The following is a 72089-nucleotide window of genomic DNA, read 5'->3' as shown; positions in this document are numbered from 1 at the left end:
AGGTTCTTTTTCAATCAGGGCACAGCTGTTGGCCTGCTCCACTTCTGGCTTGCTGTCATGGTTTTGGGTGCCTCAGCTGACTTTTGATTTCTTGAGTGGCAATTTCCTAAATGTTCTCTGGGTCTGAGTTGGCTTTGCCTTCTTCCTTCCCAAATTTTGTATTCTGATGCAATACAAGCAAGATTTTGGTCAGAGTAGCCATTATGAAATAAAAAACACAACAAATAGGTGTTTGAAGCATACAAATCTACAGGTAACATGACCAAGCTGTTTTTGTGTTTTGGAAAATGAAATGGAACATTTTGGCTGAGGTAACAGATATTAATTGCCTCCAAACTCAGTTTCACTGCGATTTTCAGGTTAATTCAGTTAATTCAGTTAGGATTCCACAGGCTTGCATTTCTTCAGCTTTTTCACATTTCCCTTATTTATCATGGTTTGTATGAATTTTCTGATGTGAGCTTTGGTTTTGAGGCTGGCATATTGAGTTCAGGGCACAAGAGGAAGGTTCTTTTTCAATCAGGGCACAGCTGTTGGCGTGTCCAATTCTGGCATCCTGACATTTTTTTTGGTCCCTCAGCTGATTTGTGATTTCTTGAGCGGCAATTTCCTAAATGTTTTCTGGGTCTGAGTTGGTTTTGCCTTCTTCCTTCCCAAATTTTGTATTCTGACACAATACAAACAAGAGTTTGGCCAGAGCAGCCATTATGAAATAAAAAACACTACACATAGTTGTTTGAAGCTTAGAAATCTACAGATAACACGACCAAGGTGAGTTTTTGTGTTATGGAAAATAAAATGGAACACTTTGGCTGAGGTGACAGATATTAATTGCCTCCAAACTGAGTTTCACTGCGATTTTCAGGTTAATTCAGTCAGAATTCCACAGGCAGTCAGCTGGAGGGGTGGATGAATCCGGGAACAGCCCGTTTCCTTGCGACTAAATCCAGCTCAATATCATTATGGATTCTTGCATTTCTTGGATTTTTTCTCATTTTTCTTATGTATCGTGGTTTGTAATGAATTTCCTGATGTCAGCTTTGGTTTTGTGGCTGGAACATGGAGGTCAGGGTCCCGGAAGAATGGCCTTTTTCAATCAGGACTCAGCTGATTGCCTCCTCCAATTCTGGCTTGCTGTCATGGTTTTGGGTGCCTCAGCTGACTTTTGGTTTCTTGAGTGGCAATTTCCTAAATGTTTTCTGTGTCTGAGTTGGCTTTGCCTTCTACCTTCCCAAATTTTGTATGTGATGCAATACAAGGAAGATTTTGGACAGAGTAGCCATTATGAAATAAAAAACACAACAAATAGGCGTTTGAAGCTTGGAAATCTATAGGTAACATGACCAAAGTGAGTTTTTTTGTTTTGGAAAATAAAATGGAACACTTTGGCTGAGGTGACAGATATTAATTGTCTCCAAACCGAATTTCACTACCATTTTGAGGTGAATTCAGTCAGAATCCCTATTCACTCAGCTCGGAGTTGTGGATGAATCTGGAAACAGCTGTTTACTTAGGAATAAATCAAGCCCAATATCACTAAGAAAACTTGCATTTCTTTGGCTTTTTTCTGATTTTTCCTATTTATCATGGTTTGAAAAGAATTTTTTGATGTGAGCTTTGGTTTTGTGGCTGGCATATTGAGTTTAGGGCACAAGAGGAAGGTTCTTTTTCAATCAGGGCACAGCTGTTGGCTTGCTCCAATTCTGGCTTGCTGTCATGGTTTTGGGTGCCTCAGCTGATTTGTGGATTCTTTTTCTGCAGTTTCCTAAATGTTTTCTGGTTCTGATCGGATTTGCCTTCTTATTCCCAAATTTTGTATTCTGACGCAATACAAGCAAGATTTTGGACAGAGTAGCCATTATGAAAGAAAAAAAAAAAACACAGCAAATTGCCCTTTCAGGATTAGAAATCTACAGGCAACACGACCAAGATGAGTTTCTGTGTTTTGGAAATTCACATGGAACACTTCTGCTGAGGGGACAGATTCTAATTCCCTCCAAATTGAGTGTGAGTGCGATTTTGAGGTGAATTGAGTCAGAATTCCAAAGTCAGTCTGTGGAAGGGGGGGATGAATCCAGAAACAGCCTGTTTCCTTCTGTCTAAATCCAGCCAAATACCACAAAGGACTCTTGAATTTCTTTGGCTTTCTCAGATTTCCCTTATTTATCATTGTTTGTAATGATTATTTTTTGTGAGCTTTGGTTTTGAGGCTGGAATATGGAGTTCAGGGCACTGGATTAATGGTTTTGTTCAATCAGGGCACAGCTGTTGGCTTGCTCCAATTCTGGCTTGCTGTCATTGTTTTGGGTGCCTCAGCCGATTTGTGGTTTCTTGAGCGGTAATTTCCTAAATGTTTTCTGGGTCTGAGTCGGTTTTACCTTCTTCCTTCCCAAATTTTGTATTCTGATGCAATACAAGCAAGATTTTGACAGAGTAGCCATTATGAAAGAAAAAATAACACAGCAAATTGCCCTTTCAGGATTAGAAATCTACAGGCAACTCGACCAAGATGAGTTTCTGTGTTTTGGAAAATGACATGATACCCTTCTGCTGAGGGGACAGATCCTAATTCCCTCCAAATTGAGTGTGAGTGCGATTTTGAGGTGAATTCAATCAGAATTCCAAAGTCTGTCTGTGGAAGGGGGTATGAATCTGGGAACAGCCAGTTTCCTTGTGTCTGAATCCAGCCAAATATCACAAAGGACTCCTGCATTTCTTTGGCTTTTTCACATTTCCCTTATTTATCATGGTTTGTAATGAATTTTCTGACGTGAGCTTTGGTTTTGAGGCTGGAATATGGAGTTCAGGGCACAGGAGGAATGGTCTTTTTCAAACAGGGCACAGTTGTCGCCTTGCTCCCATTTTGCCTTGCTGTCATTGTTTTGGGTGCCTCAGCTGACTTTTGGTTTCTTGAGCGGCAATTTCCTAAATGTTTTATGGGTCTGAGTTTGTTTTGGCTTCTTCCTTCCCAAATTTTGTATTCTGCCACAATACAAACAAGAGTTTGGGCACGGTAGCCATTATGAAATAAAAAACACAACAAATAGGTGTTTGAAGCTTAGAAATCTACAGGTAACACGACCAAGGTGAGTTTTTGTGTTTTGGAAAATAAAATGAAAACTTTGGCTGAGGTGACAGATATTAATTGCCTCCAAACTGAGTTTCACTGCGATTTTCAGCTGAATTCAGTCAGAATTCCACAGGCAGTCAGCTGGAGGGGCGGATGAATCCGGGAACAGCCGGTTTCCTTGCAACTAAATCAAGCCCAATATCATTATGGATTCTTGCATTTCTTTGGCTTTTTTCTCATTTTTCTTTTGTATCATGGTTTGTAATGAATTTTCTGATGTGAGCTTTGGTTTTGAGGCTGGCATATTGAGTTCAGGGCACAAGAGGAGGGTTGTTTATCAATCAGGGCACAGCTGTTGGGTTGCTCCAATTCTGGCTTGCTGTCATTGTTTTGGGTGCCTCAGCTGATTTGTGGATTCTTGAGTGGCAATATCCTAAATGTTTTCTGGGTCTGAGTTACTTTTGCCTTCTTATTCCCAAATTTTGTATTCTGATGCAATACAAGCAAGATTTTTACAGAGTAGCCATTATGAAAGAAAAAAAAAAAAAAGCAAATTGGCCTTTCAGGATTAGAACTGTACAGGCAACACAATCAAGATGAGTTTCTTTGTTTTGGATAGTGACATGGACCCCTTCTGCTGAGGGGACAGATACTAATTTCCTCCAAATTGAGTGTGAGTGCAATTTTGAGGTGAATTCAATCAGAATTCCAAAGTCAGTCTGTTTAAGGTTGGAATGAATCCTGAAACAGCCAGTTTCCTTGTGTCTAAATCCAGCCAAATATCACAAAGGACTCTTGCATTTCTTTGGCTTTTTCACATTTCCCTTATTTATCATGGTTTGTTATGAATTTTCTGATGTGAGCTTTGGTTTTGAGGCTGCAAAATGGATTTCAGGGTACAAGAGAATGGTTCTTTTTCAATCAGGGCACAGCTGTTGGCTTGCTCCAATTCTGTCTTGCTGTCATTGTTCTGCATGCCTCAGCTTACTTTTGGTTCCTTGAGCAGTAATTTCCTAAATATTTTGTGGGTATGAGTTGGTTTTGCCTTCTTCCTTCCCAAATTTTGTATTCTGATGCAATACAAACAAGAGTTTGAACAGAGTAGCTATTATGCAATAAAAAGTGCAACAAATAGGCGTTTGAAGCTCAGAAATCTACAGGTAACACGACCAAGGTGAGTTTTTGTGTTTTGGAAAATAAAATGGAACACTTTGCCTGAGGTGACAGATATTAATTGCCTCCAAACTGAGTTTCACTGCGATGTTCATGTTAATTCAGTCGAATTCCACAGGTAGCCAGATGGAGGGGTGGATGAATCTGGGAACAGCCGGTTTCCTTGCGACTGACCCAAGCCCAATATCATTATGGATTCTTGCATTTCTTTGGCTTTTTTCTCATTTTTCTTATTTATGATGGTTTGTAATGAATTTTCTGATGTGAGCTTTGGTTTTGAGTCTGCAAGATGGAGTTCAGGGCACCGGAGGAATGGCCATATTCAATCAGGGCACAGACCTTTGCTTGCTCCAATTCTGGCTTACTGTCATTGGTTTGGGTGCCTCAGCTGAGTTTACTTTCTTGAGCGGCAAGTTCCTAAATGTTTTCTGGGTCTGAGTTGGTTTTGCCTTCTTCCTTCAAATGTTGCTTCTGACGCAATACAAACAAGAGTTTAGACAGAGTAGCCATTATGAAACAAAAAACACAACAAATAGGCGTTTGAAGCTTAGACATCTACTGGTAACATGACCAAGGTGAGTTTTTGTGATTTGGAATATAAAATGGAACACTTTGGCTGTGGTGACAGATATTAATTGCCTCCAAACTGAGTTTCACTGTGATTTTCAGGTTAATTCAGTCAGAATTCCACAGGCAGTCAGCTGGAGGGGTGGATGAATCTGGGAACAACCGGTTTCCTTGCAACTAAATCAAACCTAATATCATTATGGAATCTTGCATTTCTTTGGATTTATTCTCATTTTTCTTATTTATCATGGTGTGTAATGAATTTTCTGATGTGAGCTTTGGTTTTGAGTCTGGAAGATGGAGTTCAGGGCAGAAGAGGATGGTTCTTTTTCAATCAGGGCACAGCTCTTTGCTTGCTCCAATTCTGGTTTAATGTAATTGGTTTGGGTACCTCAGCTGACTTTTGGTTTCTTGAGCGGCAATTTCCTAAATGTTTTCTGGGTCTGAGTTGGTTTTGCCTTCTTCCTTGTCAAATTTTGTATTCTGACGCAATACAAAAAAGAGTTTGGTTAAAGTAGCCATTATGAAATAAAAACCACAAGAAATAGGGTTTTGAAGCTTAGAAATCTACAGGTAACACGACCATGGTGAGTTTTTGTGTTTTGGAAAAGAAAATGGAACACTTTGGCTGAGGTGACAGATATTAATTGCTTCCAAACTGAGTTTCACTGTGATTTTCAGGTTAATTCAGTCAGAATTCCACAGGCATTCAGCTGGAGGGGGGGATGAATCTGGGAAGAGCTGATTTCCTTGAGACTAAATCAAGCCCAATATCATTATGGATTCTTGCATTTCTTTGGCTTTTTCTCATTTCTCTTATGTATCATGGTTTGTAATAAATTTTCTGATGTGAGCTCTGGTTTTAAGGCTGGCGTATTGGGTTCAGGGAACAAGAGGATGGTTCTTTTCAATCAGGGCACAGCTGTTGGCCTCCTCCAATTCTGGCTTGCTGTCAATGTTTTGAGTGCTACAGAAATTTGTGGATTCTAGTGTGTCAATTTACTAGATGTTTTTTGGGTCTGTGTTGGTTTTGCCTTCTTCCTTCCCAAATTTTGTATTCTGATGCAATACAAACAAGAGTTTGGACAGAGTAGGTATTATGAAATAAAAAACACAACAAATAGCCGTTTGAAGCTTAGAAATCTACAGGTAACACGACCAAAGTGAGTTTTTGTGTTTTGGAAAATCAAATGGAACACTTTGGCTGAGGTGACAGATATTAATTGCCTCCAAACTGAGTTTCACTGTGATTTTCAGGTTAATTCAGTCAGAATACCACAGGCAGTCAGCTGCAGGGGTGGATGAATCCTGGAACAGCCTGTTTCCTTCGAGTGAATCAAGCCCAATATCATAATGGATTCTTGCATTTCTTTGGCCTTTTTCTTATTTTTCTTATTTATCATGGTTTGTAATGAATTTTCTGAGGTGAGCTTTGGTTTTGAAGCTGCAATATGGAGTTCAGGATCCGGGGGAATGGTCTTTTTCCTTTTTTTTTTTTTTCTTGACAGGCAGAGTGGACAGTGAGAGAGAGAGACAGGGAGAAATTTCTTCCTTTGCCGTTGGTTCACCCTCCAATGGCCGCCGCGGCCAGTGTGCTGCGGCGGGCGCACCGCGCTGATCCGATTGCAGGAACCAGGAGCCAGGTGCTTTTCCTGGTCTCCCATGGGGTGCAGTGCCCCAGCACTTGGGCCATCCTCCACTGCACTCCCTGGCCACAGCAGAGGGCTGACCTGGAAGAGGGGCAACCGGGACAGAATCCGCACCCAGACCGGGACTAGAACCTGGTGTGCTGGGGCCGCTAGGTGGAGGATTAGCTTAATGAGTCGCGGAGCCGGCTTGGAATGGTCTTTTTCAAACAGGGCACAGCTCTTGGCCTGCTCCAATTCTGGCTTGCTGTCATTGTTTTGGGAGACTCAGACGATTTGTGGTTTCTTGAGCGGCAATATCCTAAATGTTTTCTGCGTCTGAGTTGGTTTTGCCTTCTTCCTTCCCAAATTTTGTATTCTGCCACAATACAAACAAGAGTTTGGGCAGAGTAGCCATTTTGTAATGAAAAACACAGCAAATAGGCGTTTGAAGCTTAGAAATCTACAGGTAACACGACCAAGGTGAGTTTTTGTGTTTTGGAAAATCAAATGGAACACTTTGCCTGAGGAGACAGATATTAATTGCCTCCAAACTGAGTTTCACTGCGATTTTCAGGTGAATTCAGTCAGAATTCCACAGGCAATCAGCAGGAGCGGTGGATGAATCCGGGAATAGCCGGTTTCCTGGCGACTAAATCCAGCCCAATATCATTATGGATTCTTGCATTTCTTTCGCTTTTTTCTCATTTTTCTTATTTATCATGGTTTGTAATGAATTTTTTGATGTGAGCTTTGGTTTTGAGGCTGGCATATTGAGTTCAGGTCACCAGAGGAAGGTTCTTTTTCAATCAGGGCACAGCTGTTGGCATGCTCCAATTCTGGCTTGCTGTCATTGTTTTGGGTGCCTCAGCTGTCTTTGGGTTTCTTGAGTGGCAATTTACTAAATGTTTTCTGGATCTTAGTTGGTTTTGCCTTCTTCCTTCCCAAATTTTGTATTCTGACACGATACAACCAATAGTTTGGACAGAGTTGCCATTATGAATTAAAAAACATTACAAATAGGCCTTTGAAGCTTAGAAATCTACAGGTAACATAACCAAGGTGAGATTTTATGTTTTGCAAAATCAAATGGAATACTTTGGCTGAGGTCACAGATATATATTGCCTCCAAAGTGAGTTTCACTGCGATTTTCTGGTTAATTCAGTCAGAATTCCACAGGCAGTCAGCAGGAGTGGTGGATGAATCTGGGAACAGCCGGTTTCCTTGCGACTAAATCAAGCCCAATATCATTATGGATTCTTGCATTTTTTGGCTTTTTTCTCCGTTTTCTTATTTATCATGGTTTGTAATGAATTTTCTGATGTGAGCTTTGGTTTTGAGGCTGGCATATGGAGTTCAGGGTACCGGAGGAATACTCTTTTTCAAACAGGGCATAGCTGTTGGCCTGCTCCAAATCTGGCTTGCTGTCATTTCTTTGGGTGCCTCAGCTGAATTTTGGTTTCTTGAGCGGCAATTTCCTAAATGTTTGCTGGGTCTGAGTTGGTTTTGCCTTCTTCCTTCCCAAATTTTCTTTTCTGATGGCATGGAAACAAGAGTTTCGGCAGAGTAGCCATTATCAAATAAAAACCACAAGAAATAGGATTTTGAAGCTTAGAAATCTACAGGTAGCACGACCATGGTGAGTTTTTGTGTTTTGGAACATAAAATGGAACGCTTTGGCTGAGGTGACAGATATTAATTGCCTCCAAACTGAGTTTCACTGCGATATTCAGGTTAATTCAGTCAGAATTCCACAGGCAGTCCGCTGAAGGGGTGGATGAATCCGGGAACAGCTGGTTTCCTTGCGACTAACTCAAGCCCAATATCATTATGGATTCTTGCATTTTTTGGCTTTTTTCTCTGTTTTCTTATTTATCATGGTTTGTAATGAATTTTCTGATGTGAGCTTTGGTTTTGAGGCTGGCATATTGAGTTCAGGGCACCGGAGGAATGGTCTTTTTCAAACAGGGCACAGCTGTTGGCCTGCTCCAATTCTGGCTTGCTGTCATTGTTTTAAGTACCTCAGCCGATTTGTGGCTCCTTGAGCGGAAATTTTAAATGTTTTCTGGACAGAGTAGCCATTATGAAATAAAAAATACAACTAATAGGCGTTTGAATCTTAGAAATCTACAGGTAACACGAGCAAGGTGAGTTTTTGTGTTTTGGATAATAAAATGGTCTGAGGTGACAGATATTAATTGCCCCCAAACTGAGTTTCACTGCGATTTTCAGGTTAATTCAGTCAGAATTCCACAGGCAGTCAGCTGCAGTGGTCGATGAATCCTGGAACAGCCGGTTTCCTTTGCAACTGAACCAAGCCCAATATCATTATGGATTCTTGCATTTCTTTGGCTTTTTTCTCATTTTTCTTATTTATCATGGTTTGTAATGAATTTTCTGATGTGAGCTTTATTTTGAGGCTGCAATATAGACTTCAGTGCAGAAGAGAATGGTTCTTTTTCAATAAGGGCACACCTCTTTGCTTGCTCCAATCTGGTTTAATGTCATTGCTTTGGGTACCTCTGCTGACTTTTGGTTTCTTGAGCGGCAATTTCCTAAATGATTTCTGGGTGTGAGTTGGTTTTGCCTTCTTCCTTCCCAAATTTTGTATTCTGATGCAATACAAACAAGAGTTTGGACAGAGTAGGTATTATGAAATAAAAAACACAACAAATAGTCGTTTAAAGCTTAGAACTCTACAGGTAACACGACCAAGGTGAGTTTTTGTGTTTTGTAAAATCAAATGGAACACTTTGGCTGAGGTGACAGATATTAATTGCCTCCAATCTGAGTTTCACTGCGATTTTCAGCTGAATTCAGTCAGAATTCCACAGGCAGTCAGCTGCAGTGGTCGATGAATCCTGGAACAGCCGGTTTCCTTGAGACTAAATCAAGCCAATATCATTATGCATTCTTGGAATTCTTTGGCTTTTTTCTCATTTTCCTTATTTTTCATGGTTTGTAATGAATTTCCTGATGTGAGCTTTGGTTTTGAGGCTGCAATATGGAGTTCAGGGCACCGGAGGAATGGTCTTTTTCAAACAGGGCACAGCTTTTGGCCTGCTCCAATTCTGGCTTGCTGTTATTGTTTTGAGTGCCTCAGCTGACTTTTGGTTTCTTGAGCTGCAATTTCCTACATGTTTTCTGAGTCTCAGTTGGTTTTGCCTTCTTCCTTCCCAAATGTTGTATTCTGACGCCATACAAACAAGAGTTTGGGGCGAGTAGCCAGTGTGAAATACAAAACACAACAAATAGTCTTTTGAACCTTAGAAATCTACCAGTAACATGACCAAAGTGAGTTTTTGTGTTTTGGAAAATCAAATGGAACACTTTGGCTAAGGTGACAGATATTAATTGCCTCCAAACTGAGTTTCACTGTGATTTTCAGGTAAATTCAGTCAGAATTCCACAGGCAGTCAGCTGGAGGGGTTGATGAATCCGGGAACAGCCGGTTTCCTTGAGACTAAATCAAGCCCAATATCATTATGCATTCTTGCATTTCTTTGGCTTTTTTCTCATCTTTCTTATTTATCATGGATTGTAATGAATTTTCTGATGTGAGCTTTGGTTTTTAGGCTGCAATATGGAGTTCAGAGCACCGGAGGAATGGTCTTTTTGAAACGGGGCACAGCTGTTGGCCTGCTCCAATTCTGCCTTGCTGTCATTGTTTTGAGTGCCTCAGCCGATTTGTGGTTTTTTGAGCAGCAATTTCTTAAATGTTTTCTGGGTCTGAGTTGGTTTTGCCTTTTTCCTTCCCAAATTTTGTATTCTGACGCAATACAAACAAGAGTTTGGGCAGAGTAGCCATTATGAAATAAAAAACACTATAAATAGGCGTTTTAAGCTTAGAAATCTACAGGTAATACGACCAAGGGGAGTTTTTGTGTTTTGGAAAATACAATGGAACACTTTGGCTAGGTGACAGATATTAATTGCCTCCAAACTGAGTTTCACTGTGATATTCAGGTTAATTCAGTCAGAATTCCACAGGCAGTCCGCTGAAGGGGTGGATGAATCCGGGAACAGCCGGTTTCCTTGCGACTATCTCAAGCCCAATATCATTATGGATTCTTGCATTTTTTGGCTTTTTTCTCCGTTTTCTTATTTATCATGGTTTGTAATGAATTTTCTGATGTGAGCTTTGGTTTTGAGGCTGGCATATTGAGTTCAGGGCACCGGAGGAATGGTCTTTTTCAAAAAGGGCACAGCTGTTGGCCTGCTCCAATTCTGGCTTGCTGTCATTTTTTTAAGTACCTCAGCCGATTTGTGGTTTCTTGAGCGGAAATTTTAAATGGTTTCTGGACAGAGTAGCCATTATGAAATAAAAAATACAACAAATAGGCGTTTGAAGCTTAGAAATCTACAGGTAACACGAGCAAGGTGGGTGTTTGTGTTTTGGATAATAAAATGGTCTGAGCTGACAGATATTAATTGCCTCCAAACTGAGTTTCACTGCGATTTTCAGGTTAATTCAGTCAGAATTCCACAGGCAGTCAGCTGGAGGGATGGATGAATCCAGGAACAGCTGGTTTCCTTGCGACTGAATCAAGCCCAATGTCATTATGGATTCTTGCATTTCTTTGGTTTTTTTCTCATTTTTCTTATTTATCATGGTTTGTAATGCATTTTCTGATGTCAGCTTTGGTTTTGAGGCTGCAATATAGAGTTCAGGGCACCGGGGCAATGGTCTTTTTAAACAGGACACAGCTGTTGGCTTGTATCAATTCTTGCTTGCTGTCATTGTTTTGCGTGCCTCAGCTGTTTTTGGTTTCTTGAGCAGCAATTTCCAAAATGTTTTCTGGGTCTGAGTTGGTTTTGCCTTCTTCCTTCCCAAATGTTGTATTCTGGCACAATACAAACAAGAGTTTGGGCAGAGTAGCTATTATGAAATAAAAAACACAACAAATAGGCTTTTGAAGCTTAGAAATCTACAGGTAACACGACCAAGGGGAGTTTTTGTGTTTTGGAAAATCAAATGGAACACTTTGGCTGAGGTGACAGTTATTTACTGCCTCCAAACGGAGTTTCACTGCGATATTCAGGTTAATTCAGTCAGAATTCCACAGGCAGTCAGCTGGAGGGGTGGATGAATCCGGGAACAGCCGGTTTCCTTGTGACTGAACCAAGCCCAATATCATTATGGATTCTTGCATTTCTTTGGCTTTTTTCTCATTTTTCTTATTTATCATGGTTTGTAATGAATTTTCTGATGTCAGCTTTGGTTTTGAGGCTGCAATATGGAGTTCAGGGCACCGGAGGAATGGTCTTTTTCAATCAGGGCACAGCTGTTGGCCTGCTCCAATTCTGGCTTGCTGTCATTGTTTTGAGTGCCTAAGCCGATTTGTGGTTTCTTGAGCAGCAATTTCCTAAATGTTTTCTGGGTCTGAGTTGGTTTTGCCTTTTTCCTTCCCAAATTTTGTATTCTGACGCAATACAAACAAGAGTTTGGGCAGAGTAGCCATTATGAAATAAAAAACACTATAAATAGGCGTTTGAAGCTCAGAAATCTACAGGTAACAGGACAAGATGAGGTTTTGTGTTTTGGCAAATAAAATGGAACACTTTGGCTGAGGTGACAGATATTAATGGCCTCCAAACTGAGTTTCACTGCGATTTTCAGGTTAATTCAGTCAGAATTCCACAGGCAGTCAGCTGGAGGGGTGGATGAATCTGGGAACAGCCAATTTCCTTGCGACTAAATCAAGCCCAATATCATTATGGATTCTAGCATTTCTTTGGCTTTTTTCTCCTTTTTCTTATTTATCATGGTTTGTAATGAATTTTCTGATGTGAGCTTTGGTTTTGAGGCTGCAATATGGAGTTCAGGACACAAGAGGAAGGTTATTTTTCAAAAAGGGCACAGCTGTTGACTTGCTCCAAGTCTGCCTTGCTGTCATTGTTTTGGGTGCCTTAGCTGACTTTTGGTTTCTTGAGCGGCAATTTCCTAAATGTTTTCTGTGTCTGAGAGTTTTTTGCCTTCTTCCTTCCCAAATTTTGTATTGTGACGAGATACAAACATGTGTTCAGACAGAGTACCGATTATGAAATAAAAAACGCAACAAATAGGCGTTTGAAGGTTATGATTCTACAGGTATCATGACCAAGGTGAGTTTTTGAGTTTTGAAAAATCAAATGGAACACTTTGGCTGAGGTGACAGATATTAATTGCCTTCAAACTGAGTTTCACTGCATTTTTCAGGTTAATTCAGTCAGAATTCCACAGGCAGTCAGCTGTAGGGGTGGATGAATGCGGGAACATCCGGTTTCCTTGGGACTAAATCAAGTCCAATATCATTATGGATTCTTGCATTTCTTTGGCTTTTTTCTCATTTTTCTTATTTGTAATGGTTTGTAATATATTTTCTGATGTGAGCTTTGGTTTTGAGGCTGGCATATTGAGTTCAGGGCACAAGAGGATGGTTCTGTTTCAATCAGGGCACAGTTGTTGGTTTGCTCCAATTCCGGCTTGCTGTCATTGTTTTGGATGCCTCAGAAGATTCGTGGTTTCTTGAGTGGCAATTTCATAAATGTTTTCTGCGTCTGAGTTCGATTTGCCTTCTTATTCCCAAATTTTGTATTCTGATGCAATGCAAAGTAGAGTTTGGACAGAGTAGCCATTATGAAATAAACAACACAACAAATAGGCATTTGAAGCTTGGAAATCTACAGGTAACAAGACCAAGGTGAGTTTTTGTGTTTTGGAAAATAAAATGGAACTCTTTGGCTGAGGTGACAGATATTAATTGCCTCCAAACTGAGTTTCACTGCAATTTTCAGGTTAATTCAGTCAGAATTCCACACGCAGTCAGCTGGAGTGTTGGATGAATCCGGGAACAGCCGGTTTCCTTGCAACTAAATCCAGCTCAATATCATTATGTTTTCTTGCATTTCTTGGCTTTTTTCTCATTTTTCTTATGTATCGTGGTTTGTAATGAATTTCCTGATGTGAGCTTTGGTTTTGAGGCTGGAATATGGAGTTCAGGGTACCAGAAGAATGGCCTTTTTCAATCAGGACTCAGCTGATTGCCTGCTCCAATTCTGGCTTGCTGTCATGGTTTTGGGAGCCTCAGCTGACTTTTGGTTTCTTGAGTGGCAATTTCCTAAATGTTTTCTTTGTCTGAGTTGGCTTTGCCTTCTACCTTCCGAAATTTTGTATGTTGATGCAATACAAGCAAGATTTTGGACAGAGTAGCCATTATGAAATAAAAAACACAACAAATAGGATGTTGAAACTTAGACATCTACAGGTAAAACAACCAAGGTGAGTTTTTGTTTTGGAAAATCAAATGGAACACTTTGGCTGAGGTGACAGATATTAATTGTCTCCAAACCGAATTTCACTGCCATTTTGAGGTGAATTCAGTCAGAATCCCTATTCACTCAGCTGGGAGTTGTGGATGAATCTGGAAACAGCTGTTTACTTAGGAATAAATCAAGCCCAATATCACTAAGAAAACTTGCATTTCTTTGGCTTTTTTCTGATTTTTCCTATTTATCATGGTTTGAAATGAATTTTCTGATGTGAGCTTTGGTTTTGTGGCTGGCATATTGAGTTTAGGGCACAAGAGGAAGGTTCTTTTTCAAACAGGGCACAGCTGTTGGTGTGCTCCAGTTCTGCTTGCTGTCATTGTTTTGGATTCCTTAGCTGATTTGTGGATTCTTTTTCTGCAGTTTCCTAAATGTTTTCTGGGTCTGAGTCGGATTTGCCTTCTTATTCCCAAATTTTGTATTCTGACGCAATACAAGCAAGATTTTGGACAGAGTAGCCATTATGAAAGAAAAAAAAAAAAAACACAGTAAATTGCCCTTTCAGGATTAGAAGTCTACAGGCAACACGACTAAGATGAGTTTTTGTGTTTTGGAAAATGACATGGAACACTTCTGCTGAGGGGAGAAATACTAATTCCCTCCAAATTGAGTGTGAGTGCGATTTTGAGGTGAATTGAGTCAGAATTCCAAAGTCAGTCTGTGGAAGGGGGGGATGAATCCGGAAAAAGCCTATTTCCTTCTGTCTAAATCCAGCCAAATACCACAAAGGACTCTTGAATTACTTTGGCTTTCTCAGATTTCCCTTATTTATCATTGTTTGTAATGATTTTTTTTTTGTGAGCTTTGGTTTTGAGGCTGGAATATGGAGTTCAGGGCACTGGATTAATGGTCTAGTTCAATCAGGGCACAGCTGTTGGCTTGCTGCAATTCTGGCTTGCTTTCAAGGTTTTGGGTGCCTCAGCCCATTTGTGGTTTCTTGAGCGGCAATTTCCTACATGTTTTCTGGCTCTGAGTAGGTTTTGCCTTCTTCCTTCCCAAATTTTGTATTCTGGCGTAATACAAACAAGAGTTTGGACAGAGTAGCCATTATGAAATAAAAAAACACAACAAATATGCGTTTGAAGCTTATATATGTACTGGTCACAAGACCAAGGTATGATTTTTTGTTTTCGAAATTAAAAATGAACACTCTGGCTGAGGTGACAGATATTAATTGCCTCCAAAACCGAGTTTCACTGCGATTTTCAGATTAATTCAGTTAATTCATTTAGGATTCCACAGGCTTGCATTTCTTTGGCTTTTTCTCATTTCCCTTATTTATCATGGTTTGTAATGAATTTTCTGATGTGAGCTTTGGTTTTGAGGCTGGAATATGGACTTCAGGGTACTGGAGGAATGGTCTTTTTCAAACAGGGCACAGCTGTTGGCTTGCTCCAATTCTGGCTTGCTGTCATTGTTTTGGGTGCCTCAGCTCAATTTTTGTTTGTTGAGCGGCAATTTCCTAAATGTTTTCTGGGTCTGATTTGTTTTTGCCTTCCTCCTTCCCAAATTTTGTATTCTGACGCCATACAAACATGAGTTTGGGCAGAGTACCGATTATGAAATACAAAACACAACAAATGGGCATTTGAAGCTTAAAAATCTACAGGTTACATGACCAAGGTGAGTTTTTGTGTTTTGGAAAAAAAAATGTTACACTTTGGCTGAGGTCACAGATATTAATTGACTCCAAACTGAGTTTCACTGCGATTTTCAGGGTAATTCAGTCAGAATTCCACAGGCAGACAGCTGGAGGTATGGATGAATCTGGGGACAGCCGGTTTCCTTGCGACTAAATCAAGCCCAATATCATTAAGGATTCTTGCATTTCTTTGGCTTTTTTCTCATTTTTCTTATTTATCATGGTTTGTAATGAATTTTCTGATGTGAGCTTTGGTTTTGAGGCTGGCATATTGAGTTCAGGGCACAAGAGGAAGGTTCTTTTTCAATCAGGGCACAGCTGTTGTCTTTCTCCAATTCTGGCTTGCTGTCATTGTTGTGGGTTCCTCAGCTGACTTTTGGTTTCATGAGCGGCAATTTCCTAAAGGTTTTCTGGGTCTGAGTTGGTTTTGCCTTCTTCCTTCCCAAATTTTGTATTCTGACGCAATACAAACAAGAGTTTGGACAGAGTAGCAATTATGAAATAAAAAACAAAACAAATAGGCATTTGAAGTTTTGAAATCTACAGGTAAGAAGACTAAGGTGAGTTTTTGGGTTTTGGAAGATAAAATGGAACACTTTGGCTGAGGTGACAGATATTAATTGCCTCCAAACCGAGTTTCACCTCGATTTTTTTGGTAATTCTTTCAGAAAACAAAGACACTCAGTTGGGAGGTGTGGATGAATCTGGAAACAGCCGTTTACATGGCAAAAAATCAAGCCCAATATTACTAAGAACTCCTGCATTTCTTTGGCTTTGTTCTCATTTTTCTTCTTTATCATGGTTTGTAATGAATTTTCTGATGTGAGCTTTGGTTTTGAGGCTGGTATATTGAGCTCAGGGCACAAGAGGAAGGTTCTTTTTCAATCAGGGCACAGCTGTTGGCTTGCTCCAATTCTGGCTTGCTGTCATTGTTTTGGGTGCCTCAGCCGATTTGTGGTTTCTTGAGCGGCAATTTCCTAAATGTTTTCTGGGTCTGAGTCGGTTTGGCCTTCTTATTCCCAAATTTTGTATTCTGATGCAATACAAGCAAGATTTTGGCAGAGTAGCCATTACGAAAGAAAAAAAAATACACAGCAAATTGCCCTTTCAGGATTAGAAATCTATAGGCAACGCGACCAAGATGAGTTTCTGTGTTTTGGAAAATGACATGGAACACTTCTGCTGAGGGGACAGATTCTAATTCCCTCCAAATTGAGTGTGAGTGCGATTTTGAGGTGAATTCAATCAGAATTCCAAGGTCTGTCTGTGGAAGGGGGGGATGAATCTGGAAACAGCCAGTTTCTTTGTGTCTAAATCCAGCCAAATACCACAAAGGACTCTTGAATTTCTTTGGCTTTCTTAGATTTCCCTTATTTATCGTGGTTTCTAATGAATTTTCTGATGGGAGCTTTGGTTTTGAGGCTGCAAAATGGAGTTCTGGGCACTGGATTAATGGTCTTGTTCAATCAGGGCACAGCTGTTGGCTTGCTCCAATTCTGTCTTGCTTTCAAGGTTTTGGGTGCCTCAGCTGATTTGTGGTTTCTTGAGCGGCAATTTCCTAAATGTTTTCTGGGTCTGAGTTGGTTTTGCCTTCTTCCTTTCCAAATTTTGTATTCTGATGTAATACAAACAAGAGTTTGGACAGAGTAGTCATTATGAAATAAAAAAACACAACAAATATGCGTTTGAAGCTTATATATGTACAGGTAACACGAGCAAGGTAAGTTTTTGTGTTTTCGAAAGTAAAATTGAACACTCTGGCTGAGGTGACAGATATTAATTGCCTCCAAAACCGAGTTTCACTGCGATTTTTTTGTTAATTCATTCAGAAACCAAAGACACTCAGTTGCGAGGTGTGGATGAATCTGGAAACAGCCGTTTACATGGCCATAATTCAAGCCCAATATCCCTAAGAACTCCTGCATTTCTTTGGCTTTTTTCTCATTTTTCTTATTTATCATGGTTTGTAATGAATTTTCTGATGTGAGCTTTGGTTTTGAGGCTGGTATATTGAGTTCAGGGCACAAGAGGAAGGTTCTTTTTCAATCAGGGCACAGCTGTTGGCTTTCTCCAATTCTGGCTTGCTGTCATTGTTGTGGGTTCTTCAGCTGACTTTTGGTTTCTTGAGTGGCAATTTCCTAAATGTTTTCTGGGTCTGAGTTGGTTTTGCCTTCTTCCTTCCCAAATTTTGTATTCTGACGCAATACAAACAAGAGTTTGGACAGAGTAGCAATTATGAAAAAAAAAACAAAACCAATAGGCATTTGAAGTTTTGAAATCTACAGGTAAGAAGACTAAGGTGAGTTTTTGAGTTTTGGAAGATAAAATGGAACACTTTGGCTGAGGTGACAGATATTAATTGCCTCCAAATTGAGTGTGAGTGCGATTTTGAGGTGAATTGAGTCAGAATTCCAAACTCAGTCTGTGGAAGGGGGGGATGAATCTTTAAACAGCCAGTTTCCTTCTGTCTAAATCCAGCCAAATATCACAAAGGACTCTTGCATTTCTTTGGCTTTCTCAGATTTCCCTTATTTATCATGGTTTGTAATGAAATTTCTGATGTGAGCTTTAGTTTTGAGGCTGGCATATTGAGTTCAGGGCACAAGAGGAAGGTTCTTTTTCAATCAGGGCACAGCTGTTGGCTTGCTCCAATTCTGGCTTGCTGTCCTTGTTTTGGGTGCCTCAGCTGACTTTTGGTTACTTGAGTGGCAATTTCCTAAATGTTTTCTGGGTCTGAGTTGGTTTTGCCTTCTTCCTTCCCAAATTTTGTATTCTGAAGAAATATAAACAAGAGTTTAGACAGAGTAGCCATTATGAAATTAAAAGCACAACAAATAGGCGTTGGAAGCTTAGAAATCTACAGGTAACACGACTAAGGTGAGTTTTTGTGTTTTGGAAAATAAAATGGAACACTTTGGCTGAGGTGACAGATATTAATAGTCTCCAAACTGAGTTTCACTGCGATTTTCAGGTTAATTCATTCAGAAGTCCACAGGCAGTCAGCTGGAAGGGTGGATGGATCTGGGAACAGCCGGTTTCGTTGTGACTGAATCAAGCCCAATATCATTATGGATTCTTGCATTTCCTTGGCTATTTTCTCATTTTTCTTTTTATCATGGTTTGTAATGAATTTTCTGATGTGAGCTTTGGTTTTGATGCTGGCATATTGGGTTCAGGGCACAAGAGGAAGGTTCTTTTTCAATCAGGGCACAGCTATTGGTTTGCTACAATTCTGTCTTGCTTTAAAAGTTTTGGGTGCCTCAGCGTTGTTGTTTTTTGATCCACATTTTCTGAATGTTTTCTGGGTCTGAGTTGGTTTTGCCTTCTTCCTTCCCAAATTTTGTATTCTGACGCAATATAAACTAGAGTTTGGACAGAGTAGCCATTATGAAATAAAAAACACAACACATAGGCGTTTGAAGCTTAGAAATCTACAGGTAACACGACCAAGGTGAGATTTTGTGTTTTGGAAAATAAAATGGAACACTTTGGCTGAGGTGACAGATATTAATTCCCTCCAAACTGAGTTTCACTGTGATTTTCAGGTTAATTCAGTGAGAATTGCACAGGCAGTCACCTGGAGGGGTGGATGAATCCAGGACTAGCCGGATTTCTTACGACTAAATCAAGCCCAATATCCTTATGGATTCTTGCATTTCTTTGGCTTTTTTCTCTTTTTTCTTATTTATCATGGTTGGTAATGAATTTTTGATGTGAGCTTTGGATTTGAGGCTGCAATAAGAACTTCCGGGCACAAGAGAAATGTTCTTTTTCAATCAGGGCACAGCTGTTGGCTTGCTCTAATTGTGGCTTGCTGTCATTGTTTTGGGTGCATCAGCAAATTTGAGGTTTCTTGAGTGGCAATTTCCTAAATGTTTTCTGGGTCTGACACGGTTTTTTCTTCTTATTCCCAAATTTTTTATTCTGACTCAATACAAACAAGAGTTTGGACAGAGTAGCCATTATGAAATAAAAAACACAACAAATAGGCGTTTGAAGCTTAGAAATCTACAGGTAACACGACCAAGGTGATTTTTTGTGTTTTGGAAAAAAAAATGGAACACTTTGGCTCAGGTGACATATATTAATTGCCTCCAAACTGAGTTTCCCCGTGATTTTCAGGTTAATTCAGTGAGAATTGCACAGGCAGTCACCTCGAGGGGTGGACGAATCCAGGAATAGCCGGATTCCTTACGACTAAATCAATCCCAATATCATTATGGATTCTTGCATTTCTTTGGCTTTTTTCTCATTTTTGTTATGTATGATGGTTTGTAATGAATTTTCTAATGTGCGCTTTGTTTTTGAGGTTGGCATATTGAGTTCAGGGCACAAGAGGATGGTTCTTTTTCAATCAGGGCACAGCTGTTGGCTTGCTCCAATTCTGGCTTGCTGCCATTTATTTGGGTGCCTCAGCTGACTTTTGGTTTCTTGAGTGGCAATTTCCTAAATGTTTTCTGGGTCTGAGTTGGTTTTGCCGTCTTCCTTCCCAAATTTTCTTTTCTGATGGCATACAAACAAGACTTTGGACAGAGTAGACATTATGAAATAAAAAACACATCAAATAGGCTTTTGAAACTACAGGTAACACGACCAAGGTGAGATTTTGTGTTTTGTAAAAAGACATGGAACACTTTTGCTGAGGTGACAGATATTAATTGCCTCCAAACCGAGTTTCACAGCGAATTTCATTTTAATTCAGTCAGAAACCACAGACACTCAGCTGGGAGGTGTAGAAGAATCTGGAAACAGCCATTAACAAGGGAATAAATCAAGCCCAATATCACTAAGAACTCCTGCATTTCTTTGGATTTTTTCTGATTTTTCTTTTTTATCATGGTTTGTAATGAATTTTCTGATCTGAGGTTTGGTTTTGAGGTTGCAATATCGAGTTCAGGACACCGGAGGAATGGTCTTTTTCAATCAGGGCACAGCTGTTGGCTTGCTCCAATTCTGTCTTGCTTTCAAAGATTTGGGTTCCTCAGCGGCCCTTTGTTGCTTGAGCGGCAATTTCCTAAATGTTTTCTGGGTCTGAGTTGGTTTTGCTTTCTTCCTTCCCAATATTTGTATTCTGCCCAAATACAAACAGGAGTTTGGGCAGAGTAGCCATTATGAAACAAAAAACACAACAAATAGGCATTTGAAGCTTAGAAATCTACAGGTAACACGACCGAGGTGAGTTTTTGTGTTTTAGAAAATAAAGTGGAACACTTTAGCTGAGGTGACAGTTATTAATTGCTTCCAAACTGAGTTTCACTGCGATTTTCAGGTTAATTCAGTCAGAATTCCACAGGCAGTCAGCTGCAGGGTTGGATGAATCCTGGAACAGCCGGTTTCCTTGCGAACAAATCCAGCCCAATATCATTCTGGATTCTTGCATTTTTGGGTATTTTCTCATTTTTCTTATGTATGAAGGTTTGTAATGAATTTTCTGATGTGAGCTTTGGTTTTGAGGCTGCAATATGGAGATCAGGGCACCGGAGGAATGGTCTTTTTCAATCAGGGCACAGCTGCTGGCTTGCTCCAATTCTGGCTTGCTGTCATTGTTTTGGGTGCCTCCGCCGATTTGAGGTTTCTTGAGTGGCAATTTCCTAAACGTTTTCTGAGTCTCAGATGGTTTTGTCCTCTTACTTCCCAAATTTTGTATTGTGACGCAATACAAACAAGAGTTTGGACAGAATAGACATTATGAAATAAAAAACACATCAAATAGGCTTTTGAAAGCTACAGGTAACACGACCAAGGTGAGATTTTGTGTTTTGAAAAAAGACATGGAACACTTTTGCTGAGGTGACAGATATTAATTGCCTCCAAACCAAGTTTCACAGCGAATTTCATTTTAATTCAGCAGAAACCACAGACACTCAGTTGGGAGGTATAGAAGAATCTGGAAACAGCCATTAACAAGGGAATAAATCAAGCCCAATATCACTAAGAACTCCTGCATTTCTTTGGATTTTTTCTGATTTTTCTTATTTATCATAGTTTGTAATGAATTTTCTGATCTGAGGTTTGGTTTTGAGGTTGCAATATCGAGTTCAGGACACCGGAGGAATGGTCTTTTTCAATCAGGGCACAGCTGTTGGCTTGCTCCAATTCTGTCTTGCTTTCAAAGTTTTGGGTTCCTCAGCGGCCCTTTGTTGCTTGAGCGGCAATTTCCTAAATGTTTTCTGGGTCTGAGTTGGTTTTGCCTTCTTCCTTCCCAAATTTTGTAATCTGACGCAATAGAAACAAAAGTTTGGGCAGAGTAGCCATTATGAAATAAAAAACACAACAAATAGGCGTTTGAAGCTTAGAAATCTACAGGTAACACGACCAAGGTGAGTTTTTGTGTTTTGGAAAATCAAATGGAACACTTTGGCTGAGGTGACAGATACTAATTGCCTCAAAACTGAGTTGCACTGCGATTTTCAGGTGAATTCAGTCAGAATTCCACAGGCAGTCAGCTGGAGGGGTGGATGAATCCGGGAACAGCCCGTTTCCTTGCAACTGAATCAAGCCCAATGTCATTATGGATTCTTGCATTTCTTTGGCTTTTTTCTCCTTTTTATTATTTATCATGGTTTGTAATGAATTTTCTGATGTCAGCTTTGGTTTTGAGTCTGCAATATGGAGTTCATGGCACCAGAGGTATGGTCTTTTTCAAACAGGGCACAGCTGTTGTGCTGCTCCAATTCTGGCTTGCTGTCATTGTTTTGAGTGCCTCAGCCGATTTGTGGTTTCTTGAGCGGCAATTTCCTAAAGGTTTTCTGGGTCTGAGTTGGTTTTGCCTTCTTCCTTCCCAAATTTGTATTCTGACGCAATACAAACAAGAGTTTCAGCAGAGTAGCCATTAGGAAATAAAAAACACAACAAAAAGGCGTTTGAAGCTTAGAAATCTACAGTTAACACGACCAAAGTGAAGTTTTGTGTTTTGGAAAATCAAATGGAACACTTTGGCTGAGGTGACAGATATTAATTGCCTCCAAACTGAGTTTCACTGCGATTTTCAGGTTAATTCAGTCATAATTCCACAGGCAGTCAGCTGGAGGGGTGGATGAATCCGGGAACAGCTGGTTTCCTTGCGACTAAATCAAGCCCAATATCATTATGGATTCTTGCATTTCTTTGGCTTTTTTCTCCTTTTTATTATTTATCATGGTTTGTAATAAATTTTCTGATGTGAGCTTTGGTTTTGAGGCGGCAATATGGCGTTCAGGGCACCGGAGGAATGGTCTTTTTCAAACAGGTTACAGATGTTGGCTTGCTCCAATTCTGGCTTGCTGTCATTGTTTTGGGTGCCTCAGCCGATTTGTGGTTTCTTGAGCCACAATGTCCTAAATGTTTTCAGGGTCTGAGTTGGTTTTGCCTTCTTCCTTCCCAAATTTTGTATTCTGATGGAATACAAACAAGAGTTTGGACAGAGCAGTCATTATGAAATAAAAAACACAACAAATAGGCGTTTGAAGCTGATAAGTCTACTCGAAACACGACCAAGGTGAGTATTTGTGTTTTGGAAAATAAAATGGAACACTTTGTTGAGGTCACAGATATTAATGGCCTCCAAACTGAGTTTGACTGCGATTTTCAGGTTAATTCAGTGAGAATTCCACAGGCAGTCAGCAGGAGGGGTGGATGAATCTGGGAGCAGCCGGTTTCCTTGCGACTAAATCCAGCCCAATATCAGAAAGGTCTCCTGTATTTCTTTGGCATTTTTCTCATTTTTTGATTTATCCTGCTTTGTAATGAATTTTCTGATGTGAGATTTGGTTTTGAGGCTGCAATATGGAGTTTAGGGCACAAGAGGAAGGTTTTTTTTTTTAAACAGGGCACAGCTCTTGGCTTGCTCCAATTCTGGCTTGCTGTCCTTGTTTTGCATGCCTCAGCTCAATTTTGGTTTGTTGAGTGGCAATTTCTTAAATGTTTTCTGGGTCTGAGTTGGTTTTGCCTTCTTCCTTCCCAAATTTTGTATTCTGTCGCATTACAAACAAGAGTTTGGACAGAGCAGCCATTATGAAATAAAAAACACAACAAATAGGTGTTAGAAGCTTAGAAATCTACAGGTAACACGACCAAGGTGCGTTTTTGTGTTTTGGAAAATGAAATGGAACACTTTGGCTGAGGTGACAGATATTAATTGCCTCCAAACTGAGTTTCACTGCGATTTTCAGGTTAATTCAGTCAGAATTCCACAGGCAGTCAGCTGGAGGGGTGGATGAATCCGGGTACAGCTGGTTTCCTTGCGACTAAATCAAGCCCAATGTCATTATGGATTCTTGCGTTTCTTTGGCTTTTTTCTCATTTTTCTTATTTATCATGGTTTGTAATGAATTTTGTGATGTCAGCTTTGGTTTTGAGGCTGTAATATGGCGTTCAGGGCACCAGAGGTATGGTCTTTTTCAAACAGGGCACAGCTCTTGTGCTGCTCCAATTCTGGCTTGCTGTCATTGATTTGAGTGCCTCAGCCGATTTGTGGTTTCTTGAGCGGCAATTTCCTAAAGGTTTTCTGGGTCTGAGTTGGTTTTGCCTTCTTCCTTCCCAAATGTTGTATTCTGACGCAATACAAAAAAGAGTTTGGGTGGAGTAGCCATTATGAAATAAAAAACACAACAAAAAGGCGTTTGAAGCTTAGAAAAATACAGGTAACACGACCAAGGTGAGTTTTTGTGTTTTGGAAAATAAAATGGAACACTTTGTTGAGGTGACAGATATTAATAGCCTCCAAACTGAGTTTCACTGCGATTTTCAGGTGAATTCAGTCAGAAGTCCACAGGCAGTCAGCTGGAGGTGTGGATGAATCCGGGAACAGCCGGTTTCCTTGCGACTAAATCAAGCCCAATATCATTCTTGATTCTTGCATTTCTTTGGCTTTTTTCTCCTTTTTCTTATTTATCATGGTTTGTAATGAATTTTCTGATGTGAGCTTTGGTTTTGAGGTTGCAATATTGAGTTCAGGGCACCTGAGGAATGGTCTTTTTCAAACAGGGTACAGATGTTGGCTTGCTCCAATTCTGGCTTGCTGTCATTGTTTTGGGAGCCTCAGCTGACTTTTGGTTTCTTGAGCCACAATGTCCTAAATGTTTTCAGGGTCTGAGTTGGTTTTGCCTTCTTCCTTCCCAAATTTTGTATTCTGATGGAATACAAACAAGAGTTTGGACAGAGTAGTCATTATGAAATAAAATACACAACAAATAGGCGTTTGAAGCTTATAAGTCTACTCGTAACGAGACCAAGGTGAGTTTTTGATATTGGAAAATAAAATGGAACACTTTGGCTGAGGTGACAGATATTAATTGCCTCCAAACTGAGTTTCACTGCGATTTTCAGGTTAATTCAGTCAGAATTCCACAGGCAGTCAGCTGGAGGGGTGGATGAATCTGGGAACAGCCAATTTCCTTGCGACTAAATCAAGCCCAATATCATTATGGATTCTAGCATTTCTTTGGCTTTTTTCTCATTTTTCTTATTTATCATGGTTTGTAATGAATTTTCTGATGTGAGCTTTGGTTTTGAGGCTGCAATATGGAGTTCAGGGCACCGGAGGAATGGTCTTTTTCAAAAAGGGCACAGCTGTTGACTTGCTCCAAGTCTGCCTTGCTGTCATTGTTTTGGGTGCCTCAGCTGACTTTTGGTTTCTTGAGCGGCAATTTCCTAAATGTTTTCTGTGTCTGAGAGGTTTTTACCTTCTTCCTTCCCAAATTTTGTATTGTGACGCAATACAAACATGAGTTCAGACAGAGTAGCGATTATGAAATAAAAACACAACAAATAGGCGTTTGAAGCTTAGAAATCTACAGGTTCACGACCAAGGTGAGTTTTTGTGCTTTGAAAAATCAAATGGAACACTTTGGCTGAGGTGACAGATATTAATTGCCTCCAAACTGAGGTTCACTGCGATTTTCCTGTTAATTCAGTCATAATTCCACAGGCATCAGCTGGAGGGGTGGATGAATCTGGGAACAGCCAATTTCCTTGCGACTAAATCAAGCCCAATATCATTATGGATTCTTGCATTTCCTTGGCTTTTGTCTCATTTTTGTTATTCATCATGGTTTGTAATGAATTTTCTGATGTGAGCTTTGGTTTTGAGGCTGCAATATGGAGTTCAGGGCACCGGAGGAAGGTTATTTTTCAAAAAGTGCACAGCTGTTGACTTGCTCCAATTCTGCCTTGCTGTCATTGTTTTGGGTGCCTCAGCCGATTATTGGTCTTTTGAGCGACAATTTCCTAAATGTTTTCTGGGTCTGAGTTGGTTTTGCCTTCTTCCTTCCCAAATGTTGTATTCTGACGCCATACAAACAAGAGTTTCGGCAGAGTAGCCATTATGCAATAAAATCACAACAAATAGGTTTTGAAGCTTATAAATCCATAGGTAACACGAGCAAGGTGAGTTTTTGTGTTTTGGAAAATAAAATGGAACACTTTGGCTGAGGTGACAGATATTAATTGCCTCCAAACTGAGTTTCACTGCGATTTTCAGGTGAATTCAGGTAGATCCACAGGCAGTCAGCTGGAGGTGTGGATGAATCCGGGAATAGCCGGTTTCCTTGCGACTAAATCAAGCCCAATATCATTCTTGATTCTTGCATTTCTTTGGCTTTTTTCTCCTTTTTCTGATATAGCATGCTTTGTAATGAATTTTCTGATGTGAGCTTTGGTTTTGAGGCTGCAATATGGAGTTCAGGGCACCTGAGGAATGGTCTTTTTCAAACAGGGCACAGCTGTTGGCCTGCACCAATTCTGGCTTGCTGTCATTGTTTTGAGTGCCTCAGCCGATTTGTGGTTTCTTGAGTGGCAATTTCCTAAATGTTTTCTGGGTCTGAGTTGGTTTTGCCTTCTTCCTTCCCAAATTTTGTATTCTGACGCCATGCAAACAAGAGTTTCGGCAGGGTAGCCATTATGAAATAAAAAACACCACAAATAGGCTTTTGAAGCTTAGAAATCTACAGGTAACACAACAAAGGTGAGTTTTTGTGTTTTGGAAAATCAAATGGAACACTTTGGCTGAGGTGACAGATATTAATTGCCTCCAAACTGAGTTTCACTGCGATTTTCAGGTTAATTCAGTCAGAATTCCACAGGCAGTCAGCAGGAGGGGTGGATGAATCCGGGAACAGCCCGTTTTCTTGCGACTAAATGAAGCCCAATATCATTATGGATTCTTGATTTCTTTGGCGTTTTTCTCATTTTTCTTATTTATCCTGGTTTGTAATGAATTTTCTGATGTCAGCTTTGGTTTTGAGGCTGTAATATGGAGTTCAGGGCACCGGGGGAACGGTCTTTTTCAAACAGAGCACAGCTGTTGGCCTGCTCCAATTCTGGCTTGCTGTCATTGTTTTGGGTGCCTCCGCCAATTTGAGGTTTTTTGAGCAGCAATTTCTTAAAAGTTTTCTGGGTCTGAGTTGGTTTTGCCTTCTTCCTTCCCAAATATTGTATTCTGATGCAATACAAACAAGAGTTTTGGCAGAGTGGCCATTATGAAATAAAAAACACAACAAATAGGTTTTGAAGCTTAGAAATCCAGAGGTAACATGACCAAGGTGAGTTTTTGTGTTTTGGAAAATCAAATGGAACAGTTTGGCTGAGGTGACATATATTAATTGCCTCCAAACTAAGTTTCCCTGCGATTTTCCGGTTAATTCAGTCAGAATTCCACAGGTAGTCAGCTGGAGGGGTGGATGAATCTGGGAACAGCCGGTTTCCTTGAAACTAAATCCAGCCCAACATCATTATGGATTCTTGCATTTCTTTGGCTTTTGTCTCATTTTTCTGATTTATCATGGTTTGTAATGAATTTTCTGATGTGAGCTTCGGTTTTGAGGCTGGCATATGGAGTTCAGGGCACAAGAGGAAGGTTCTTATTCAATCAGGGCACAGCTGCTGGGTTACTCCAATTCTGGCTTACTGTCATTGTTTTGGTTGCCTCCGCCGATTTGAGGTTTCTTGAGCATCAATTTCCTAAATGTTTTGTTCGTCTGAGTTGGTTTTCCTTCTTCCTTCCAAAATTTTGTATTCTGACCCAATACAAAAAAGAGTTTGGACAGACTTGCCATTTTGCCATAAAAAAAAAAACACAATAAATAGGCGTTTGAAGCTTAGAAATCCACAGGTAATACGACCAAGGTGAGTTTTTGTGTTTTGGAAAATAAAATGGGACACTTTGGCTGAGGTGACAGATATTAATTGCCTCCAAACTGAGTTTCCCTGCGATTTTCCGGATAATTCCGTCAGAATTCCACAGGCAGTCAGCTGGAGGGGTGGATGAATCTGGGAATAGCCGGTTTCCTTTTGACTAAATCAAGCCCAATATCATTATGGATTCTTGCGTTTCTTTGGCTTTTTTCTCATTTTTCTTATGTATCATGGTTTGTAATGAGTTTTCTGATGTGAGCTTTGGTTTTAAGCTGGCATATTCAGTTCAGGGCACCAGAGGAAGGTTGTTTTTCAATCAGGGCACAGCTGTTGGCCTGCTCCAATTCTGGCTTGCTGTCATTGTTTTGGGTGCCTCAGCTGATTTGTGGATTCTTGAGTGGCAATATCCTAAATGTTTTCTGGGTCTGAGTTAGTTTTGCCTTCTTATTCCCAAATTTTGTATTCTGATGCAATACAAGCAAGATTTTGACAGAGTAGCCATTATTAAAGATAAAAAAAAAAAACAAAGCAAATTGGCCTTTCATGTTTAGAACTGTACAGGCAACACAATCAAGATGAGTTTCTGTGTTTTGGAAAATGACTTGGACTCCTTCTGCTGAGGGGACAGATACTAATTTCCTCCAAATTGAGTGTGAGTGCAATTTTGAGGTGAATTCAATCAGAATTCCAAAGTCAGTCTGTTTAAGGGTGGGATGAATCCTGAAACAGCCAGTTTCCTTGTGTCTAAATTCAGCCAAATATCACAAAGGACTCTTGCATTTCTTTGGCTTTTTCTCATTTCCCTTATTTATCATGGTTTGTAATGAATTTTCTGATGTGAGCTTTGGTTTTGAGGCTGCAATATGGAGTTCATGGCACAAGAGAATGGTTCTTTTTCAATTGGGGCACAGTTGTTGGCTTGCTCCAATTCTGGCTTGCTGTCATTGTTGGGTGCCTCAGCTGACTTTTGGTTTCTTGAGGGTCAGTTTGCTGAATATTTTCTGGGTCTGAGTTGGTTTTCCCTTCTTCATACCCAAATTGTGTATTCTCATGCAATACAAGCAAGATTGTCGACAGAGTAGCCATTATGAAAGAAAACAAAAAACACAGCAAATTGGCCTTTCAGGATTAGAAATCTACAGGCAACATGACCAAGATGAGTTTCTGTGGTTTGGAAAATGATATGGAACCCTTCTGCTGAGGGGAGAGATACTAATTCATCCAAATTGAATGTGAGTGGGATTTTGAGGTGAATTCAATCAGAAGTCCAAAGTCAGTCTGTGGATGGGGGGATGAATCTGGAAACAGCCAGTTTCTTTGTGTCTAAATCCTGCCAAGTATCACAAAGGACTCTTGCATTTCTTTGGCTTTTTCACATTTCCATTATTCATCATGGTTTGTAATGAATTTTCTGATGTGAGCTTTGGTTTTGAGGCTGCAATATGGAGTTCAGGGTAACGGAGGAATGGTCTTTTTCAAACAGGGCACAGCTGTTGGCCTGCTACACTTCTGGCTTGCTGTCATTGTTTTGGGTGCCTCAGCTGACTTTTAGTTTCTTGAGCGGCAATTTCCTAAATGTTTTCTGGGTCTGAATTGGGTTTGCCTTCTTCCTTCCCAAATGTTGTACTCTGATGCCATACAAACAAGAGTTTGGGGAGAGTAGCCATTATGAAATAAAAACACAACAAATAGGCATTTGAAGCTTTGAAATCTATAGGTAACACGTCAAAGGTGAGGTTTTGTGTTTTGGAAAATCAAATGGAACACTTTGGCTGAGGTGACAGATATTAATTGCCTCCAAACTGAGTTTCACTGTGTTTCTCCGGTTAATTCACTCAGAATTCCACAGGCTGTCAGCTGGAGGGGTGGATGTATCTGGGAACAGCCACTTTCCTTGCGACTAAATCAAGCCCAATATCATTATGGATTCTTCCATTTCTTTGGCTTTTTTATCATTTTTCTTATATTTTATGGTTTGTAATGAATTTTCTGATGTGAGCTTTGGTTTTGAGGCTGCAATATGGAGTTCATGGCACAAGAGGAAGGTTCTATTTCAATCAGGGCATAGCTGTTGTCTTGCTCCAATTCTGGCTTGCTGTCATTGTTTTCGATACCTCAGCTAATTTGTGGTTTCTTGAGCGGCAATTTCCTAAATGTTTTCTGGGTCTGAGTTGGTTTTGCCTTCTTCCTTCCCTAATTTTGTATTCTGAGGCAACACAAACAAGAGTTTGGACAGAGTAGCAATTATGAAATAAAAACCACAACAAATAGGCATTTGAAGCTTAGAAATCTACAGGTAACATTACCAAGGTGAGTTTTTGTGTTTTGGAAAAAAAAATGGAACACTTTGGCTGAGGTGACAGATATTAATTGCCTCCAAACTGAGTTTCACTGCGATATTCAGGTGAATTCAGTCAGAATTCCACAGGCAGTCAGCTGGAGGGGTGGATGAATCCGGGAACAGCCAGTTTCCTTGCAACTAAATCAAGCCCAATATCATTATTGATTCTTGCATTTCTTTGGCTTTTTTCTCCTTTTTCTTATTTATCATGGGTTGTAATGAATTTTCTGATGTCAGCTTTGGTTTTGAGGCTGCAATATGGAGTTCAGGGCACCGGGGGAATGGACCTTTTAAACAGGGCAAAGCTGTTGGCCTGCTCCAATTCTGGCTTGCTGACATTGTTTTGAGCCTCAGCCGATTTGTGGTTTCCTGAGCTGCAATTTCCTACATGTTTTCTGCGTCTGAGTTGGTTATGCCTTCTACCTTCCCAAATTTTGTATTCTGATTTCTACAAACAAGAGTTTGGGGAGAGTAGCCATTATGACATAAAAAACACAGCAAATAGGATATTGAAGCTTATAAATCTATAGGTAACATGACCAAGGGGAGTTTTTGTGTTTTGGAAAATCAAATGGAACACTTTGGCTGAGGTGACAGATATTAATTGCCTCCAAACTGAGTTTCACTGCGATTTTCAGGTTACTTCAGTCAGAATTGAACAGGCAGTCAGCAGGAGGGGTGGATGAATCCGGGAACAGCCGGTTTCCTTGCGACTGAATCAAGCCCAATATCATTATGAATTCTTGCATTTCTTTGGCTTTTTTCTCATCTTTCTTATTTATCATGGTTTAAATGAATTTTCTGATGTGAGCTTTGGTTTTGAGGCTGCAGTATGGAGTTCATGGCACTGGAAGTATGGTCATTTTAAACAGGGTACAGCTGTGGCTTGCTCCAATTCTGTCTTGCCTTCATTGTTTTGGGTGCCTCAGCTGATTTTGGTTTCTTGAGCGGCAATTTTTTAAATGTTTTCTGGGTCTGAGTTGGTTTTACCGTCTTCGTATCCAAATTTTCTTTTCTGCTGCCATACAAACAAGAGTTTGGGCAGAATAGCCATTATGAAATAAAAAACACAACAAATAGGCGTTTGAAGCTTAGAAATCTACAGGTAACATGACCACGGTGAGTTTTTGTGTTTTGGAAAATGAAATGGAACACTTTGGCTGAGGTGACAGAGAGTAATTGCCTCCAAACGGAGTTTCACTGTGATTTTCAGGTTAATTCAGTTAGAAATCCACAGGCAGTCAGCTGGAGGGCTGGATGAATCCGGGAACAGCCGGTTTCCTTGCGACTGAATCAAGCCCAATATTATGGATTCTTGCATTTCCTTGTCTTTTTTCTCATTTTTCTTATTTTTTATGGTTTGTAATGAATTTTCTGATGTGAGCTTTGGTTTTGAGGCTGCAATATGGAGTTCAGGGCAGAAGAGGTAGGTTCTTTTTCAATCAGGGCACAGCTGTTGGCTTGCTCCAATTCTGGCTTGCTATCATTGTTTTGGGTGCCTCAGCTGACTTTTGGTTTCTTGAGTGGCAATTTCCTAAATGTTTTCTGGGTCTGAGTTGGTTTTCCCTTCTTCCTTCCCAAATTATGTATTCTGATGCCATAGAAACAAGAGTTTCAGCAGAGTAGCCACTATGAAATAAAAAACACAACAAATAGGCATTTAAACCTTCAAAATCTACCAGTAACATGACCAAAGTGAGTTTTTGTGTTTTGGAAAATCAAATGGAACACTTTGGCTGAGGTGACAGATAGTAATTGCCTCCAAACTGAGTTTCACTGCGATTTTCAGGTTAATTCAGTCAGAATTCCACAGGCTGTCAGCAGGAGGTGTGGATGAATCCGGGAACAGCCGGTATCCTTGTGACTATTTAGGCCAAATGTCATTATGGATTCTTGCATTTCTTTGGATTTTTTCTATGTTTTCTTATTTATCATGGATTGTAATGAATTTTCTGATGTGAGCTTTGGTTTTGAGGCTGCAATATGGAGTTCAGGGCACCAGAGGAATGGTCTTTTTCAAACTGGGCACAGCTGTTGGCCTGCTTCAATTCTGGCTTGCTGTCATTGTTTTGGGTGCCTCAGCTGATTTTTGGTTTCTTGAGCGGCAATTTCCTAAATGTTTTCGGGGTCTGAGTTGGTTTTGCCTTCTTCCTTCCCAAATTATGTATTCTGATGGCACACAAACAAGAGTTTGGGCAGATTAGCCATTATGAAATAAAAAACACAAAAAATAGGCGTTTAAACCTACAAAATCTACTGGTAACTTGACCAAAGTGAGTTTTTGTGTTTTGGAAAAACAAATGGAACACTTTGGCTGAGGTGACAAATAGTAATTGGCTCCAAACTGAGTTTCACTGGGATTTTCAATGAATTCAGTCAGAATTCCACAGGCAGTGAGCTGGAGCAGAGGATGAATCCGGGAACAGCCGGTTTACTTGTGACTAAATCCAGCCGAATATCATTATGTATTCTTGCATTTCTTTGGCTTTTTTCTCTGTTTTCTTATTTATCATGGTTTGTAATGAATTTTCTTATGTGAGCTTTGGTTTGTGGCTGAATATGGAGTTCAGGGCACCAGAGGAATGGTCTTTTTCAAACAGGGCACAGCTGTTGGCCTGCTCCAATTCTGGCTTCCTGTCATTGTTTTGAGTACCTCAGCTGATTTGTGGATTCTGTGCGGCAATTTCCTAAATGTTTTCTGGGTCTGAGTTGGTTTTGCCTTCTTCCTTCCCAAATTTTGTATTCTGAGGGCATACAAACAAGAGTTTGGGGAGAGTAGCCATTATGGAATGAAACACAAAACAAACAGGCATTTGAAGCTTAGAAATCTACAGGTAACATGACCAAGGTGAGTTTTTGTGTTTTGGAATATAAAATGGAACACTTTGGCTGTGGTGACAGATATTAATTGCCTCCAAACTGAGTTTCACTGCGATTTTCATGTTAATTCAGTCAGAATTCCACAGGCTGTCAGCAGGAGGTGTGGATGAATCCGGGAACAGCCGGTTTCCTTGTGACTGAATCAAGCCCAATATCATTATGGATTCTAGCATTTCTTTGGCTTTTTTCTCCATTTTCTTATTTATCATGGTTTGTAATGAATTTTCTGATGTGAGCTTTGGTTTTGAGGCTGCAATCTGGAGTTCAGGGCACAAGAGGAATGGTCTTTTTCAATCAGGGCACAGCTGTTGGCTTGCTCCAATTCTGGCTTGCTGTCATTGCTTTGGGTGCCTCAGCCGATATGTGGTTTCTGAGTGGCAATTTCCTAAATGTTTTCTGGGTCTGAGTTGGTTTTGCCTTCTTCCTTCCCAAATTTTGTATGCTGACGCCATACAAATAAGAGTTTCAGCAGAGTAGGCATTATGAAATAGAAAAACTCAACAAAAGGGGTTTGAAGCTTAGAAATCTACAGGTAACACGACCAAGGTGAGATTTGTGTTTTGCAAAATCAAATGGAACACTTTGGCTGAGGTGACTGATATTTATTGCCTCCAAACTGAGTTTCCCTGCGATTTTCAGGATAATTCTGTCAGAATTCCACAGGCAGTCAGCTGGAGGGGTGGATGATTCCTGGAACAGCCGGTTTCCTAGCGACTAAATCAAGCCCTATATCATTATGGATTCTTGCTTTTCTTTTGCTTTTTTCTCCTTTTTCTTATTTATCATGGTTTGTAATGAATGTTCTGATGTGAGCTTTGGTTGTGAGGCTGGAATATTGAGTTCTGGGCAGAAGAGGAAGGTTCTTTTTCAAACAGGGCACAGCTGTTGGCTTGCTCCAATTCTGGCTTGCTGTCATTGCTTTGGGTGACTCAGCTGACTTGGTTTCTTGAGTGGCAATTTCCTAAATGTTTTCTGGGTCTGAGTTGGTTTTGCCTTCTTCCTTCCCAAATTTTATATTCTGACGCCAAACAAACAAGAGTTTGGGCAGAGTAGCCATTATGAAATGAAAAACACAACAAATAGGCATTTGAAGCTTAGAAATCTACAGGTAACATGACCAAGGTGAGTTTTTGTGTTTTGGAAAATCAAATGGAACACTTTGGCTGAGGTGACAGATATTAATTGCCTCCAAACTGAGTTTCACTGCGATTTTCAGGTTAATTCAGTCAGAATTCCACAGGCAGTCAACTGGAGGGGTGAATGAATCCGCGAACAGCCGGCTTCCATGTGACTAAATCAAGCCCAATAACATTACGGATTCTTGCATTTCTTTGGCTTTTTTCTCCTTTTTCTTATTTATCATGGTTTGTAATGAATTTTCTGATGTGAGCTTTGGTTGAGGCTGCAATATGGAGTTCAGGGAGCAAGAGGAAGGTTCTGTTTCAAACAGGGCACAGCTATTGGCCTGCCCCAATTCTGGCTTGCTTTCATTATTTTGGGATCCTCAGCTGATTTGTGGTTTCTTGAGTGGCAATTTGCGAAATGTTTTCTGGGTCTGAGTTGGTTTTGCCTTCTTCCTTCCCAAATTTTGTATTCTGACGCCATACAAACAAGAGTTTGGGTAGAATAGCCATTATGAAATAAAAAACACAAGAAATAGGCGTTTGAAGCTTAGAAATCTACAGGTAACACGACCAAGGTGAGTTTTTGTGTTTTGCAAAATAAAATGGAACACTTTAGCTGAGGTGACAGATATTAATTGTCTCCTATATGAGTTTCACTGCTATTTTGAGGTTAATTCAGTCAGAATTCCATAGGCAGTCAGCTGGATGGGTGGATGAATCCGGGAACAGCCGTTTTCCTTGCGACTATATCAAGCCCGATATCATTACAGATTCTTGCATTTCTTTGGCTTTTTTCTCATTTTTCTTATTTATCATGGTTTGTAATGAATTTTCTGATGTGAGCTTTGGTTCTGAGGCTGGCATATTGAGTTCAGGGTAAAAGAGGAAGGTTCTTTTTCAAACAGGGTACCGCTGTTGGCTTGCTCCAATTATGGCTTGCTGTCATTGTTGTGGGTGCCTCAGCTGACTTGGTTTCTTGAGTGGCAATTTCCTAAATGTTTTCTGGGTCTGAGTTGGTTTTGCCTTCTTCCTTCCCAAATTTTGTATTCTGACGCCATACAAACAAGAGTTTGGGCAGAGTAGCTATTATGAAATAAAAAACACAACAAATAGGCATTTGAAGCTTAGAAATCTACAGGTAACATGACCAAGGTGAGTTTTTGTGTTTTGGAAAATAAAATGAAACAGTTTGGCTGAGGTGACAGATAGTAATTGCCTCCAAACTGAGTTTCACTGCGATTTTCAGGTTAATTCAGTCAGAATTCCACAGGCAGTGAGCTGGAGCAGAGGATGAATCCAGCTACAGCCGGTTTCCTTGTGACTAATAAGGCCAAATGTCATTATGGATTCTTGCATTTCTTTGGCTTTTTTCTCTGATTTCCTATTTATCATGGTTTGTAATGAATTTTCTGATGTGAGCTTTGGTTTTATGGCTGCAATATGGAGTTCAGAGCACCGGGGGAATGGTCTTTTTCAAACAGGGCACAGCAGTTGGCCTGCTCCAATTCTGGCTTGCTGTCATTGTTTTGGGTGCCTCAGCCGATATGTGGTTTGTGAGCGGCAATTTCCTAAATGTTTTCTGGGTCTGAGTTGGTTTTGCCTTCTTCCTACCCAAATTTTGTATTCTGAGGGCATACAAACAAGAGTTTGGGGAGAGTAGCCATTATGAAATGAAACACACAACAAATAGGCATTTGAAGCTTAGAAATCTACAGGTAACACGACCAAGGTGTGTTTTTGTGTTTTGGAAAATCAAATGGAACACTTTGGCTGAGGTGACAGATATTAATTGCCTCAAAACTGAGTTTCACTGTGATTTTCAGGTTAATTCAGTCAGAATTATACAGGCAGTCAGCTGGAGGGGTGGATGATTCCGGGAACAGCCGGTTTCCTTGCGACTGAATCAAGCCCAATATCATTATGGATTTTTGCTTTTCTTTTCTTTTTTCTCCTTTTTCTTATTTATCATGGTTTGTAATGAATTTTCTCATGTGAGCTTTGGTTGTGAGGCTGGCATATTGAGTTCAGGGCAGAAGAGGAAGGTTCTTTTTCAAACAGGGCACAGCTGTTGGCTTGCTCTAATTCTGGCTTGCTGTCATTGCTTTGGGTGGCTCAGCTGACTTTTGGTTTCTTTAGCGGCAATTTCCTAAATGTTTTCTGGGTCCGAGTTGGTTTTGCCTTATTCCTTCCCAAATTTTGTATTCTGACGCCATACAAACAAGAGTTTGGGGAGAGTAGCCATTATGAAATGAAACACACAACAAATAGGCATTTGAAGCTTAGAAATCTACAGGTAACACGACCAATGTGAGTTTTTGTGTTTTGGAAAATCAAATGGAACACTTTGGCTGAGGTGACAGATATTAATTGCCTCCAAACTGAGTTTCACTGCGATTTTCAGGTTAATTCAGTCAGCATTCCACAGGCAGTCAACTGGAGGGGTGAATGAATCCGCAAACAGCCGGCTTCCATGTGACTAAATCAAGCCCAATAACATTACGGATTCTTGCATTTCTTTGGCTTTTTTCTCCTTTTTCTTATTTATCATGGTTTGTAATGAATTTTCTGATGTGAGCTTTGGTTGAGGCTGCAATATGGAGTTCAGGGAGCAAGAGGAAGGTTCTGTTTCAAACAGGGCACAGCTATTGGCCTGCCCCAATTCTGGCTTGCTTTCATTATTTTGGGATCCTCAGCTGATTTGTGGTTTCTTGAGCGGCAATTTCCTAAATGTTTTCTGGGTCCGAGTTGGTTTTGCCTTATTCCTTCCCAAATTTTGTATTCTGACGCCATACAAACAAGAGTTTGGGTAGAATAGCCATTATGAAATAAAAAACACAAGAAATAGGCTTTTGAAGCTTAGAAATCTACAGGTAACACGACCAAGGTGAGTTTTTGTGTTTTGCAAAATAAAATGGAACACTTTAGCTGAGGTGACAGATATTAATTGTCTCCTATATGAGTTTCACTGCTATTTTGAGGTTAATTCAGTCAGAATTCCATAGGCAGTCAGCTGGATGGGTGGATGAATCCGGGAACAGCCGGTTTCCTTGCGACTATATCAAGCCCGATATCATTACAGATTCTTGCATTTCTTTGGCTTTTTTCTCATTTTTCTTATTTATCATGGTTTGTAATGAATTTTCTGATGTGAGCTTTGGTTCTGAGGCTGGCATATTGAGTTCAGGGTAAAAGAGGAAGGTTCTTTTTCAAACAGGGTACCGCTGTTGGCTTGCTCCAATTATGGCTTGCTGTCATTGTTGTGGGTGCCTCAGCTGACTTGGTTTCTTGAGTGGCAATTTCCTAAATGTTTTCTGGGTCTGAGTTGGTTTTGCCTTCTTCCTTCCCAAATTTTGCATTCTGACGCCACACAAACAAGAGTTTGGGCAGAGTAGCTATTATGAAATAAAAACACAACAAATAGGCGTTTGAAGCTTAGAAATCTACAGGTAACATGACCAAGGTGAGTTTTTGTGTTTTGGAAAATCAAATGGAACACTTTGGCTGAGGTGACAGATATTAATTGCCTCCAAACTGAGTTTCACTGCGATTTTCAGGTTAATTCAGTCAGAATTCCACAGGCAGTGAGCTGGAGCAGAGGATGAATCCAGCTACAGCCGGTTTCCTTGTGACTAATAAGGCCAAATGTCATTATGGATTCTTGCATTTCTTTGGCTTTTTTCTCTGATTTCCTATTTATCATGGTTTGTAATGAATTTTCTGATGTGAGCTTTGGTTTTATGGCTGCAATATGGAGTTCAGAGCACCGGGGGAATGGTCTTTTTCAAACAGGGCACAGCAGTTGGCCTGCTCCAATTCTGGCTTGCTGTCATTGTTTTGGGTGCCTCAGCCGATATGTGGTTTGTGAGCGGCAATTTCCTAAATGTTTTCTGGGTCTGAGTTGGTTTTGCCTTCTTCCTACCCAAATTTTGTATTCTGAGGGCATACAAACAAGAGTTTGGGGAGAGTAGCCATTATGAAATGAAACACACAACAAATAGGCATTTGAAGCTTAGAAATCTACTGGTAACACGACCAAGGTGTGTTTTTGTGTTTTGGAAAATCAAATGGAACACTTTGGCTGAGGTGACAGATATTAATTGCCTCAAAACTGAGTTTCACTGTGATTTTCAGGTTAATTCAGTCAGAATTACACAGGCAGTCAGCTGGAGGGGTGGATGATTCCGGGAACAGCCGGTTTCCTTGCGACTGAATCAAGCCCAATATCATTATGGATTCTTGCTTTTCTTTTCTTTTTTCTCCTTTTTCTTATTTATCATGGTTTGTAATGAATTTTCTCATGTGAGCTTTGGTTGTGAGGCTGGCATATTGAGTTCAGGGCAGAAGAGGAAGGTTCTTTTTCAAACAGGGCACAGCTGTTGGCTTGCTCTAATTCTGGCTTGCTGTCATTGCTTTGGGTGGCTCAGCTGACTTTTGGTTTCTTTAGCGGCAATTTCCTAAATGTTTTCTGGGTCCGAGTTGGTTTTGCCTTCTTCCTTCCCAAATTTTGTATTCTGACGCCATACAAACAAGAGTTTGGGCAGAGCAGCCATTATGAAATAAAAAACACAACTAATAGGCGTTTGAAGCTTAGAAATATACAGGTAACACGACCAAGGTGAGTTTTTGTGTTTTGGAATATCAAGTGGAACACTTTGGCTGAGGTGACAGATATTAATTGCCTCCAAACTGAGTTTCACTGCGATTTTCAGGTTAATTCAGTCAGAATTCCACAGGCAGTCAGCTGGAGCAGTGGATGAATCCGGGTACAGCCGGTTTCCTTGCGACTATATCAACTCTGATTTCATTATGGATTCTTCCATTTCTTTGGCTTTTTTCTCCTTTTTCTTATTTATCATGGTTTGTAATGAATTTTCCGATGTGAGCTTTGGTTTTGAGGCTGCAATATGGACTTCAGGGCACCGGAGTAATGGTCTTTTTCAAGCAGGGCACAGCTGTTGGCCTGCTTCAATTCTGCCTTGCTGTCTTTGTTTTGGGTGCCTCAGCCGATTTGTGGTTTCTTGAGCAGCAATTTCCTAAATGTTTTCTGGGTCTCAGTTGCTTTTCCCTTCTACCTTCCCAAATTTTGTATTCTGACGCCATACAAACAAGACTGTGGGCAGAGTAGCCATTTTGAAATAAAACACAAAACAAATAGGCGTTTGAAGCTTAGAAATCTACAGGTAACACGACCAAGGTGAGGTTTTGTGTTTTGGAAAATCAAATGGAACACTTTGGCTGAGGTGACAGATATTAATTGCCTCCAAACTGAGTTTCCCTGCGATTTTCAGGTTAATTCAGTCAGAAATCCACAGGCCGTCAGCTGGAGGGGTGGATGAATCCGGAAACAGCCGGTTTCCTTGCGACTAAATCAAGCCCAATATCATTATGGTTTCTTGTATTTCTTTGGCTTTTTTCTCTTTTTTCTTATTTATCATGGTTTGTAATGAATTTTCTGATGTGAGCTTTGGTTTTGAGGCTGGCAAATTGAGTTCAGGGCACGAGAGGAATGGTCTTTTTCAATCAGGGCACAGCTGTTGGCTTGCTCCAATTCTGGCTTGCTGTCCTTGTTTTGGGTGCCTCGGCCATTAGGAAAGAAAAAAAAAAAAACACAGAAAATTGCCCTTTCGGGAGTAGAAATCTACAGGCAGCACGACCAATATGAGTTTCTGTGTTTGGGAAATGACATGGAACCCTTTTCCTGAGGGGACAGATTCTAACTCCCTAAAAATTGAGTGTGAGTGCGATTTTGTGGTCAATTCACTCAGAATTCCAAAGTCAGTCTGTGGAAAGGGGCAGAATCTGGAACCAGCCAGTTTCCTTGTGTCTAAATCCAGCCAAATATCACAAAGGACTCTTGCATTTCTTTGGCTTTTTCACATTTCCCTTATTTATCATGGTTTGTAATGAATTTTCTAATGTGAGCTTTGGTTTTGAGGTGGCAATATTGAGTTCAGGGCACAAGAGGAATGGTCTTTTTCAAACAGGGCACAGCTGTTGGCTTGCTCCAATTCTGGCTTCCTGTCATTGTTTTGGGTGCCTCAGCCGATTTGTGGTTTCTTGAGTGGCAATTTCCTACATATTTTCTGGGTCTGAGTCGGTTTTGCCTTCTTATTCCCAAATTTTGTATTCTGATGCAATAGAAGCAAGATTTTGGACAGAGTAGACATTATGAAAGCAAAAAAAAAAAAACACAGCGCATTGTCCTTTTTGGATTAGAAATCTAAAGGCAACACGACCAAGATGAGTTTCTGTGTTTTGGAAAATTATATGGAACCCTTCTGCTGAGGGGACAGATACTAATACCCTCCAAATTGAGTGTGAGTGTGATTTTGAGATGAATTCAATCAGATTCCAAAGTCAGTCTGTGGAAGGGGGACGAATCTGGAAACAGCCAGTTTCCTTGTGTCTAAATCCAGTCCAATATTACAAAGGACTCTTGCATTTCTTTGGTTTTTCCACATTTCCCTTATTTATCATGGTTTGTAATGAATTTTCTGATATGAGCTTTGGTTTTGAGGCGGCAATATGGAGTTCAGGGTAACAGAGGAATGGTCTTTTTCAATCAGGGCACAGCTGTTGGCTTGCTCCAATTCTGGCTTGCTGTCATTGCTTTGGGTGCCTCAGCTGACTTTTGGTTTCTTGAGCGGCAATTTCCTAAATGTTTTCTGGGTCTGAGTTGGTTTTGCCTTCTTCCTTCCCAAATGATGTATTCTGACACCATACAAACAAGAGTTTGGACAGAGTAGCCATTATGAATTAAAAAAGACAACTAATAGGTGTTTGAAGCTTAGAAATTTACAGGCAACATGACCAAGGTGAGTTTTTGTGTTTTGGAAAATCAAATGGAACACTTTGGCTGAGGTGACAGATATTAATTGCCTCCAAACTGAATTTCACTGTGATTTTCAGGTTAATTCAGTCAGAATTCCACAAGCAGTCAGCTGGAGTGGTGAATGAATCCGGGAACGGCCGGTTTCCCTGCGACTAAATCAAGCCCAATATCATTATGGATTTTTGCATTTCTTTGGCTTTTTTCTCTTTTTTCTTATGTATCATGGTTTGTAATGAATTTTCTGATGTGAGCTTTTGTTTTGAGCCGGCAATATTGAGTTCAGGGCACAAGAGGAATGGTCTTTTTCAATCAGGGCACAGCTGTTGGCTTGCTCCAATTCTGGCTTGCTGTCCTTGTTTTGGGTGCCTCAGCTGACTTTTGGTTTCTTGAGTGGCAGTTTCCTACATGTTTTCTGGGTCTGAGTCAGTTTTGCCTTCTTCCTTCCCAAATTTTGTATTCTGATGCAATACAAGCAAGATTTTGGACAGAGTTAGCTCTGTGTCCATTCTTCTGTCTCTTTACTAGATGAATAAAAAGACAGTGTAAAATGATTTGTAAAGAACTATAAGGGGTCAGCGCTGTGCTGCTGCTGCCAATTGAGGAGTGAAGCAGGAGATGGAAAACACCTCTCTCTCTCTCTCTCTCTGTGCCTCTCCTTCTCTGTTACTCTGACTTCTAAATAAAAAAATGAATCTTAAAATAAGTATAAACATCAATAAAACACAAATGAAAATTGTATTCTCAAAACTGGATATTAAACCATGCCTTCTACACCTCTGTTAAAAGTTACATTCTATCATAGTCATTTATGATTTCTAGGGCCAAAGTAGTAAATAAGATTTTTCTGGAAGAGACAGAGGTTATGAGGGAGCCAGGATTTGGGGTCAGTTAGCAGAAGTGAGTGTCACTCTTTCAGATTTGATGCAGGAAAGGAACAGCAACTGATCCCTGAGATTTTGGTGTGGGAAGGAAAGGAAGGAGGGACTTAACAAAAGCAAATGCCCTCTGGTTGTGGGCACCCACTCCTGACTGCAGCTTTTCGGAGGAACAGCTGGTGTCTCTAGGGATGCTGCAGCCTGGACTCCATTTCCCAGAGTTCCCAGTAGCTCCAAGGTATTCTGCTTTCCAAATACCTGTGGGCATGCACCTGCCACTGCCAGTCCCTGGGGCTCAGAGTTGGACCAGGGGAGTTCATTCCTTGATCAGTGTCAACCCTGGGGGCTATGCTGCTCCTTCTCTGGCATTTACTGCAACTCCTGCTCTGCACGTGCGATCCCAGGCAGTTTCTGAGTGCTCACCCTGAGCCTGCCTCCTGCTGCTTCTTCCCTCTTCATCCACCAACTGTGGGTCCCACATGCCAGGGACTCTCTTCTCCACACTCCCAATTTCACTCCCCGTGTATCTGGAAGAAAGGGTACCTGCTCCAGGGACTTTCTGCTGCAGGTTTGGCATGCAGGAAGGGGCGGAGACACATGTGGGAGAAGTGTGCCAGCAATCCTGGCAGCTTCTCCCAAGGTCAGGGCTGGGACCCGGGCTGCTCTGTCTCCCACCTCTATTTCCCAGGCTCAAAGTGCCCGGACTCTCTCCTGCAGTACCTCACCTAAACTGTCCCTAATGTGCTTTATTTAGTGGTTACAGGAGAGAGGGGGCAGTGTTCTGGGAACCTGCACTCACAGGGAAGGAAGGCAGAAAGACTCCTGATCTCCACAGTTAAATAAGCCGGGTTCCCACTGTGGGTGGTCTCAGAATGCAGTCTGGCCTGGTCTCTTGATGTTTCCTGGGCTGGTTCCTGCAGGGTGGGGCTGGATGGCCCTCAGGAGGGAGCCTGGGGCAGCAGAGGGGTGGGCAGGAGGATCTGTCTAGGATCTGCCCCACTGCTCTCATCCTGCACCTCATCTTCCTGGTGGGGAGCAGTGTGAAGCGTGAATAGCTGCTTTGTGTGTTGATCCCTCTCAAGTATTAATTATCAAATTTTTCCAATGTGGAATTTGAAGCTGTTCCAGAAACATGGGGTGGGAAATCTCCCTTCTTTCAAACAGGCACAGAGACAGTGGAGGATCCAAGGAGTTTCTATTAATGGCCCTAGGCTCAGCTGGAATGATTTCCTGAGAATTGAGCATCAAATTCAAGTTTCTTAGCTGTTACAGCATTGGTGGGTTTAAATGGCAGCCTACATGATTAGAACCACATTTCCAATGGTCAGTGGGTCCAGTATGTTTGTAAAAGAGATGCCAGGGACAGATTTATTAGGACAGATTTATGACTGGAGTTTACAAAAGCAGAACTTAGGACATCTTCCCTCCCTAGACAAGATTTCAGTGGGCAGCTGTTTCACACATTAATTGTGAGCATCCACTTTTAAAGGCTTGTGTTGGATGGGGTCCACTTCTCTTTCTTTGATGATGTATTTGGCTGCTTTTCATTTTCTGTCTTCAGCTATCTCTTCTCCTGTTAGCAAGGCTGTCAACTGTTTTGACCTGCCACTGATCCCTTTGCAAAGTGAGAAGGGAACCAAAATTAATGCAAGTCTACTGTGTTGTCAATAACTGGAGCTACTTTTTTAAAGATTTATTTATTCATTTGAAAGAGTTACACAGAGAGGAGAGAGAGAGAGAGAGAAAGAGAGAGAGGTCTTCCATCCGATGGTTCATTCCCCAATTGGCAGCAATAGCTGGAGGTATGCCAATTTGGAGCCAGTAGCCAGGAGCTCCTTCTGAGATGAAGCTGTTTTTTTAAATAATTATTTATTTATTTGAAAGGCAGAACTTTGTCCAGGTCTCATAGGTGGGTGCAGGAGATGAGGGATTTGGGCCAACTTCTACTGTTTTCCCAGTCCACAGCAGAGAGCTGGATGGGAAGTGCAGCAGCCAGGATCCCAACCGGCACCCATATAGGATGCTGACAAGGCAGCAGTAGCTTTACCCACTATGCAACAGTGCTGCCCACTAACGGGAGCTCTTTTAATCTGAGTTTGCATAAAGAGGAGAATTACAGCATCATAAATACAGATAAGTAACAGTTTTTCTCTGCCCAGCACTTTATATTACCCAGTGCTCCACTGAGAATCTTACATTCCACACTGTGTAATTAAGAAGGCCAGTTACTTATCTTATTTTGGGTTCTGTGTTTAAACCCATGACACTTTTGACATGGGAGGATATTAGTTCTACAATTTCATAGAGACTGGTCTTTGGAAGCATTGATAGAAGTTATAACTGTGAGAGTGGTAAGAAAGAAGAGGGGAAGAAATAAGTGCCCCTTACCTCCCTCAGAGATGTCCACAAGTGCAGTAGACGATATGCCCTTATGGTTGACTTTCTGGGACAAACTGTGTTTGAGTGCTTCACATGTTCTGATAGAAAGGTGTTGCCACCAGGTTTTTAGTATATTTTGTTAGTTTTTAAAGATTTATTTATTTATTTGAAAATCAGAGTTACACAGAGAGAGAAGGAGAGGCAGAGAGAGAGAGAGAGAAAGAGAGAGAGAGAGAGGTCTTCCATCAGGTTCATTTCCCCAATGGCTTCATCATTGTGAACTTTGCTCAGTTCCTGACCTATACCTTTCCTTTAACCTAGTACTTTGCCATGTAGTAGCCCATGAAAACTGCAGACTGCATAAATTAATGAATACTTGGAGGGTTGTGATTTCTTAGAGGAACATCATGAGATAGGAGGAATAAAACAAAACAAAAGTATCCTCCGTATATAGAAGGTACACTGTTTTTGCAAGCCACAGCGAAGAGGAAGAAGCAGGAAAGTAGTGAGACTGGAAAGTTTGCGGCAAAGGTAATAGGCACTGGTCAAGAATTTAACAAGCCCATTAGGAAAACATTAAGGTTTCCTTACTTCCATGTAGACTCTGCCCTCTTATGGTGAACAGGGTCCTCTAAACCCACTTGTTGCACAAATGAAAACCCAAGCATTGTCTTCTCCCACAGATGGAGTCTGCTATTGGTTTTGATTTATATTTCCCTAATGGCTAGTGATATTGGGCATGTTCATCTATGTCTTGACCATTGAGATTTCTTCTTCTGAGAAACATCTGTTTTGATCCTTGCCCATTTCTTAGCTGTACATTTTGCTTCTTATTTGGAGATTTTCCCAGTTCTATATATGTATGTTCTGGCTATCAATCTTTTGTCATAATCAGAGTTTTCAATGTTTCCTGCCATTCTGTCCATTGTATGTTCACTCTGTTGATTACTTTGTTGTGAAGATGTATCTTAATATGATATGCTCAAATTTCTATATTTTATTTTTGTTACTTGTGCTTTTGGAATCTTACCCAAAACTGTTATCTATGCTTATGTTTTATAGTTTCTCATATGTTTACTTAGTTTCTGGTTTTATATTTAGACTTTTAATTCACCTTGAGTTGCTTTTACATAGTGTATGAGGTTTTGGGTATATTTTCAGGCTTCTACATATGGATAATCACTTTCCTTTAAACCATATGCTAAAGGGGTTCTTCTTTCTCCTGTTTGTTTTCTTTCCTTTGTTAAATAGGAGTTGCCTGTAGAAAAGTCGGTTTATTTCAGCTGCCTATACTTTTACACTGAACTATGAGTCTGTTTTCCAACAGTGCTAACACTGTTTCTATATTTTTAAGATTTATTTATTTATTGGAAAGGCCAGATGCTTCTTCCAAGTCTCTCATGTGGGTGCCAGCACCGTAGAACACGGTCCATCTTCCACCAATTTCCCAGGTGCATTAGTAGGGAGCTGGATTGGAAGTGGAGCACCTGGTCTCCTAGCAGCAACATATGGGATGCATGCACAGCAGGTCAAGGCTTTAATCCACTACACCACAGCACCAAACACTTCCTTATTTACTTCTGCTGTGATCTTTCATTATTCACTTTTTTCTACTGCCCTGCAACTTGACTCCTTCCTGTTTTTTTTCTGGGTCCTGGACGATGGTAGTAGGTGGCTTCTGGGATCTTTTTGTGTTAGTAGATACTTGGTAATCTAAAATCACAGTTTTTAGTTTCTATATTTCTCTGCTAATCACTAGGACCTTCTGGATGACAATAGAAAATGCTGGCAGAAATGAGGATATATTAATTTGCTAAGAAAATACCACAGAGAATATGATTTAAATCATGGAATTTTACTTCTCAGAGTTGTAGAGCTTGAAAATATCAGATCAAGGTGCTTAAATAGGCTCGATTTTTCCAGAAGCCTTTCTCCGATGTGACAGACACATCTACCATTTGATCTGCTTAAAAGCACTTTCTTCAGGTAGAGTCATGTTGCTGGTTAGCACTTCCGTGTTAGAGTTTTAGGGAGGCACATTTCAGTCCATAACAGCAAAAGGGGCCCTGTGGTCTACTTCAATGACAGCCATCTCTGCGGAGGACAGAAAGTTTGGAATCAGCGTTAGGATTTCTCACAGTATTACTGTCAGTGCTATCTCCATCAAATGTGCATTCATGTACACACAAATCTACCTGTACTCATAAACACATTCAACAGTGGAAATGCCTGATGCTTGTGTATGGGTAACATCAATATAATAATCCATAAGATGACCTATTAGCAGACATTAAAAAGAGAATTAGAAAGAATGACAACAAAATCTTCAGTTACCTATATTTATGTCTATATGTATGATATTCAGTATTTATAGTTGCTAAAAGATGAATACTGATGTGTGGGAATAAAAGCTAAACCTTACCTTGCAATATTGCAGCCTAGTCTACATGAAAGATGTCTTCCTAAAACCATTCCCTGGGCCCACTCTGTGGCATAGTAGATTAAGCATCCACCTGCAGCACCAGCATCCCACATGGGCACCAGTTTGAGTCCCTGCTCCTGCACTTCCAATCCAGCTCTTTACTAATGGCCTAGGAAAGCAGTGCAATATGCCCTGAGTTCTTGGGCCCCTGCACCCATGTGAGAGACCTGGAGGAAGCTGCTGACTCCTGGCTTCTGGCACCTGGCTTCAGATTGGCCCAGCTCCAGCCATTCTGGCCATTTAGGGGTGAACCAGTCGATAGAAGACCTCTCTTTCTCTTCCTCTCTATATCTGTAACTCTGCCTCACAATAAAGAAATACATTTTTTAAAAACCTTTCACATGTTAAATTTCTTAATTGTTTTAAAGATTTATTTATTTATGTACAAGTCGAGTTACAGACAGAGAGGAGAGACAGAGAGAAAGAGAGAGGTCTTCCATCTGGTGTTCACTCCCTAATTGATTGCAACTTCCAGAGCTGTGCTGATCTGAAGCCAGGAGCCAGGAGCTAGTTCCCGGTCTCCCAGATGGGTACAGGGGCCCAAAGACTTGGGCCATCTTCTACTACTTTGCCAGGCCATAGCAGAGAGCAGGATCAGAAGTGGAGCAGCTGAGTATTGAACCGGCCCCCATATGGGATGCTGGCGCTTCAGACCAGGGTGTTAACCTGCTCCACCACAGCACCGGTCCAACATTTTAAATTTCTGATACTCTAAAGTAGTACAGGACTGCATTACATCTAGGAAAGATGCATTTAAAAATTATAAATCAAGTGCATTTTAGCAGAAGTTTTAACAAATACTTCTGATTTTCTCAGCATTATATATAAATAAATGACATAATGAGTCATTGTCAGATTTTTAGCTTTTGACAGCCACTTATAATATTTCACAGCTTTTTGAAATGTATTGCTAGTGTGTTTTTCTCAACACATGCACTGGATTTTACCAGTTTAGTGCACATGGAGTTGCCTCTTATAGGATTTGCATTTTAATGGGTTTTCATGGCACATGTAATCAACATCTGCAAAGCCTCTAAAACACATAAATAATAACATGAATCAGGCTTTTTTCTTAAATATTAATTTATTTATTTGAAAGAGTTGCACAAATAGAGAAGAGGTAGAGAGAGAGAGACAGACAGACAGAGACAGAGAGGTCTTCCATCGGCTGGTTTACTCCCAGTTGGCTGCAATGACTGGTCTGTGTCAATCTGAAGCCAGGAGCTTCTTCAGGGTCTTTCACATGTGTGCAAGGCCCCAAGGACTTGGGCCACCTTCTAATGCTTTCCCAGGACATAGCAGAGAGCTGGTTCAGAAGTGGAGCAGCCGCGACTTGAACTGGCACCCATATGGCTTGCCAACACTGCAGGCAACAACTTTATCTGCTATGCCACAGCGCCAGCCCCACATTGCATCTTTTTAAGATGATATGGATTTAAGTTCATGAGAAATTATTAGCATAGTGGGAACTGATAGATATGCATGAAGCAGGATGGACTTGTTAGGAATGGTGATGTTAATTTTCTTATAAAATAAATAAATAAGAAATTAAATATGGTCAGACATAAATGAAGACTAAATTTTATTAGTGGTAATCCAGAAAACACTGATCTCAGGTCTTTTTCTTCCAGTGTTAAGTTTATATTTTTAAATGCATATTAAGTGAACAAATTTCATGTAATTTATATATACAGATTGAAGAGCAAACTGATAACATCCTATCCTATCTTCCCTTGTTCTCATATTTCCAACTCCCTCCTTCTTGTTTTATTTTCTTTTAATTTTGACAGCTGCATGCTTTGATTTTATTTTAGAATCACAAGCTTTAACCCTCTACAAAATAAAGAATTCAGCAAGTAGTAGCAGAAATATCAATGAGTATATGTTGTGTACTCTATCAAAGAGTACAGAAAAGTGCTATGAACAATACTCAAATCTCAAAATGTCAATTTAACTCATATGCTGCTTTTTGTTGTCTATATATTAATTACCACCAGTCAGAGAAAACATATGGTATTTGTCTTTTGGGGACTGGCTTCTTTCATGAAGCATACTTGTTTCCAGTTCATCCATTTAGTTACAGAAGATGGGATTTCATTCTCAATTATGGTTGAATAGTATTTTACACTGTATATATAGCTCATATTTTTGTTCCAGTCACCAGTTGATGGACATCTGGGTTGATTCCATGTTAGCTATTGTGAATTGAGCTGTAATAAACATGAGGGTACAGATAACTCATGCCTGTGCATATTCTATTTCATTTCATGCGGATAAATTCCCAGTAGTCAGATGGCAGGATCACATGGTATGTTTGTTTTCAGATTTCTGAGGAACTTTGATACTGCCTTCCATAATGGTTGCACTAGCTTCATTCCCACCAACAGTGGATTAGGGTACCTTTTTCTCTCCCTCTCCACCAGCCTTTATTGTTTGTTGACCTTTTCAAAAGAATTATTTATTTGAAAGATTGAGTTACAGAGATGGAGAGGCAGAGGCAGAGAGACAGAAGTATTTTATCTGCTTGTTTATGCTCCATATGGCCCAACAGGTAGTGCTGGTCCAATCGGAAGCCAGAGTCAGGAGCATCTCCCTGGTCACCCATGCGGGTGCAGGGACCCAGGCACTTGGGCCATCCTCCACTGCCCTCCCAGTCCAGTGCAGAAAGCTGGACTGGAATAGCAGCAACCGGGACCAGAACTGGCACCCATATGGGATGCCGTCTCCACGGGTGGAGGATCAACCCAGTGTGCTATGGCACTGGCCCCCATCAGGGATATTTTTCTATAGTACTCTCTCTCCACTGTATCTTTTTCTAGTTGAAGAATTAAGGTGATGCAGGATTAATAGAAGGAGTTTGAGAGGATTGTCTCTCTTTCAATTGTGTTGAATAGTTTGAGAAGCATTAGTTCTTTAAAAGTCCTGTAGAATTCAATAGTGAGGCTGTCTGATCCTGGACTTTTGCTTGTTGGGAGGGTCTTTATTACTCATCCAATCTCTGTCTTGGTTTTTGATTTGTTTAGCTTTTCTATGTGTCTTCATGACTCAATTTTGGTATATTGTGTATGTCCAGGAATCTGTTGATTTTTACTCTAGGATTTCCAATTTGTTAGCAGTCACAACAGATGCCCACATCCTATATTGCAGTGCTAATCTGAGTTTTGGGTACTACACTTCCAAATCAGCTTCATGTTAATATCCCTGGGAAGCAATGTATAATAGCTCAAATTCTTTCATTCCTGTCGTCAAATTGGAGAACTGTAACCTCAATGGGGACTTGAGAACCTGGTCTTGCACAGTGGTAGCCATATAGAAAGTGAACCAGCAGATGGGAGATCTCTCTGCTTCTCTTTCCTTCTCTCTTTGTCTCTGTGTGTCTCTGCCTTTTTTATCATATTAAAATATTTAATTACTTACTTGAAAGAGTTACAGAGAGAGGGAGAGACAGAAATCTTCCACCACCTAATTCATTTTTGAGATGACTTTAATAGCCAGAGGTTGGCAGGTTGAAGCCAGGAGCTTTCCCTCCGATGTGCATGGCAGCAAGGAGCTTTTCCTGCAATGTGCGTGGCAGCATCCCAGGCACTTGGGCCATCTTTCCCTGCTTTTTCAGTCCATTGGTAAGGAGCTGGATCAGAAATGGAATAGCTGGTACTTAAACTGGTGCACATACAGGATGCCAATGTAACAGATAGCAGCTTTGTCCACTGCACCACAACCACCAGCTCCTCTATCTGCCTTTCCAATAAATAAATCTTTTGAAAAAGAACTGAAGGTAGTAAAAGTCATCATGACTGAGCAATGGCAAATTTATTGAAGTGATCTATTTTCTTAAAGATCCTTTTATGAATTTGAAAGGCAGCACTAGATGGAGAGAATGGGAGAGATTGATCTTCCTCCTGGTTTGTTCACTCCTCAAATGGCTGCAATGACTGCGGCTAGGCCAGACTGATATCAGGAGCCAGGGGCTTCTTCCAGGTCTCTCACAAGGGTGCAGGAGCCCCAATATTTGAGTCACCCTGTGCTGCTTTTCCAGACACATTAGCAGAGAACTGGATCCGTTTGGAGCATTAATGTCTATGATACTCTCCTTGCAGTTGAAGGATTTAGAATCCATTTTGATTATGGGTGGGCCAAGTACAATGTCTTCCAATTGTCCAAGGTTTGGATTAGATGGGTTCTGAGAAATTTTGTTAAAATAGTTATTAATCTTGTTTAGACAAGGTCATAGTCAAAGTGGAGGTTCTCTCCTCCCTTCAGAGAAAGGTACCTCCTTCTTTGATGACCTGTTCTGTCCACTGGGATCTCACTCGCAGAGATCTTTTGCCAGAGTGTCTTGGCTTTCCATGCCTGAAATACTCTCATGAGCTTTTCAGCCAGCTCCGAATGCCTTTAGGGCTGATTCTGAGGCCAGAGTGCTATTTAGGACATCTGCCATTCTATGAGTCTGCTGAGTATCTCACTTCCCATGTTGGATCACTCTCCCCTTTATTTACTCCATCGGTTAGCGTTAGCAGGTACTAGACTTGTCTATGTGCTCCCTTTGACTCCCAGTCCCTCCACCATGACCAACTGTGAACTGAAACTGATCACCTGGAACAGTGAGATGGCATTGGTACATGCCACCTCAATGGGATTGAATTGGAATCCCCTGGTATGCTTCCAACTCCACCACTTGGGGCAAGTCAGCCTGAGCATGTCCCAAATTATACATCTCTTCCCTCTCCCATTCCCACCACCATGTTCAACAGGGATCACATTTCAGTTAATTTTCAACACTTAAGAATAACTGTGCATCAATTACAGATCTAAACCAGTCATATTAAGTAGAACAGATAAAAAAAACTACTAAGAGGGATAATGTATTAAGTTGTTCATTAACAGTCAGGGCTATGCTGATCAAGCCACCGTTTCCCATAGTGTCCACCTCACTCCAACAGGTTTCCCTCTTGGTGTTCAGTCAGTCGTCACTGATCAGGGAGAACATATGGTATTTGTCCCTTTGGGACTGGCTTATTTCACTCAGCATGATGTGTTCCAGATTCCTCCATTTTGTTGCAAATGACTGGATTTCGTTGTTTCTTACTGCGGTATAGTATTCTAAAGAGTACATATCCCATAATTTCTTTATCCAGTCTATCGTTGATGGGCATTTAGGTTGGTTCCAGGTCTTAGCTATTGTGAATTGTGCTGCAATAAACATTAGGGTGCAGACCTCTTTTTTGTTTGCCAATTTAAATTCCTTTGGGTAAATTCCAAGGAGTGGGATGGCTGGGTCGAACCGTAGGTTATCTACGACCTTGTCTAAACAAGATAAGAGTCGGAGAACTCAGAGGGCTTCCATAGCCTTGGAAACTCATGACTGGAGCATAGGGAGATTACTGATGCCATAGACAGGAGTGTCAATTGGTAAAGTCAACAACAGGAGTCACTGTGCACTTACTCCTCATGTAGGATCTCTATCCTTAATGTGCTGTACATTGAGATTTAATGCTATAACGAGTACTCAAACAATATATTTCACTTTGTGTTTCTATGGGGGTGCAAACTGTTGAAATCCTTACTTAATGCATACTAAACTGATCCTCTGTTAAAAAAAAAAAAGAAATTATCAATTCCCAACTTGACTCTCACTGGGATTAAACATGACAATAGGTCTGCTCTGATTTCATCATCATTTAAAAAAAAATCATCTATTATTTTTCACTTTATGTTTCTGTGTGGGAGCAAACTGTTGAAATCCATACTTGATGTATACTAAGCTGATCTTCTGTATATTAAGATAATCAAAAATGAATCTTGATGTGAATGGAAGGGGAGAGGGAGTGGGAAAGGGGAGGGTTGTGGGTGGGAGGGACGGTATGGGGGGGAAGCCATTGTAATCCATAAGTCGTACTTTGTAAATTTATATGCATTAAATAAAAATTAAAAAAAATAGTTATTAATCATAACTCTCAGTTTAAGCTTTTCTTACCAAATTTTCATGTTTGCTGATGTTTATATCTATGGGAAAATTGGGTCTCTGGATTGCAACCAATGAAAGCATCCAGACTAACAGTAATAAGGTCAACAGTCAGCAGAATGATGTCCAGCTGAACTGAAATAGCTTTTCTTATTTGGTAGAGGGGTTACCTCCTGCATTATGCTGACATACTGACATAGACAGTAGATATTGGAGCCTGTCCCTTCTGCCAAATGGAGAATACCATATTTTGGTCCATCATATATATATTTATATATTATAATATATATTATATATTATACTATATATTTCTATACATAATATAGAATTGCATATAATTATTATAAATATATAATTGTATATAATTATTATATATGAATTTGTTATTTATATATAAATAATTATTTCTGATCCAGCTCCTTACCAATGGATTGAAAAAGCAGTGAAAGATGCTCCAAGTACCTGGGTTCCTGGGACACACATCAGAGGAAAAGCTCCTGGTTTCAACCTGGCCACACTCTGGCTATTGAAGTCATCTCAATAATATATATATATATATATATATATATATAAAATACATATAATAAATTATATAATATTATCTGTTTATAATTATATATTATATAATATATTGTATGATAAATTATAATATATTTTATATATGAATATATTTATATACATAACTATATATATAAATGTAAATATATATATAAGGAATTTATTTATGTAGTTGACAGGTTTACTTACAGAGAGTGAGAAGAAGAGACACAGAAAGGTCTTCCATATGCTCATTTACTCCCCTAATGACTGCAATGTCTGCAGCTGGGCCAATCTGAGCTAGGAGCTTCCAGGTCTCCCATATTTTGGCAGGGACCAAAGCACTTGGAACAGCTTCTACTGCTTTCCCAGGCTATTGCAGAGAGCTGGCTGGGAAAAGGAGAAATGGGGACTAGAACTGGTGCTCATATGGGGTGCCAGCATTGCAGGTAAAGGATTACACCACTGCACCACAGTGCTGGCCCCAGTCTATCCTTTATTAAGGAGATCTCAGTAATCATGTTCAGGTATTGCTGTCCTATATTCATGGCCAAAGTCCTAGCAGGCAACATGGTTTGGAGAATCATAAGCACAAGGTGTGTAGGAGACTTCATTTCTCATACAGCACAGTTAATAACAAGGTTCCAAGAGGGGAAATTACTTGCATCATAGTCTTTGAGAACTAATGGACATCACAGGTGATCTAAAGAATTTAGAAGGTTTGTGAGCCCCTAGAGTGAAAAAGTCACTGGGAGCACAAGGACAGTGCCTAGAGTTTATTTTGATGGATTTTAGCCCCTTTCATTGGAGGGAGGCCCGAAGAAGCTGGACTGATTAGTAAACCTCAGAAGTGTCTTTTCAAGGTGAAGGCAAACTGAGACTGAGGGGTTTTGGAAAAACGTTGAACAAAAGACATTTCCCACACGTGGTTAAGACACATCATTTATCTACTGATTTTCATCAGATCTGTTAACATTAGGTATAAGGTACAGTGGACATGGTGGATGGCATATAGCAATATGATTTTAGTAATATATCATGAGGTGCTTTTTTTAAATGGATTTAGCAGGTAAAATTGGGCTACCTAATGGGATGTAGCTGGAATAATCACCTTTTTGTTAAATAAATCTGAGGTAATAAATGTTAGTGTATGAAGACATTGAGTTTTCTTTTATTGGGCCTTCTTGGTTATTTTAATCTGGGATCTGCGAATTCTCATTTTCTTTATTTTATTCCTCATCATGTCGGACCAACTCTGCTGCTTTGGGGATTTTTTTAGTACATCTGACATTTGGAAATTTAGACAATAGTATAGTTAAAATGAGATGTACCAAGTAAAGTATTTATTTTTATTCTGATACATATTTTGGAATTCTTCTAAAATTCCTATTGAGTATCCTTGTTAAATTTAGTTGCATCCCAGGTTAAGACTTATTGGAGGCAGGCTCCATGGCTCAATAAGCTAATCCTCCACCTGCGGTGCAGGCACACCAAGTTCTAGTCCTGCTGGAAGAGCCAGATTCTGTCCCAGTTGCTCCACTTCCAGTCCAGCTCTCTGCTATGGCCCAGGAGTGCAATGGAGGATGGCCAAAGTGCTTGGGCCCCGTACCTGCATGGGAGACCAGGAGGAAGCACTTGGCTCCTGGCTTTGGATCAGCGCCATGTGCCAGCCGCAGCACACTGGTGGCAGCGGTCACTAGGGGGTAAACCAACAGAAAAAGGAAGACCTTTCTCTCTGTCTCTCTCACTGTCCACTCTGCCTGTCAAAATAAAAAATAATTTTTATAAAAAGACTTATTGGAGCCACTTTAGTGATTATACCCATGAAACTTTGTTAATAAATGCAAATAGAACCTGGGAAAATTGATGTATATCTTATGCTGTAGAGACTTAAGATTGAACATCTTTTTTTAATCTTTTTTAATTATATAATTTAAAAACAAATTTTAGATTTTTTTTTTTACTTTACTAAGTCACAGCTCTGGCCCTTTAATATGACTTAACAATGTTTTTTCCTCTCAGAATTATCTCTATTGTTTCAGTTAACTGCATGCCTTTTCTTTACATTCAGATTCCCTCAGCTGTCAAAGCTTATTCATCTTAATTCTGTTGTTCCTATTTCCCTCCCTTTTATTCTGTCCCTAGGCTAATTGAGATCATGATTCTCCATTCCTTCTGTGTGGTGTCACAGTAGGCTTGAAGTGTTCTTTTTCTCTTCTGATTTCTAAAGAAAGAAATTATGTATTCCCCCAGTTTAGATATTTTAATAATGCACTCTAAAACAAAGGTTAAATGTTCTTAATTTGACAAGAATTTTCGGGGCCAGTGGTGTGGCATAGTGGGTAGAGCCACCACTTGCAGTGCTGGCAGCTCATATGGATCCAGATCTCTGCTATAGCCTGGGAAAGCAGTAGAAGATGGCCCAAGTCCTGGGCCCCTGCACCCATGTGGGAGACCTGGAAGAAGCTCCTTGCTCCTGGCTTTGGATTGGCACAACTCTGGCCATTGCAGCCAACTGGGGAGAGAACCAGTGGATGGAAGACCCCTCTCTCTTCTCTGCCTCTCTCTGTGCAACTCTGACTTTAAAATAAATAAATAAATCTTTAAAAAAAGATTTTTTTCTAATTTTAGATTTGTTCTACTTCATTGCCACTTCAGGGTGTGTGTAAGGAGTGCATATCCAGTTTTTCTATTTTGGAATTTGGGGATTTTGTATTAGCTCTGCTGTGTATTCATTTTTCTTGAGCATTGGTGATATCTTCTCCTTAGTTGTATTAAGAGAGAGAGCAATAGCCCTCATGTCTTTTTAGGTAAGTAAGACATATTAAAAACAGAGCATTCAGTATACATTCATAGTATTTTGACTTGTTCAATTGATTTTCCTGACCTCCCTTGGATATTCTTGGTCTTTGCTGTACAACTTTCTATACTCATTAATTCTTTGATATTCCCAAATCCAGAAAATGAATGACTCAACAGCTGTGTTCCTGTATTTGCTGGGACTCAGGGTAAGAAGCAAAGTGGAGGTGTTCAGGAATCTAAAGTTACATGCTACATAGCAAAGCACATCATTTCCTATACAAAGTGACTGGGAAATCCAGAATCTTTTGCACACATATTGGATCCTGAACTATTACTGGACTATTCAGTAAGATTTTAATGTATTTATTTTCTGTGTGTGTGTTTGTATTTCTAAATAAACTCTGCTGGGCTACTTAACATTAACATGTATTGCAGAATTCTTTCATCAGTTTTTACTTTTAAAAAGTTTCTCTTTCAGTTTTATGGGAGAGGGTAGAAGTTTCCTGCTATGTAACTGAAAGTTCATTCATTCATTAAAGTTAAAAATATTTGTTGCAAATTGGTAGAATACTATTAATTCTCATGTGATTTACATGAAACTAAATACATTCTCTATTTTGTTTTGCTTAAAATTTCTGCATGTGTGGACTTCTTTTTTCCTTCTTGCCCAAATCCCTTTGTGTATTGGGATGGCAAATGGGTTTTACACTGGAGAAAACATGTTATTTTGGCAAAGAAGTACTTAGCCTTCCTGCTTCAAGTATTCAAATATTGCATTGGAAATCAGTATATTTGTTTACTGTACAAATGTCCTTCATACAATTTTGTAATCTTCTGGGATGGGAGAGGAAGCAGGAAATAGGAGGATTATGGGTGGGAGGGATGTTTTGGGGGAGGGGAAGCCACTGTAATCCAAAAGCTGTACTTTGGAAATTTATATTTATTAAAAAAATTAAACAATTTTGTAATCTTCATCTTCCTTTTTATTTCATCCTTTTTAAAAAAAGATTCATTTATTTTACTTGAAAATCAGAGTTACACAGAGAAGGAGAGAGAGAGAGAGAGAGCAGTCTTCCAACCGCTGGTTCACTCCCCATTTGGCCACAATGGCTGGAGCTCTGCCAATCCAAAGCCAGGAGCCAGCAGCTTCTTTTGGGTCTCCTATGCAGGTGCAGGAGCCCAAGGGCCTGGGCCATCCTCTACTGCTGGATAGTAAGTCTTACTTGCCTAAAAAGATGGATAGTAATTTGAGTAGCCAGGACTTGAACTGGCACCCAATTGGAATGTCAGCACTGCAAGCCACAGCTCTACTTGCTACTCCACAGCATCGGCCCCCTAAATTCTTATGAGTATTGCTACACGATTGGAATTTATAATTGATAATGCTGAACAATTGAAACTGTCTTATTTACAATTGTAGGACTGGATATGGCAGTTCTACTTGAAGTAAAGTATGTAGCCTGCTTATTGTATGATTTTCGGAAAAGCATGTATTTATATATAACAGCAGATCTGTTAATCATTTAAAAGTGAATTGTCATGATTACCCAGATGTAAAGAATGCAATATGTGCTAATGAGTTAGCAGTCACAGACATTTAGAATTAGAGGGATTTTAGAACTTTTTCAATACTGCAGTTTTTATGAAAAACTAATAATTTTTTTTATTTGACAGGTAGAGTTATATACAGTGAGAAATCAGAAAGGCCTTCCTTCCATTGGTTCAGTCCCCAGATGGCTGCCACAGTTGGAGCTGTGCCCATCCAAAGCCAGGAGTCAGGTGCTTTCTCCTGGTCTCCCATCCGGGTGCAGGGCCCAAGCACTTGGGCCATCCTCTACTGCCTTCCCGGGCCATAGCAGAAAGCTGGACTGAAAGAGGAGCAACCAGGACTAGAACACTTTGCCCATAAGGGATACCAGCACCACAGGTGGAGAATTAACCAAGTGAGCCACGGCGCTGGCCCCCGATAAATTTACTCTTAACAAAATATCAAAATATCTTATTTAGTATAAAGTTAGTAGTGAAAAGAGACTACCTTGTTGAACACAGAAATTTGAGATTATATTTCTTGGTATTAATTTGCATCTTAAGGCTTATTGCCTAGTTTATTTCAATATTTCAATCTAATATTCCTAATAATATCTTGTACTTAGTGGTTCACTGTGTGCCAGACAATATTCTTTTGATTTTTTAAAAGATTTATTTATTTATTTATTTGGAAGTCAGAGTTACACAGATAGTGAACAAGAGGAAGAGAGAGAGAGAGAGAGGTCCTCCATCTGCTGGTTCACTCCCCAGATGGCCTAAAAGGTCAGAGATATGCCAATCTGAAACCAGGAGCCAGGACCTCTTCAGGGTCTCCCATGCAGATTCAGGGGCCCAAGGACTTGGGCCAACTTCCTACTGCTCTCCCAGGCTATAGCAGACAGCTGAATGGAAAGTGGAGCAGCCTGGACTTGAACCGGCCTCCATATGGGATGCCCCCACTGCATGCAGTGGCTTTACTAGCTACACCACAGCACTGGCCTCAAGACAATGCTCTAAAATGATGCATTAATTATTCCCAAATATTGAAAAGTGGCATGGTACACATTTGAATGTGTTGTTTTGTACTAGTTGTAGAAACAGTTTAAAATATATTTATATTTAAAAATGTAAGCTTTGATCTAAAGGTTTACTTTCCCTTAAGGTGCCTGTTTGGAAACTGAGAGATCATTGAAGTCTCAAGACAGAGTACAACTGATCTTATCCAAGCCTCCTTTATCACATGAGGATGCTAAATGCCAAGCCCAGAGAAGTAAAGTGAATTGTTCAAGGTCACATAGGTAAGTTGTGGCAGGGATAATTCTGTATTAGCATTAGGTATCCTGATACATAGGCCACTGTTCTGTCAATTTTGTACTCCTTCTGGAGTTAAAGATTCTAAGTTGTGGAAAATTGAATTTGGAAATTTAGTGGTTGCTATGTTGTTATGGTGAGAAATTTCTGTGTATAGCTATGAGTTGCTTAAATTTTATTCAATATATTTTTCTAGTATGTTTGCTATTTATTTGAAATGTATAACAAGTAGCTTCATCTATTTGCCAAAAGAATTTTTAAAGATTTATTTATATTATTTGAAAGTCAGAATTACACAGAGAGAGAAGGACAGGCAGAGAGAGTGGTCTTCCATTCACTGGTTCACTCCACAGTTGGCCTCCATGGCTGGAGCTGTGCTGACTGGAAGGCAGGAGCCAGGAGCCTCTTCCTGGTCTCCTATGCAGGTGCAGGGGCCCAAGGACTTGCACCATTTTATAGTGTTTCCCAGGCCATAGCAGAGAGCTGGATAGGAAGTGGAGCAGCCAGGTCTTGAACTGATGCCCCTATGGAATACCAGCACTGCAGGTGGCAGCCTCACCCACTATGCCACAGTGCCAGCCCTTGCCAAAAGAATTTATAGAAGCTATTCCATATATACACTTAACAATTATTTAGTTACTTGACATGAACTATCCCTGCATATTTGAAAATTTTGAATGGTATCACTTGGGTTTTAAGAATGTTATATTTTAGGTCTCTTAATATTTTTAGTGATGATGTTTTAAAGGCCCTTTCTGTTTTATGAAAAATGATAAGGATTTTGTTTTACAATGGCCATAGTATTACTACTTAAAGCAATAGATTAAATAAAACTTTTAAACAAAGTCATTTAATACTGAATTCTAACACACTGGTATATTTTAAAGTGAGAAGCCGGATTTCTTTCAGATATTCTAAAGAAGAATGATAATCAAAATTGAAGACATCTACAGTTTTTAATCACTTGTTTTAAGTATTGGTCATAATGGTCCAATTTTGAGTTTAATTTTAATTAGCTTTTAAATGATTCAATATGTTTTATAGAAAAAATTCGGAGAACATAATTATATACTCAACCTCCCTCCCTTCTTTTTCCTTCTTTGTCATTTTTTTTAGCTTATGAAATGACATTTTCAGTTTACATTACATTAAAAAGGGTTCTTGAATCAAGGGACAAGTTTAACAGGCAAAAAGCAAAAAGATCGTAATTTAGAGGGAATATAGACAATGGCTCTAAACAATATTTGAATATCACATCTAAACAATATTTGAATAAATTGATAAATATTTTAATTTCTCCTACTAAAATGCTCAAAGTCTTTAATTATTTATCAAATATTAGTGCAAAATTATGGATTTAAATGATCCCAAAAAGTGATGAATTTTTGTGTAATAAAGTCCAATTTTTGTCAAGGCTTTTTGACAGTCTCACAGAAAACTTATGTTTGTGAATGGGAAGAATAATACCAAAATATCCATACTACCAAAAGCAATTTGCAAATTCAATGTAATCCCAATCAACATACCAACGATGTTCTCAGAGCTAGAAAAAATGATGCTAAAATTCACATAGAAACATGAGAGATGCTTAACATCTAAAGCAATATTATAAAGCAAAAAAAAGCTGGAGACATCACACCATATTTTAAGACATATTACAGGGGTCAGCACTATGACAAAGCAGGTAAAGTCACCGTCTGCAGTGCCGGCATCTCATATGGGTGCCAGTATGTTTCCCAGCTGCTCCACTTCTTATACCCCTCTCTGGTATAGCCTGAGAAAAAAGTAGAAAATGGCCAAAGTCTTTGGGCCCCTGCACCTGCATAGAGACCTGGAAGAAGCTCCTGACACTTGGATTCAGATCAACAGAGCTCCGGCCATTGTGGCCATTTGGGGAGTAAACCAGTGGATGGAAGACCTCTCTCTCTCTCTGCCTCTACCTCTCTGTAACTCTGCCTTTCAAATAAATATACTGCAAAAAAAAAAGAAGAAGTGTTAGCACTGATATAATAACAGACACATAGTTCAATGGAAAAGACTTGGTAGCATAGAAATAAACCCAAATTTCTACCAGCAACTCATATTTAACAAAGGAACTAAAATGAACTGGAGAAAGAAGAATCTCTTTCACAAGTGGTGCAGAGGAACTTGATTATCCATATGTAGAAGCCTGAAAAGAGACTCCAACATCTCTTACACTATGTGAAAGTGAACTCACAGTGAATTAAAATGTAATCATAAGACCCAAACCCAAGTAAACATAGGGAAACTCTAAATATTGTCAACACACAATAGCTTTTGGGTAAGATTCCAATAGCAATAGTCACAAAAATAAAAACAGAGACATTTGAGTATATCCAACTAAGATACTTCTTCACAACAAAGTAAACATCAGAGTGTAGATACAATGAACAGATGGCAGGAAAAATTAAAACTCTGAATGTTTACAGATTTCCAGAACATTTACATGAATTGGAAAAACTCCAAAAAATACAGTGAAGAAACAGGCAAGGATCTGAATAGACATTTCTCAGAAGAAATGTACATGGTCAAAACATGTGAATATGCCCGATGTCACTAGCCATTATGTAAATATAAATCAGAACACCATATCAGTCTCCAACACCTGTGGGAGAATACAACACTCAGGTGTTTGTGTGTGCAGCAAGTGGGTTTAGAGGACCCTGTTCACCTCTGGAGAGCAGAGCCTACAGGGAGGTAAAGAAACCTTACTGCGCAGGGGCATGCTAATCTTCTCTGTATCATTCCAATTTTAGTATATGTGCTGCCGAAGCGAGCACATGTGCTGCCGAAGCGAGAAAGAGATGAAAAGAATTTATCTCAGCTAGCCACTAATATTCAAGAAACAAGGTCTTCAGGAAAGCCAACTCAACTGACATTTTCATGTCATTGTTAAATAAAGGAAAAATTATCTAGGTTCAGCAATACGTAGTTTATAAGAGAAAGACTACAGAGTAATTTCCTTGGCATAGAAATAACTTTGTTTTTTTTTTTTTTTTTTTTTTTTTTTTTTTTTTTTTTTTTTTTTTTTTTTTTTTTTATCCATGAGGGCTTGCTATCACCACCACACACCCACATCCCATATACAAATGCCTGGCTTGAGTGGTAGCTTCTCTGCTTTGAGGCAAGTTTCTGCTAGTGTGCACCCTGGGAGGAGACGGAGGATGGCAGAAGTGCTTGGGTCCCTGCACCCAAATGGGACATCCAGAATGAATTCCCAGTTCCTGGTTGTGGCTTGGTCAAGCTTTGGCTATTGCAAGTGTCTGGGGAGTGAAGCAGTGGTTCCCTCTTCCTGTCACTCTGCCTTTCAAATCAATAACTGTTGTTGGTAATGACTAATAATGATATTCACTGATTGTCAAATTTTGAATCTATTAATTATAGACAATTTCTCTTTGTATTTTTAAACTTTCATAATGTTCTGTAGCCAATTTCATCACTAGAAATAAAAACTTTTCCTCAAAAAAAAAAAAAAAGAAACCTTACTGCTTTCCTAATGTGCTTATTAAGTTCTTGACCAGCGCCTGTTAGTCTTGCCACAAACTTTCTAGTCTTACTACTTTCCTTCTTCTTCTTCTTCTTCTCTGTGACTTGTAAAATAGTATACATTCTATATACTGTGGATACTTTTGATTTATTTTATTCCTTCGGTCTCCTATGAAGTTCCTCCACAAAAGCACAGCCCTCAAAATATTCATTCATTTATGCAGTCTGCAGATTTCATGAGCTACTAAATTCCAAGTAGTATGTTAAAGGCAAGATCTGGGCCTAAGAGAAAAGTGGTCTAAATTCTGTGCCTAGAAGAGGATTTGGGACATAGTAGAACTTCAGTGAAGTGCTATGTGAATGACATGCACTCATTAAATGAGTAATCTAAAGCATACACTTCATTTAAGCAACACAGCAGCCCTACTCACCTCAGGTAGAGCAATTGAGAGGAATAATGTGAACAAAAATAAGACATCAATAAGTTGAATAATAACAGAGAAAAAACAAAATGAGATAGATGCCAACATTACTGAGCTATTTTTGAGGAATTAAATTGATAGAGGGGCTGGCATTGTGGCCAAGTGGGGAAAGCTGCAATCTGTGAGGCCAGCATAACATCTGAGTTCCACTTTGAGTTTAGGAATCTCCACTTCCAATTTAGCTCACTGCTAAACACCTGGGAAACCAGCAGAAGATGGACGAAGGACTCAGGTCCTTGCCACTCATGTGGGAGACTTGGATGAAGCTCCTGACTCCAGCATGCCCCAGGCTCAACTGTTGAAACTCTCTGGGGTGTGAGCCAGCAGATGAAAGCTATCTATGTCTTTCCCTCTCTCTCTAAATCCACCTTTCAAATAATAAAGATTTAATAAACAAATTAACTGATTTCAAAATACACAAAAACATGAACAATACTATATCATTTTTATGCCAAACTGATAAAAAATAACAAATGCTAGAGAGCACATGGGAAAAGAAAACCACCATATATGGTAGGTGAAAACACAAGTTAGTACAGATGTTATGCAGAACAGTATGGTCATTCCTTAAAAAGGATAAAAATTGGGGCTGGCGCTGTTGTGCAGTGAGTTAAAGCCCTGGCCTGAAGGGCCAGCATCCCATTTGGGTGCCAGTTCTAGTTCCAGCTGCTCTTCTTCCAATACAGCTCTCTGCTATCTCCTGGGATAGCAGTAGAAGATGGCCCAAGTCCTTGGGCCCATGCACCCATGAGGGAGACCCAGAGGAAGCTCCTGTCTCCAGGTTTCAGAATGGCATAACTCTGGCCTTTGTAGTCATCTGTAGAGCGAACCAGCTAATGGAGGACCTCTCTGTGTCTCTACCTCTATTGTAACTCTTTCAAATAAATAACAAAAATTAAACTAAGATAAAAATTGACCTACCATGTGAGAGTTATCTTGCTCTTGGCTATATAGAATAAGGAAATTTTATTAGAAGGAAAGGAGGAGAGCATATCAAAGATACGGCAATTTTCCCATAACACAGCCACTATAACACAGTTCACTGCAGCCAGGATGTGAAACCAATCTAGCTGTCCATCAATGAAAAACAATGGACAGGGCAACCTCTTTTAGATACAAAAAAAGAACAAAATATTATTAAATTAATTGAAATAAGACAGAAGCAGGAACACAAATGTCACCTGGTCCTTGTCGCATGTGGAAGTGAAAGAAAATAATGGATCTGAACACAGAACTGTGATTACTAGAGGCTGAGAAGGGAAGCAGCTAGGGATAGAGGGGGATTGGATAATAGGTATCAAAAATCAAAGAGGCAGAAAGAACTTCTGGTGTTCCATAATATAATGAGATGACTACATTCAACCATATTAGGTTCTGTGTAAAGAACTGAAGGAGAGGACCTGGTAGTCTCAAATCATGGAGAAGAATTAGAAACTGTAGTTGCTTGGGGGCCAGCATTGTGGCACAGTGGGCTAACACCCTGGCCTGAAGCACCAGCATCCCCTGTGGGTACCAGTTCTAGTCCTGGCTGCTCCTCTTCTGATCCAACTCTCTGCTATGGCCTGGGAAAGCAGTAGAAGATGGCCCAAGTCCTTGGGTCCCTGCACCCAAGTGGGAGATCTGGAAGAAGCTCCTGGTTCCTGGAATCAGATTGGCAGAGCTCCGGCCATTGTGGCCATCTGGGGAGTGAACCGGCAGAGGAAGGCCTCTCTCTCTCTCTGCTGCTACTTCTCTCTGTAACTCTGTCTTTCAAATAAATAACTCTTTAAAAACTTAATAAAACTGTAGTTGCTTAGCTTGATCACTTTTTACTGCATAAATGTGTGCAAATATTGCACTACACCCTGTAATAATGCATGACTAGGACACATTAATCACAAATTATTTCAATGAAATTTTAAAAATTAGAAGCATTTCTTTATATTAACAATGAACTATTTGAAAATGAAATTAGAGAAACATTTCCATGCATAGCAGCATAAGAACCAGGAACCAATGTCTTCAATGTTATCAGTGATGAATCAGATTCACAGCCCCCAGCACTCAGTTTTTGCCATATACTTTACCATGGCAATTGTGGGCATATAGTAGTAAATCAATGGACAGGAATCCTTTGTCTCTAAATCTGCTAAATAAATAAACAAGGAATTCATCAAAGAAAAAGAGATATCAATTTGGATGCCAGGCACAAAAACACATGCACTTGAGCTATCCTCCAGTTTGTGATGCCAACAAATCTTTCAGACATGTTACATTTTCAGAGACTTTTCTGTAATCTTGCTAAGCTTTCTGGAAATCGGCCTTATAGCAAAGGGTTTCCCAATTCCATTACACTCATGATATTTCTTTTGTGTGATATATTAGTTTACCATCTAGAGATAATTTATGGTACAAAACTTTTCTATGCATGCATGTTTTCTCATTTGTGAGTCTATTCATGGGAATTGAAGACTGATTTATAACAGAAATACATTTTCCAAATTCATTGCATAGACTTTTGTTCCTTATGAATTCTCTGAAGTCTGTTGATGTCTAATTTCTGGCTAAAGGTTTTATTGTATTTACAGCATGCAAAGACTATCACCTTTTGTGAATTCTGTGTCTATACAAGCCTGAAATAAAGAAAATGTTTTTGCACAATCAGTATACGCCTAAGAAACCACCTGTGTCAATTCTCTGATGTACCATTGACTTCTGACTCTAATAATATTTATAAGCTTTCTCCTTTACATGAGTCTCTGTTGGATAGGATGTGATTTCCAGCAAAAGGTTTTGTCACAATACTTACATGAATTTTGGAGAAAAGCTCTTCCACATTCATTATATTGTTAAGGTCTCTCCCTTGTTCAAATTCCATGATGGATTATGAGGCATTACCTATGTGAAATGACTTTCTCACATTTATTTCATTCATTAGATATATATGTTGTGCATTCTGATATAAGGAGAGATTTGGGCAGAGCTTTCCAACACTCATTACACCCATAAGGTTTCTCTCCCACGTGAATTCCCTGTTGTCTTATGAGGTATGGCTTCTAATTAAAGGGATTTTACTTTCAAAGGAGTTTTTCCCTATATGAATTTGATGATGTACAATGAGGGCTGAATTATGGTAAAAGGCTCTGAGTCATTACATTCATAAAATTGCTCCCCATGAGAATTCTTTTATGTTTGATGAGGTCTGATTTGCACCACAAAGGCTATTCACATGTATTATATTCATGCATTTCTCCCCTTGGTGAATTCTCTAATATTTCATGAGATATAACTTGCACAAAAAGGTCAAGTAGAAAATTCCCTGTGTGGATACTCTGATATCTTATGAGTTATGAAGTACAGCAAAGAGGCTTTCCACCATCCTTCCATCCATAAAACCTACCTAAATTGAGCAACAAAGATATAGAAAACCTAAACACACACATAACCAGATGGAAATGATACCAGTAATAAAGACCATCACTACCAAGAAAACCCCAAAACTGGAAGGCTTCACTGCTGAATTCTAACAGACATTTAAAGCACTAACTGCAATTCTTCTCAAGTTATTCAAAACAATTGAGAGAGAGGCGATTCTCCCAAATTCTTTCTATGAAGCCAACATCACCTTCATTCCTAAACTTGAAAAAAGTGCAACAAAGAAAGTAATTATAGACCAATTTCCCTGATGAACATACATGCAAAGATCTGCAACAGAATTCTGGCCAATTGAATCCAACAATGCATCAGAAAGATCATCCACCCAGACCAAGTGGGATTTATCCTTGGTATGCAAGGATGGGACCAAAGGCTTTTCCACAGTCATTTCATTTATAAGCTTTCTCCATGGTGTGAAGGCTCTGATACTTTCTGAGGTTTGACTTCTCAGCAAAGGTTTTTCCACAGTCATTGCAATCATAAGGTTTCCCCCAGTACAAATTGTCTGATGCTTTGTGAGCTTTGATTTCTCAGCAAAGGCTTTTCCACAATGATTGCATTCATAAGGTTTCTCCCCTCTGTGAATTCTCTGATGATTTATGAGGTTTGCCTTCTGGCCAAAGGATTTTCCATAGTAATTGCATTCATAAGGTTTCTCACCTGTGTGAATTCTCTGATGATTTATGAGGTTTGCCTTCTGGCCAAAGGATTTTCCACAGTCATTACATTCAAAAGGTTTCTCACCTGTGTGAATTCTCTGATGATTTATGAGGTGTTTCTTCTGGCCAAAGAACTTCCCACAGTCATTAGATTTGTAAGATTTCAACCCTGTGTGAATTCTCTGATGTCTAATGAGATCTGACTTCTGGTGAGTGGTTTCCACACAATCATTACACACATGAGGGTTTTCCACAATATGAGTGCTGTGATGGAGGGTATTTAATACTGAATGAATTCCCACAAGGTTTACATGCATAGGATTTCTTCCCTATATTTGGTCTATGATTCAGTCTAACATGTGATTGGTAAATGACAGGTTCCACAGTCCCAATATACTTATAAATGTTCTCTCTTTTCAGGTGAATACAATCAGAATTCCACAGTCAGTCAGCTGGGAGGGGTGGATGAATCCGGAAACAGCTGGTTTCCTTGTACTAAAACAAGCGCCATATCACGAAGGACTCTTGCATTTCTTTTTCTTTTTTGCATTTTTCACATTTTCTTATTTATCATGGTTTGTAATAAATTTTCTGATGTGGGTTGTGGTTTTGAGGCTGGCTTAAGGAGTTCAGGGAACCAGAGGAATGGTCTTTTTCAATTAGGGCACAGCTGTTGTTTCTCTCCAATTCTGGCTTTCTGTAATTGCTTTGGGTGCCTCAGGCAATTTTTCATTTTGAGCGACTTTTTCCTAAATGCTTTGTTGGTCTGAGTTGGTTTTGCCTTTTTCCTTTTCAAATTGTGTATTCTGATGCAATACAAACAAGGGTTTAGAACGAGGATCCATCAGGAAATTGAAAAACAGAACATATTGGGTTTTCATGATTAGAAATCATAGGCAACATGACCAAGATGAGTTTTTGGGTTTTGGAAAATGACATAGAACCCTTCCACTGAGGGGCAGATATTAATTTCCTCCAAATCGAGAGTGAGTGCGATTTTCAGGTGAATTCAATCAGAATTCCACAGCCAGTCAGCTAGGAGGGGTGGATGAATCCGGGAACAGCTGGTTTCCTTGCAACTAAATCAAGCCCAATATCACAAAGGACTCTTGCATTTCTTTGGCTTCTTTCTCTTTTTTCTTTTTATCATGGTTTGTAATGAATTTTCTGATGTGAGCTTTGGTTTTGAGGCTGCAATATAGAGTTCAGTGCACAGGAGGAATGGTCTTTTTCAAACAGGGCATAGCTGTTGGCCTGCTTCAATTCTGGCTTGCTGTCATTGTTTTGGGTGCCTCAGCCGATTTGTGGTTTCTTGTGTGGCAATTTCCTAAATGTTTTCTGGGTCTGAGTTGGCTTTGCCTTCTTCATTCCCAAATTCTGTATTCTGACGCAACACAAACAAGAGTTTGGACAGAGTAGCCATTATGAAATAAAAAACATTACAAATGGGCATTTGAAGAATATAAATCTACAGGTAACACGACCAAGGTGAGTTTTTGTGTTTTGGAAAATCAAATGGAACACTTTGGCTGAGGTGACAGATATTAATTGCCTCCAAACTGAGTTTCACTGTGATTTTCAGGTTAATTCAGTCAGAATTCCACAGGCATCAGCTGGAGGTGTGGATGAATCCGGGAACATTCGGTTTTCTTGAGACTAAATCAAGTCCAATATCATCATGGATTCTTGCATTTTTTTGGCTTTTTTCTCATTTTTCTTATTTATCATGGTTTGTAATGAATTTTCTGATGTGAGCTTTGGTTTTGAGGCTGGCATATTGAGTTCAGGGCACAAGAGGAAGGTTCTTTTTCAATGAGGGCACAGCTGTTGGCTTGCTCCAATTCTGGCTTGCTGTCATTGTTTTGGGTGCCTCAGCCGATTTGTGGTTTCTTGAGTGCCAATTTCCTAAATGTTTTCTGGGTCTGAGTCGGTTTTGCCTTCTTATTCCCAAATTTTGTATTCTGATGCAATACAAGCATGTTTTGGAGAGTAGCCATTATGAAAGAAAAAAAAAAAAACACAGCGCATTGCCATTTCAGGATTAGAAATCTACAGGCAACACAACCAAGATGAGTTTCTGTGTTTTGGAAAATGACATAGAACGCTTCTGCTGAGGGGACCGATTCTAATTCCCTCCCAAATGAGTGTGAGTGCGATATTGAGGTGAATTCAATCAGAATTCCAGAGTCAGTCTGTGGAAGGGGGGGATGAATCTGGAAACAGCCAGTTTCTTTGTGTCTAAATCCAGCCAAATATCATAAAGGACTCTTGAATTTCTTTGGCTTTTTCACATTTCCCTTATTTATCATGGTTTGTAATGAATTTTCTGATGTGAACTTTGGTTTTGAGGCTGCAATATAGAGTTCAGGGCACCGGAGGAATGGTCTTTTTCAAACAGGACACAGCTCTTGGTTTGCTCCAATTCTGGCTATTGTCTTTGTTTTGGGTGCCTCAGCTGAAATTTGGTTTCTTGAGTTTCACTGGGATTGTCAGGTTAATTCAGTCAGAATTCCACAGGCAGTCAGCTTTAGTGGTGGATGAATCTGGGAACAGCCGGTTTCCTTGCAACTAAATCAAACCCAATATCATTATGGATTCTTGCATTTCTTTGGCTTTTTCACTTTTTTCTTATTTATCATGGTTTGTAATGAATTTTCTGATGTGAGCTTTGGTTTTGAGGCTGCAATATGGAGTTCAGGGCACAAGAGGATGCTTCTTTTTCAATCAGGGCACAGCTGTTGGCTTGCTCCACTTCTGGCTTGCTGTCATTGTTTTGAGTGCCTCAGCCGATTTGTGGTTTCTTGTGTGGCAATTTCCCAAATGTTTTCAGGGTCTGAGTTGGCTTTGCCTTCTTCCTTCCCAAATTTTGTATTCTGACGCAATGCAAAGAAGAGTTTGTACAGAATAGCCATTATGAAATAAAAAACCCAACAAATAGGCATTTGAAGCTTAGAAATCTACAGGTAACATGACCAAGGTGAGTTTTTGTGTTTTGGAAAAAAAAATGGAACACTTTGGCTGAGGTGACAGATATTAACTGCCTCCAAACTGAGTTTCACTGTGATTTTCAGGTTAATTCAGTCAGAATTCCACAGGCAGTCAGCTGGAGGGGTGGATGAATCCGGGAACAGCCGGTTTCCTTGTGACTAAATCAAGCCTTATATCATTATGGATTCTTGCATTTCTTTGGCTTTTTTCTCTTTTTCTTATTTATCATGGTTTGTAATGAATTTTCTGATGTGAGCTTTGGTTTTGAGGCTGGCGTATTGAGTTCAGGGCACAAGAGGAAGGTTCTTTTTCAATCAGGGCACAGCTCTTGGCTTGCTCCACTTCTGGCTTGCTGTCATTGTTTTGGGTGCCTCAGCTGATTTGTGGTTTCTTGTGTGGCAATTTCCTAAATGTTTTCTGGGTCTGAGTTGGTTTTGCCTTCTTCCTTCCCAAATTTTGTATTCTGATGCAATACAAGCAAGATTTTGGACAGAGTAGCCATTATGAAAGAAAAAAAAAAAAACACAGCAAATTGACCTTTCAGGATTAGAAATCCATAGGCAACACAACCAAGGTGAGATTCTGTGTTTTGGAAAATGACATGGAACGCTTCTGCTGAGGTGAAAGATTCTAATTCCCTCCAAATGGAGTGTGAGAGCGATTTTGAGGTGAATTCAATCAGAATTCCAAAGTCAGTCTGTGGAAGGGGGGGATGAATCTGGAAACAGCCAGTTTCTTTGTGTCTAAATCCTGCCAAATATCACAAAGGACTCTTGCATTTCTTTGGCTTTTTCACATTTCCCTTATTTATCATGGTTTGTAATGAATTTTCTGATGTGACCTTTGGTTTTGAGGCTGCAATATAGAGTTCAGGGCACAGGAGGAATGGTCTTTTTCAAACAGGGCACAGCTGTTGGCCTGCTCCAATTCTGGCTATTGTCTTTGTTTTTGGTGCCTCAGCTGAAATTTGGTTTCTTGAGTTTCACTGCGATTGTCAGGTTAATTCAGTCAGAATTCCACAGGCAGTCAGCTTTAGTGGTGGATGAATCTGGGAACAGCCGGTTTCCTTGCAACTAAATCAAACCCAATATCATTATGGATTCTTAGATTTCTTTGGCTTTTTTCTCTTTTTTCTTATTTATCATGGTTTGTAATGAATTTTCTGATGTGAGCTTTGGTTGAGGCTGCAATATGGAGTTCAGGGCACAAGAGGATGGTTCTTTTTCAATCAGGGCACAGCTGTTGGCTTGCTCCACTTCTGGCTTGCTGTCATTGTTTTGAGTGCCTCAGCCGATTTGTGGTTTCTTGTGTGGCAATTTCCCAAATGTTTTCAGGGTCTGAGTTGGCTTTGCCTTCTTCCTTCCCAAATTTTGTATTCTGATGCAATTTAAAGAAGACTTTGTACAGAATAGCCATTATGAAAGAAAAAACACAACAAATAGGCGTTTGAAGCTTAGAAATCTTCAGGTAACATGACCAAGGTGAGTTTTTGTGTTTATGAAAATAAAATGGAACACTTTGGCTGAGGTGACAGATATTAATTGCCTCCAAACTGAGTTTCACTGTGATTTTCAGGTTAATTCAGTCAGAATTCCACAGGCTGTCAGCTGGAGGGGTGGATGTATCTGGGAACAGCCGGTTTCCTAGCGACTAAATCAAGCCCTATATCATTATGAATTCTTGCATTTTTTTGGCTTTTCTCTCTTTTTTCTTATTTATCATGGTTTGTAATGAATTTTCTGATGTGAGCTTTGGTTTTGAGACTGCAATATAGAGTTCAGGGCATCGGAGGAATGGTCTTTTTCAAACAGGGCACAGCTGTTGGTGTGCTCCAATTCTGGCTATTGTCTTTGTTTTGGGTGCCTCAGCTGAAATTTGGTTTCTTGAGTTTCACTGGGATTGTCAGGTTAATTCAGTCAGAATTCCACAGGCAGTCAGCTTTAGTGGTGGATGAATCTGGGAACAGCCGGTTTCCTTGCAACTAAATCAAACCCAATATCATTATGGATTCTTGCATTTCTTTGGATTTTTTCTCTTTTTTCTTATTTATCATGGTTTGTAATGAATTTTCTGATGTGAGCTTTGGTTTTGAGGCTGGCATATTGAGTTCAGGGCACAAGAGGATGGTTCTTTTTCAATCAGGGCACAGCTGTTGGCTTGCTCCAATTCTGGCTTGCTGTCATTGTTTTGAGTGCCTCAGCCGATTTCTGGTTTCTTGTGTGGCAATTTCCCAAATGTTTTCAGGTCTGTGTTGGCTTTGCCTTCTTCCTTCCCAAATTTTGTATTCTGATGCAATGCAAAGAAGAGTTTGTACAGAATAGCCATTATGAAATAAAAAAAACACAACAAATAGGCGTTTGAAACTTAGAAATCTACAGGTAACATGACCAAGGTGAGTTTTTGTGTTTATGAAAATAAAATGGAACACTTTGGCTGAGGTGACAGATATTAATTGCCTCCAAACTGAGTTTCACTGTGATTTTCAGGTTA

The 72089-nt window shown here is 39.9% G+C and overlaps 1 long non-coding RNA gene and 1 pseudogene across 1 annotated transcript; one reads left to right on the top strand and one right to left on the bottom strand.

The window, feature by feature from the left end:
* The first annotated feature begins 23378 nt into the window (after positions 1 to 23378).
* On the top strand, positions 23379 to 62050 carry LOC149119938 (uncharacterized). The gene is made up of 3 exons (XR_016227427.1): positions 23379 to 23442; positions 58401 to 58536; positions 61620 to 62050. It is a non-coding gene; the product is annotated as an uncharacterized LOC149119938 (long non-coding RNA).
* Positions 61283 to 61350, bottom strand: LOC149119939 (U6 spliceosomal RNA; annotated as a pseudogene).
* Positions 62051 to 72089: the final 10039 nt, after the last annotated feature.

The sequence above is a fragment of the Oryctolagus cuniculus genome, chromosome 21, assembly GCF_051225735.1.
Source record: "Oryctolagus cuniculus isolate XC-2025 breed Fujian yellow rabbit chromosome 21, ASM5122573v1, whole genome shotgun sequence".
In the NCBI taxonomy this organism is placed as follows: Eukaryota; Metazoa; Chordata; class Mammalia; order Lagomorpha; family Leporidae; genus Oryctolagus; species Oryctolagus cuniculus.
Note: the sequence above shows the minus strand (reverse complement) of the source record. Positions and strands in the feature narration are given on the sequence as shown.